Source organism: Humulus lupulus, chromosome 1 (genome assembly GCF_963169125.1).
Source record: "Humulus lupulus chromosome 1, drHumLupu1.1, whole genome shotgun sequence".
In the NCBI taxonomy this organism is placed as follows: Eukaryota; Viridiplantae; Streptophyta; class Magnoliopsida; order Rosales; family Cannabaceae; genus Humulus; species Humulus lupulus.
Genome location: NC_084793.1, coordinates 257462831 through 257534919, shown reverse-complemented (window position 1 = coordinate 257534919; position 72089 = coordinate 257462831). Strand labels below are relative to the sequence as shown.

At 38.7% G+C, this 72089-nt stretch overlaps 2 protein-coding genes across 3 annotated transcripts; both read left to right on the top strand.

The window, feature by feature from the left end:
• Positions 1 to 40972: 40972 nt before the first annotated feature.
• LOC133805825 (histone H3.3) lies at positions 40973 to 42786 on the top strand. The gene is made up of 5 exons (XM_062243981.1): positions 40973 to 41122; positions 41648 to 41721; positions 41841 to 41917; positions 42057 to 42147; positions 42273 to 42786. Exons 2-5 carry the CDS (start codon positions 41650 to 41652, stop codon positions 42441 to 42443), a joined length of 411 nt encoding a protein of 136 aa, XP_062099965.1. The 5' UTR covers positions 40973 to 41122; positions 41648 to 41649; the 3' UTR covers positions 42444 to 42786.
• Positions 42787 to 47903: 5117 nt separating this feature from the next.
• Positions 47904 to 50500, top strand: LOC133805815 (putative WEB family protein At1g65010, chloroplastic). Of its 2 annotated transcripts, XM_062243969.1 has the most exons (4): positions 47904 to 48084; positions 48196 to 48241; positions 48348 to 48425; positions 48600 to 50500. In XM_062243969.1, the coding sequence occupies exon 4, from the start codon at positions 48600 to 48602 to the stop codon at positions 50355 to 50357; it is 1758 nt and encodes a 585-aa protein (XP_062099953.1). In that variant the 5' UTR covers positions 47904 to 48084; positions 48196 to 48241; positions 48348 to 48425; the 3' UTR covers positions 50358 to 50500. The 2 variants fall into 2 exon arrangements, with proteins under 2 accessions (XP_062099953.1, XP_062099957.1); XM_062243973.1 differs by lacking the exons at positions 47904 to 48084; positions 48196 to 48241 and having other exon boundaries at positions 48261 to 48425.
• Positions 50501 to 72089: the final 21589 nt, after the last annotated feature.

Sequence of the window (72089 nt, the reverse complement as noted above, 5' to 3'; positions counted from 1 at the left end):
TCTTTAGGTGTATTAAATGTGCTTATAGGCCTGATTTTGTTAAAAGGACGTTTTCGTAATTTTGACCCGTTTAGGGTATATTTGTATTCTATATGCTTTATGAGTGTGACCACAATATCATGTGGATATATTTGAGATGTGTCACCTGAGGCGATCCTAGTGAGCAGTTTAGCGGAAAAGTCACAACGAGGTCAAATACCCGGCTCGGGGTGAGCCTAGGGGTATTCTAGTAATTTGGTGAGTTACTGGGAATATTAGGGTATGAATTATAATTGGGAGGAAAATATTAGTGTTTAGAAGATTAGTGGGATTAATTAGGAATTTATAAAGTTACTTGAGGTTTAGCAGGAAAATGGTGGTAAAAGACGATTTTGCCCTTGGGGGCGTTAGAGAACCAAGGTAAAGGCTAGGGCATTTTGGTCTTTTCCCTAGCCTTGGATTACCTTAGTTACTTAGAAGCTGTAGGATGTGGAACAAAGTAGAACACTCAGCTCCCACAACTCTCTCTCTCTCTCTCGTTCATCTTTTCTCTCTTAAGCACTTGGGGACTTTTGGAATTCTTGAGAAAGGCTTGGAAATCTAAGGAACTTGAAGCTGGAGCTAGGATTGGAATCAAGAGGCATCTTGGAGTTGGAACTACATAGCTGAGGTAAGGTTTTAAGCTTTGTTTTGCTAAGGATTTTGGTGGTTTAAGTTGTTCCTTGAGTTTCAAGCCTCTGACTTTATTTTTGGGTTTAATGAGGTTTCTAAGGGATTACGGTTGGTTGTATTTATTTATCTGAGTTGCTGGTATTGTTTTGATGGTTGAAATAGGTTTAAATGTTGTTTTGGAGGTTTTGGTACGGTGGAAATGGCTGGAAAGCATTGGAAATTCTAGGTTTGTGGGGTTGCAACGCGGCGCTGTACCTGGAGCTTTGCGGCCTGCATGAACTCAAGAGCTAGGGCGGTTCTCTGAATCGCCTTTGCGCCGCTGTGCTTGGTGGGTTGCGCTGCGGCACGTGTCCAGGGAAAATAAGGGCTAGGGCTCTCTGACTTGTAGAGAGTCGCAGCGCTTGGGTGGGGCGTGGCAGCTCAAATAGGGGATTTTGGCCGATTAGGGTTTTTAAGCACGGGAACTCAAACCTAAAGGCTCAGGAAGGATTCTACTACCCGGTTTAGTAGAATTTGAGGTCCTGGAGGCTGGGAATTTATCTTGAAGCTTTTAAATAGTTTAGTTCTTGATGGTTATCCGTTATTATGTTGTGACTAGGTTATACCATTAGGCTCGGAAGTAAGGATCATGTTCGGGGTCGCCATACTCTATCTGCTCCAGACTCAAGGTAAGAAAACTTCACCCTGGTTGTAATTGGAGCTCGGACCCCTGTTAATGAATATGACTATGACTGTACTTTAATTTATCTGGTTAGACATGCTTGTATATGTTGCATCTAATTGTGTTTTATGAAATCTATATGTTTGATTATATCTAATCTGAAAGCTCGACCTAAGAGAGCCGGAGCCGGAAACAAGTGTGTGGAATGTAGCATGGCCTAAGAGAGCCGAGGTCGACAATAAGATCTGAAATCTCAGCCTAAGAGAGACGGGCCCGAACGCCACCTAAATTATTAGAAGTGCAGTATGCACTTGTCTAACTCACTGGATGTTTAAATTGGACTATGTGTTGATTAAGTAGGGCTATTACCGCTAAGCTTGTTATTTATATTATGTTGCTTATTTGAATCTATTGATTTAAGTTTTCCTGTTGAGCCTTGGCTCACGGGTGCTTTGTGGTGCAGGTAAGGGCAAGGATTAGCTGGACCAGCCATGAGTAAGAGAGCTTCAGGGGCGGTGTGTACATATGCAGCCTACTCGACCGTCACGGGCAGGATTGCTTGGGAAGAACTAGGGTTGAACCTTGTTTTGCCGCTTAGAATGGCTAGTTTGTATTTATTTATCTTTTATCAGTATGTAAACACCTTTTGGGATCCCATGTATAAACTAAACACTTTTAATGAAAAATTATTACTTTATTGACCAAAAATTTTAATACCTAACCTTGGTTTAGTATTTAATTACACATTTAAGTCCAAATGACTTGCTTAGTGAGTTAAGCACCATTTTAAACACACAGTGTAACGGTCTTGGCTAACCAGGGCGTTACACATAGCCTTCTGCAGACTTCCCCAAAAATTAGTAGTAAATGTGGGGTCCCGATCTGATACAATCAACTTCGGAGCCCCATGAAGGCGCACTATCTCTCTCACATAGAGATCTGTGTACTGATCAACTGTATAAGTCGTTTTCACTGGTAAGAAGTGAGATGATTTGGTGTATCGATCCATGATAACCGACACCGAATCATGTTTACCCACAGTCCTGGGCAACCCAACCACAAAATCCATTGTGGTATCCTTTCATTTCCACTCTGGGATATCCAAAGGTTGTAATAGCCCTGCTGGTCTTTGATGCTCAGCTTTAACCTGCTGACATGTCAGGCACCTAGCCACATATTCAACCACATCTCTCTTCATCCCAGGCCACCAATATAGCGATCTTAAATCCTTATACATATTTGTGGTGCCTAGATGTAGAGAGTAAGGGGTGGTATGAGATTTATCCAGAATCTCCCTTATGATAACATCATCCATCGAAACACAATCCGACTCTTATACCTCAGTAAGCCTATATCTGATACTGCATAGTCCCTAGCCACTCCAGCTAGGACGTCCCCTCTAATCCTCATCTATTGTGGATCACTCAACTAACTTTCCTTTATCCTCTCCAAAAGAGTAGACTGAAGTGTGATGTTGGCTAATTGGCCCACCACTAACTCTATTCTTGCTCTGGTCATATCATCTGCTAATTCCTTGGATATCTGCTTCGAACTGTATAATTGTTCTGGACCATTCTAGCTTAAGGCATCTACCACCACGTTGGCTTTTCCTGGGTGATACAAGACTTCACAGTCATAATCCTTCACCAACTCCAACCAACGCCTCTATCTCATGTTCAAATCCTTCTATGTAAAGAAATACTTCAGGCTCTTGTGGTCAATGTATATCTCACACTTCTCCCAATAAAGGTAATGCCTCCATACCTTTAATGCAAAGACCACTGCTGCTAACTCTAGATCATGAGTAGGATATCTCTGTTCATATTCCTTCAACTGACATGATGCATAGGCAATCACCTTCCCTGCCTGCATAAGAACACAACCCAAACCATGTCTCAAGGCATCACAGTACACTACAAACTTCTCCTGATGTGTTGGAAGACTCAAAACTGGAGTGGTAATCAAATGCTGCTTCAAGTCCTAGAAGTTGTTCTCACACTTAGCTGACCACACAAACTTCTAGTTCTTGCGTGTCAGTTCCATCAGTGGGGTAACAATCCTTGAGAATCCTTCCACAAAGCACTTGTAATAACCTGCCAATCCAAGGAAACTTCTGATCTTTGAGGCATTCCTTGGCCTTGGCCAATCTCAGACTGCCTCAATCTTAGCTGGGTCCACCTTTATTCTATCTCTACTGACAATGTGACCAAGAAAAGTCACTTGTGGTAACTAGAACTCATACTTCTTGAACTTCGCATACAGCCTCTACTCTCTCAGTCTTTATAACACCAGCCTGAGATGTTGTTCATTCTCTTCCTCTGACTGAGAATAAACTAGAATATCGTCAATGAAGACGATCACAAACCGATCTCGATAATCTTTGAACACCATATTCATCAGATCCATAAAAGTTGATGGGGTATCTAGAAACTCATAATGCATGTATCTAGTGTGAAAAGCAGTCTTTGGTATATTTTCCTCCTTGATCCTCAGCTGGTGATAACCAGATCAAAAATCTATCTTCGAGAATACCATCCTACCCTGTAACTGATCAAACAGGTCATCTATTCTTGGCAGAGGATACTTATTCTTAATGGTTAACTTGTTCAGTTCCCTGTAATCAATACACATCCTCAGAGAACCGTCCTTCTTCTTTACAAATAGGGCTGGCGCACCCCATGGAGAGAAAATGGGTTTAATAAAACTCAAGTCTAACAACTCATGTAAGTGTACCTTCAGTTCTTTCAATTCTGTTGGGGCCATTCGGTACTGTGCTTTAGATACTGGCTCTGTCTTTGGTGCCAGTTCAATAACGAACTCTATCTCTCTATGTGGCAGCAACCCTCATAAATCATCTAGAAACACATCCAGAAACTAACATACTAATCTAGACTCTTCTAGTCCCATTGGCACGACCTGAGTGGTATCTACCACACTGGCTAGGAATCCTATGCAACCACCTCATAGTAAGTCTCTAGGCCTCAATACTGATATCATAGGTACATGGGTTCCATGCACACAGCCAACAAATACAAATGGATCCTCACCCTCGAGCTCAAAGGTGTAACATCCCAAATTCGCTAATAAGGCTTAGTGCCTTGATTATTGTGCCAGGAGGGCATAATTAGATTTTTATGTGTTAATTGTGATTATACATGTGCGAATATGTGAATTATATGAGTTATATTATGATATGATTGCTTATGCATGTTTAGGTGTATTAAATGTGCTTATAGGCCCAATTCTGTTAAAAGGGCATTTTCGTAATTTTTGACCCGTTGAGGGTATATTTGTATTATATATGTGTTAAGTGTCTTTTTCGCAATCAACCCTAAGAAGAGAGATTACATAAATAAGCGAATAGAACACAAGGATTTTTACCTGGTTCAATTTATAAAAGAACCCTAGTCCACGAGTCTCTGGTATTAAAAGGTTTGGAAGCTTGTGAGGGCAAGCTTCAATGGAGTATTCTCAGGCAGTGTTTAGGTTGCTCTAAGTACAAGGTCTTTTTCTCTCTAAAAAATCCAACCCTTTACAAAGAGACTCCTAGCTCTATTTATAGAGACTAGGGCAATTAATACTAATCATTTGTCAATAATATACATTCTTCCCGTTATTGGAGGATTAACACCAATTTAATGCATTGGGCTACATTGAATAGAGACCACGACCCAAGCGAGATCTGCGAGGCCCACTGCAGAAAGGTACCCACTTTATGGGGAACATGCCCCTGGTGCTATTAGGGCATGTTGTACGTATTTTCATGTGAGATGACATAGTGGGAGTGGGAATTGTCGAGTCGTACCATCAACAACACTGTAGGCGGATCGCCCAAAAAGGTTGTTAGGTCTTCCTCTGAGGCTGCTAACTCGCATTGGCTGACACCTGGCTTATCCTTTAGATCCTGAGGACTGGGTCCTCGGTCTGGAATATAATTGATGGCAAGGAAACCTGTGGACTGCCAAGCACCCTCAGGACATAACCTTGGGAAGCGTCCGTAGCTCTCGGGACATGGCCCTGGGAGATGTCGACGTCCTCCCTCTATTCGAGGAGAATGATCTCTGACTGTAGAACCAACCGCTTGGGACTTATCCTCAGGGGCACAGCCTCGTCAAAATAAGCACATGTCCTACTTGGGTGATAACGTGTCCTTGGGTGAAAATACAGACAACATTTGGCCCCAAGTCTCTACTCATCCACGGACAGTGGAGACTTAAAACTGAGGAAGACTTCAAAAAGTCCTCGGATAGGAAACGTTTGGACTTCTGCTGATGTCACTATGAGATTACCTGCCACGTGCTGGAACCCCATTGTTGGGCCCATCAATTCGTGCAATTAATGAAAGGTCAATTTCGCAGCCCGAAACGTCTTTTCCATACCCTAGGCATCCTTTTAGTTTACACTCGTGATTTCCCTTTTCCAATGCCAGTGATCATGATCCGCACCGCTTTGATCTTAGGCCCTTGGATCATTCTCGAGTACCCATGTCCTTAAATAATCCAATGGTTGGGGTGAACTTACTTCGCCCCCAAACACTGGGTCTATAAAAGTTCGAGAAGCAAATCCCCAATGTTACTTTAGCTCATTTCAAATTTCTCGTGCCTTCAAACTCTCTCAACTTCTCAAACCACTTTCCAGCATTGCCTCCTATCCAATTCCTTTTCTCACTCTGGATGACTGGCTCAAAGCTTCGTTCTTCTGGGTGAACGGCCAACTATTCTTCAGAGTTCACACTCGGTTCAGCATAATCTGACGCTACATTTCGAGTAAGTATCCCTAAACTATGATTTCCTGTTTTCATGCGTATTTGAGAGTTTAAGATACATGCTTAGGAGTTGTTTTTTTTAGTCTTTTAGAGGTTTTTTTGCCTTATTTGCAGTCATAAATTGCCCATTTAATCGTTCTGTAGTGTTCTGGGGCGTTTTACCTTAATCTGCGTCCTCGGTCGGAATCTAGAAAATTTCTAGATTTCAGTGATGTTCATCATCTTTGATGGTGTTCATCTTTTCCGGTGGTGTCTCCGGTGTTAAGTACTTGGCTTCGAGGACACCCCAGAGCCATTAGTCTATTTCTTTCTCCTTCCCCGAGCAGTTGTCTTAGGGGCTCTCATTTTGGCCCAACTTCCTTCGGGTTAAGGCACTAACTGCTTGGTGTTTGTTTTCAAATGTCCGAGGAACTTCATGAACTCCACCAACTACGATTCTACACCTTCGACAACAAAATCCTCCAGATGGCCCGAGAGGTAGAACAACGCCCCAAGAAGGGGAAACAAGTGGCTGGCAACAGCCAGGCTCTTACCATACGGGAGAACTCAGAACCGACTCCAGTGAGGCCTCGCAGAGTTGGCCTCTCGGAGGAGGAGGCCAATGCTAGTCCGATGCTATCAAATACCCCACATCCCGCCATAGGATTCGAAGCATAAGACCTTCCGAGCAAGCTACGGCATCGGAGTACCTTGAATAAAATACTCACCAACTACGGGGTAGATGATAGCGAGATACTAGTGTGCCTGGCTCGGGAGGATGAGAGGGCGTACGAAAGCATCCACAGACTCAGGCCTTGGAGCGCCTCTCATCTTCAAGTGGGTGCAGCCCTACCACTGCATCAATACTATGTCAACTTCCTCAAATACGTCGGCATAGCCCCGTTTCAACTATATCCAAACGACTATCGGGTATTGGTCGGACTCTACGTCTTATACAAGACCCAAAACTGGCTTACTCCATCCCCCACCAAAATACTATATATCTATAATTTTCAGTAATGCTCGAAGAAGGGGGAAAATGGGGATATTATACGCTGATGAAACACACAAGTCTAGGGAAAGGCTATAAAGCTCCGTGCGGCAACGAGAACCACGCTCGGGCTTATAAAGATCAATTCTTTTGGGTGGACAGTTCCCAACGAGGACTAATCCCACCTTACTCCTAGACTTCACCACCATCGGTAAGTATCGAACTCGCGTAAGTTAGCCTGATGGCACTTAGCTCGTAACTGATCTCTATACATATTGTCCTAATCAGGTCCATACCACCGTACCCCATTCATTGATTCCTTCGACGAGAGGCTTCAGGCAATAGGCACTCTCCCCAATGAGGAGCTAGAGCTCCCTCGTCTCGTCACCGATGCCCGTCTTTGACAGTGTGGACTGCTGCAAGCGAGGTAAAGTGTAAATCCGGTGGTCTTTACCCAATTTTTGGACTCGAAGAGATCTCAAATAGAAGCAAAGCTACACATGGATTTCATGGCGGCCAAGGCACTCCAGCAATACCAGCAGCGTCTTCGCGAGAAGTGTGCGAAGAGTGTTCTTGCTATCAAAGTCGTCACGGAGGCGAAAGAAGACGAAGAGCTTGAGGCAGATCTAGAAGCGGGGAGCGAATCATCCTCCACACATCAAGGTAAATCTCTAATCATTCTTCACTATGCTAGGCACGTAAGGGAGGGAACTAGTCCCGGCCATATCTTGTTTTCTCCCTCCTTTCTCAAATGTGGCCAAGTTTCGGAGCATTGCTAGTCTGTGGAAGAGTACCAGATTACTAGGATTTTATCAACGCGTTCCTCCACAACCCAAAGAGAAGAAGGCACCCTCCCGGCTCTGTGCCTCTTTACGAGTTGACGGCCATGCATGCTGCTCATTTTTGTCAGTACAAAACCAATTTAACCCAGGAGATGGGTCGTCTTGTCGCAAATTTTCTAGTACCATCCTCCATTCTAAGGAGCCTGATCGTGGTGGGGCTCCCGAGGAGTTTTATCTTTCTTTTATGCACATATTATCCGTTTATGGTTTTCTTTTCATTTATCAGGACTAACCAGGGTGTTTCTTTTGTGTAGACAGTATGGGCCTTTCAGATTTGGTGCGCTGGAAATGCCAAAGGGTGTCGGGCCCTTCTGAGATCGACCTCTCGACACCAGTGCCCATGCCCCCTTCGTCTGTTCTAGCACCTTCAGCCGCTGCTCCAATGGCCCTTAACTCGAGCGCAGCAGTCACCGGCGAGGTCATAGACCTTGAGGCCTCCTCTCCCCTAGATGAGGGGTTCTCCGGGAAAGGCAAAGAAATTCCTCCCAATCCCCCCCAAGCCAAGGATCCCCGGTTGGTCATATTTTTGGAGTATTACGATGACGACAGCTCTGGTCTACATAGGGAGCTCACCAAGTACTACAATGCTCGCATATGCGAAGGCAACGAGAGTGTCTGATTGCTGACCGAGTTTCTACACGAGGACTGGGCGAAGGAACCTATCTTTGCTCCTCGTCATGAGAAACTTAAATCTCTCCTCACAGGGAGAATAGGAGAGAGGGCCATAACACTCAGCACGAAACTCCTGCAAGGATTAAAGACATCCTTGTGTAAGATGACCGCAGGCAGTTTTGCCCGTTGTGGTGGTGACAACGAGGTGGCGCTGGTGGCAACCAGCTGCCACGCTGCCACTAGGGTAAGTCTTGATTTATGTTTAAGTTTGATGAATATCTTGTCTTTTTGGTTGATTCTTCATTCTGAATTTATAGGTTGCGGCCTTAAATCAACGACTTGGGGACCTGGTGCTGACGCGGTCCCTTGAGATGAAGAAGACTCAGGAGGAGTTGGCTCGCGTCTAGGTGGAGCTTGCTCAAACCCAAGAAACTGCAGTCTCTCTGGAGGAACATTCGCAACTTAAGAAAGAGGTGGAAGACACCAGGGGCTGCATTCGAGAGGTGGAGGATCAACTGGTCACGGAGAGGTCAAAGTTGTTTGCCTTGGAGGAAACATCCGCCAAGTTATTGGAAGATGTCGTTGTTCGGACACGAACCGTGGAGGAGGAACTGGTCTGAGTCCGCGAGGAGTTTCGGTTGAGCGATTGGAACTTGAAACTCGTGTCGGTGAGCTAGAAAAAACCAACGAGGAATTTTCCAAAGACCTCGACGTGATGACTGAGTTGCATGGCAGAGCAACAAAGACATGGACCTCTCTTTCACAGAGGATCCTAACATGAGAACCAAACTCGAGGTGCATCTCAAGGCGAACACTGCCCACGCGGCTCAAGAGAGAGAGGCCTCAGCGATGGGCCGGATTCCCGAGGACAACCCAGTGGTCAAGCTGGTGATAGAGGTGCCATCAGGCGAAGGCCCCCAGTAATTTCTTAAATAGAACAGGCATGTGTGCCATATTTTTAAGGGTATAAACACTCAATGCTCGAGCCCCTGAGGACACTCGTAATTATTTTCCTGCTTAACTATGCATCTTTCCTTGCTTTCACTTGATTTGGTTCTCTGAAATCAACGTAACTTAATGACCACAATAATAAGTACTCAAACCATCTTAGACACTTGGTTCTATAAATTCAATGTAACATGAATGCCATGAGAACAAGAACTCCAAACATTTTAACCAGTCGGTTCTATAAATTCAACGTAACATGAATGTCACGAGAACAATAACTCAAAATGTTTTAACCAGTTGGTTCTGTAACTTCAACGTAACACTAATGTCACGAGAACAAGAACTTAAATCGTTTTAACCAGTTGGTTCTATAAATTCAACGTAACATGGCTGTCACAAGAACAAGAACTCAAACTATTTTATATAGTTGGTTCTATAAATTCAACATAACACGAATGTCATAAGAACAAGAACTCAAAATGTTTTAACCAGCTGGTTCTATAACTTCAATGCAACACGAATGTCATGAGAACAAGAAGTCAACCGTTTTAACTAGTTGGTTCTGTAAATTCAACGTAACACGACTGCCACAAGAACAAGAACTCAAACCATTTTATATAGTTAGTTCTATAAATTCAACGTTACACGAATGTCATGAGAACAAGAACTCAAAACATTTTAACCAGTTGGTTCCATAACTTCAATGCAACACGAATGTCATGAGAACAAGAACTCAAATTTTTTTAACCAGTTGTTCTGTAAATTCAATGTAATACGACTGTCACGAGAATAAGAACTCAAACTGTTTTATACAGTTGGTTCTGTAAATTCAACGTAACACGAATGTCACAAGAACAAGAACTTAAACTATTTTATACATTTGGTCCCTTGTAGGCTCATAGTCCTAGAAGTAACTTTGACGCAAAATTTACCATTAGCCCTCATTCGGCGTCCTATGCCCCTGCAATCCAAAGATTCAGGCTTTCAGGAGTCCTAGCATGTGAACCACCTGTCCCCCAAGTATCATATCTCGTCACTTCCATACAATCTCACACCTCCTTAAGAGATGATGTTAACGAGGCACCCAGGCGTAGGCTGCCTGGGTATCCGTCCGTATCACACAGATCAGGATTTGGTTATTACTCTCCGGGCGCGCGTAGTCCTCGGGAGGTAACCTAAATTCTTAAGTCTGCGCTATACTAGGTTTTCTATATATGGGATATAGTGACATTAGGGGCGCTTCGCTCGTCGACTAGCCAAGCTCCCCATGTCACAGATTTCTTGAGGCCAAGTATGGGGTACTCAGCCTTCCGTTTGCATCTCGAGACCAAGAGTCTTGGTCAGAGCTCCTCGGGCTCGGTGTCCACGGGAGGTGACAATAGTCTATTCTCGCGCTACTTTCGTTATCTAGCTCCTAGATGCCAAGCTTAGTTCATCCTGGAACAAGCTGCCTTCTAGGCTATGCTTAACTAATTTCCTAGGATTTTCTATTCTCGGGATGGCGATGTTAGGCTTACTCCTCTTGACAGTTGACAAGTTTAGTTTCCTAGGTCATTCCTTGTGAGGCGTAGTGCTACCCTAACTCCATGCCCCCCAAGTGATAGGAGACTAGTCTGTGGTCACTTGTCAAGGTGAGTTGGTGCTCTTACACAGCATTAATAGAATATAAAGGAAACCAAAGAACATAAGCAAAACAAAATAAATTTCTTACCATGTTTTATATACATGATTTCCATTACATGCGGCTGAAGGATACAAGGGGTATTATAGAAATAGACAATGTTTACTGCTCATATTACTAGTAATACCGACGAAGATGCTCGGCATTCCAGGCGATAAAAATCAGCTCCCCACTAAGTAAGGCTAATTTGTATGTTCCAGCCCATACAATGCTCTCGACTTGGTATGGGCCCTCCTAGTTAGGTCCCAGCACTCCTACACCGGGGTCTCGGGTTGCTAGAAGACTCTTTGTAACACCAAATCTCTGACCCGAAATTTCCTATCTTTCACTTTGGAGTTAAAATATCTAGCCACCTTCTGCTGGTAGGACGCTACTCGCAGCTGAAAAGCTTCGCGTAGCTCCTCCACGAGGTCCAGGGACTCCCAAAGTAAATCATGGTTCGTGGTCGGATCATACGTATCTCGTCAGTGTGTGGAGATTGCTTCTTCAACTGGGAGTATAACCTCATTCCCGTAGGCCATCAAGAAGGGAGAATGGCCAGTGAAGGTCCGGGCAGTGGTGTTGTAGCTCCATAATGCCCTAAGTAGCTCCTCGGGCCAAGCTCATTTTGCCTACTCCAGCCTTTTCTTCAATGTGGACTTGAATGTCTTGTTAACTGCTTCCACTTGGCCATTGGCTTATGGATGGGCCACGGAAGAGAAGCTCTTGATGACACCATGTCGTTGACAGAAGTCCGTGAACACTTCACTATCGAACTGCAATCCATTGTCGGAGACTATCTTCCTCGGAAGCCCATACCAACAAACGATATTTTTAATGACGAAATCCAAAGACTTTTTAGAGGTGATTGTAGTGAGCGGCTTGGCCTCAACCCACCTCATGAAGTAGTCGATGACCACTATGGCATATTTCACCCCTCCTTTCCCTATAGGCAGGGACCCGATAAGGTCGATGCACCAGACAGCAAAAGGCCATAGGATGGTCATTTACGTAAGCTCATTTGGAGGCGCTCGGGGGATATTGGCGAAGCGCTGGCATTTGTCGCATTTCTTGACTTAATCCATCACGTCTCTGTTCATGGTGGGCCAAAAATATCCTTGCCTTAAGATCTTCTTGGAGAGGTTCTGCCCCCCAGCGTGATCTCCGCAGAAACCTTCGAGTACCTCTCGTAGTATTAAACCGGCTTCTTGCTTGGACACGCACCAAAGCAAGGGCAAAGAATAACCTCGTCTATAAAGCCTACTATCCATGATTATGTACCTTGGTACTTGGTACAACAACTTCCAAGTTGCCTTCTTATCTTGGGGCAACTCCCCGAAGACGAGGTATTTACCTATTAGCTCCATCCACCCATCTTGGGGTTGTACTGATTCCACCTCGTCTAGAGCCAAGATACTTAGAGACTCCAAGTATTCAATGGGGACCACATTGATTAATTCAGCATCTTTGGTTGTGGCTAGCTTAGCCAAGGCATCTGCATTGGAATTTTACTCCTACGGTACCTGCCGAATAGTGAATCTTCGGAAGTTATGCAGCATTTCTTGAACTCTTGCCAAGTACACTACCATCTTTGTTCCCCGAGCCTGGTACTCTTCAAGAACTTGGTTCACCATGAGTTGGGAATCACTAAATATTTCGAGTCCTTCGGCCTTGAGCTCCAGTGCCACACGAAGCCCATGCTGGTACGCCCATTGGGGTGCACTCGGTAATGAAATTAGCTAGTGCTTGACCTTTTATGGCAGTCCTCGGATGGTGGGCGATGTCAAACTGACTCAGCTCCACCGACCACTTCAAGAGCCTTCCCGACGACTCAGGCTTCTAAAGGACTTGCCTGAGGGAATGGTTTGTGAGGACATTAATTGAATGCACCTGGAAGTAGGGTCTTACCTTCCAAGAGGCAGCCATTAAGCAAAAGGTTAACTTCTCCATCAGTGGGTACCTAGACTCTGCCCCGAGGAGTCTTTTGCTGACATAATAGATCGGGTGCTGAACACGACTTTCTTTTCTTACCAACGCGGCACTGATGGCGTCTTCCGAAACAACCATGTAGAGCAGGAGAGGTTCTCCATCTACTGGCTTGGATAGGATCGGAGGGTTTTCCATGTGCACCTTGAGCTGTTGGAATGCATGTTCACACTCTTCTGTCCATTCAACCATCTGACTCCATTGGAGAACATTGAAGAAAGGGATGCACTTGTCCGTTGCCTTGGAGACAAAATGGCTCAAAGTTGCGATCCTTCCTGTCAGGCTTTGAACATCTTTATGTATCTGGGGAGATGGAATTTCGATTAGAGCCTTGATCTTCTCGGGGTTCGCCTCAATCCCCCGAGCACTTACGATGAAGCCTAGGAACTTGCCAGAGGCAACCCCAAATGTGCACTTTTGGGGGTTGAGCTTCATCTCGAACCGGCGGAGCACCGCAAAGACTTCGGTCAAGTCGCCCATGTGGTCTGGGGTGGTCCTAAACTTGACCAACATATCGTCCACATAGACCTCTACGTTTCGACCCAAGTGCTTTTTGAACATCTTGTTAACCAGCCTCTGGTAAGTGGCGCCAGCATTTTTCAACCCGAAAGGTATCACAATGTAACAATAAATACCCTTGTCAGTCTAAAAGCTAGTGTGCTCCTGATCAGTGACGTGCATGGATATCTGGTTATATCCTGAGTATATGTCCATGAACAACAACAACTCGTAACCAGAGGTGGCATCGACCATCTGGTCTATCTTAGGGAGCAGAAAGCAGTCCTTCGGACAGGCCTTGTTAAGGTCCAAGAAATCAATGCATGTCCTCCAAGTGCCATTCGGCTTTGGCATGAGGAAAAAATTGGATAGCCACCTGGGATATTGGGCTTCTCGGATAAACCCATTGGAGAGAAGCTTGTCCACTTCGGCCTTGAGAGCCTTTTTCCAAGTTTGATTAAACGTTTGTTGCTTCTGCTAGACGGGAGCAAAGCTAGGATTAACATTTAAGGCATGGCATATGATATTCGAATCAATAACACTCATGTTGGAATGTGACCATGCGAACACATCTTGTTTTCCTCAGAGGAAGCCCACCAATGCCTCGCAAACTTCCGTTTTTAAGCTTCCCCCAACTTTTACTTTCATGTCGGGGTGGAGGTATCAAGAACTACCTCCTCTATTAGTTCAATGGACCTCTCCTCTTGAACCCTTGGATCTAACTCATCGGTCCCTGACTCCTGGACAGCTTGTACCTCCGAGGCTTTGAACTTCTCAGGACCTTCCTTCCTTACCATCATCATTGGTGCCTTGAGAGAGAGACATTGTAGCACTGTCTCACCTCTTTCTGGTCACCACGAACTGTGTCGATACCTGTATCCATGGGGAACTTCATGCACAGATTACGAATGGAGGTGACAGCCCCAAACTCCACCAGTGCAGGTCGTCCCAAGATGACGAAAGTGCAGTATTTGAAGGCTTGGCAAAGTACCTCTCCAAGCGTCACATGGAGCTTTATCTGCCCCATCGGAATGAGGGCTTCTCCTAAGAATCCATAGAGTGTCGAGGCGCATGGGGACAAGTCTGTCGTAGTCAGCCCTATCTTCTCGAAGGCTAAATTAAACAGGATGTTCACCGAACTCCTATTGTCTACTAGAATCTGCGCCACCATTTTGTTGGAGATTTGGCTCTCAATCACCAGTGGGTCATGATGTGAGAAATGTACTCTCTGAGCATCATCTTTAGAGAATGTTATGACTTGGTCAGCCATTCGTGGCATTTGGGCATGCAGCTGGGCCAAAGCCATGACCTCATCATCATGATTCAAAGCTCACGCATACCTATTCTGCGAGCCTCGTGAATTCCCCCCAAGTGAGGCCCTCTTGAGATGGTTCATATGCGCCCGTTTACTGGAGGAGGTCCTTGGGCTACTGGATGTTGGGGGTGTAATGCCCCACGTCACTATGGCTACTTCCTGGAATAACGACTGGTCCTACAAACCAACACGAGTCTTTCCAGCGTGCTTTGTCCTCACTCGCATGCTTCCTAGGAAAACTTCCTAGGAAGTCACCCATCTTGAGGTTACTCCAGGTCAAGCACGCTTAACTTTGGAGTTCTCAAGTGATGGGCTACCGAAAAGAAGATGCATCTTGCTGATATATGTAGTACCCATTAATCCATTTAAGCCCTCTTCAACTGTGTAGTCCCATACCTACACAATCTTAGAATCATCACACTTGACCTTCCCCAGGCGGTGTAGGATTGCACAGCTTTACCTGGTCTTTCCCCTCACGGATCACGGGATTCTGACTGTCATAATCACCCCCCCTTACGGGCCCGACGTCCCCGTCGGCCACACTTCCGGCTGGGTCAAGGCTCTGATACCATTTGTAACGCCCCATGTCACTATGGATGCTTCCTGGAATCATGACTGGCCCTACAAACCAACACGAGTCTTTCTAGCATGTTGTGTCCTCACTCGCATGCTTCTTGGGAAAACTTCCCAAGAAGTCACTCATCTTGAGATTACTCTAGGTCAAGCACGCTTAACTTTGGATTTCTCAAGTGATGGACTACCGAAAAGAAGATGCATCTTGTTGATATAGGTAGTACTCATCAATCCATTTAAGCCATCTTCAACTGTGTTGTCCCACACCTACACAATCTTAGAATCATCACACTTGACCTTCCCCAGGCGGTGTGGGATTGCACAGCTTTACCCGGTCTTTCCCCTCACGGATCACGGGATTCTGACTGTCACAATCACCCCCCCTTACGGGCCCGACGTCCCTGTCGACCACACTTCCAGTTGGGTCAAGGCTTTGATACCATTTGTAACTCCCCACGTCACTATGCCTGCTTCCTAGAATGACGACTGGCCCTACAAACCAACACGAGTCTTTCCAGTGTGATTTGTCCTCACTCGCATGCTTCCTGGGAAAACTTCCTAGGAAGTCACCCATCTTGAGATTACTCCAGGTCAAGCACGCTTAACTTTGGAGTTCTCAAGTGATGGGCTACCGAAAAGAAGATGCATCTTGTTGATATAGGTAGTACCCATCAATCAATTTAAGCCATCTTCAACTGTGTAGTCCCATACCTACATAGTCTTAGAATCATCACACTTGACCTTCCCTAGGTGGTGTGGGATTGTACAACTTTACCCAGTCTTTCCCCTTACAAATCACGGGATTCTGACTGTCATAGGGGGGCCACTGGAGCTGCTGCTGGGGCCTGTGGTGTAACAGGTGGTACCACCGCTCCTGTCACGAAAGGATGTGTCAGATGCGCTCCTCCATTAGCATATTGGTGGAGGTGTCCCAGCTTGATGAGATTCTCAATCTCACCCTTGAGTTGGCGGCATTCATTGGTGTGCCCTATGTCATTATGGAAACGACAAAATTTATCAGGATCCCGCCTATCCCTGTCTCTTCGGATGGGATGTGGCTTCCTGTAATGAACGTGTTGTGTCGTGGCCACAAAGATGTTCTCTCGGGAGTCTACCAACTCAATGTACTCGGAATACTGCGAGACGTACTTCTCACCTAATGTGACTCCCTGCTTGGGCTGTGTGGTTTCGCTTCCTCTGGGTTTGCAGCCCTTACCCTTCCCTCCGCGCCTTGTGCCATTGAGAGCTCTATTGGATTTAGCAGGCTGGGAGGGGGCAACAACTGCAGCACTGAATGCAGGTTGAAAAGTGTTGTATTTAGTGGGTGCTGCCCCAAACCCTGCCGGAGCCATACCAAATCTAGAAGCAAACATGACGCTGTAACCGGAAAGGGTAGCGCTCTAGCTGGGTTGGACTCCTCCCGAGCCCTGTTGGATGGGAACATAGGGGGAATATTGGATCCTTGAGGCCACGGGGCCAGGTGCGGCCAATGTAAGGAAGAGAGCGAACTCTATGAATACCCTAATCTGGGCGTCCTCCCAGCTGATGTATTCTTATGCTCAACGAATGAAGTCGTCAAGACGCCGGCATCCCCTTCGTTGGAGATCATCCAAAAGCAGGACCCCGCGCGAATGCCAGCCTATAACACCATCAATTGCTGGTTGTCATTGACCCTATTGGTTCTCGTCGCTTCTTCTTTGAAGTGCTTGATGTAGGCCTTGAGGGTCTCGAAGGGCCCTTCCTTTATGTTGGCCAAGGCGTTGACCTCAAAGCTTACCTTCCGAACTCCTATGAAATGTCTTCAGAAGGCGGACGATAACTGGTGCCATGACTGAATAGACCCTCGTCAGAGCTTTTTAAACCATTCATCTGCTGGCCCTATCAAGGTAAGCGGGAACACATGACACTTAGCGTCATCAGAGACACGATGCACCGACATTAGCCTATTGAACTTAAACAGATGGTCTATGGGATCCCAACCATTATAGGATGGTATAGATGGCATTTTGAAGCCTAGAGGTAGTGGGGCCTTAACAAGGTGAGGGGCACATGGCTCCACTTCTTCATCCTCCAAGTCAAACTCATGGCCTTGCCGCCAGGCCATCCTGAGCATTATCCGCTTTAGACTTTCCAACTCTGCATGGAGCAGGTCGCGATCCTAGTTAACACTCTGAGTCAGGTTATCTCTTCTCTGAGTGTTAAGATTATCTCAGAGATTTGTCGGGCCTCTCCCAACAGGCTCATGTCCTCCTGCCTTATTGCACCTCCGGGCATTGAGGTTGTCTCGCAGGTCGGCCTGTCCTCAAAATGCACCGTTATCCTCTAGACGAGCCACTCTGGTCTCTCTATCGAACTCGAAGTTTTTATTTACCGAGATATTGATGCCAAGTTCTCGGTTCTGTGGGGCATTCCTCGGGCGGGTCCCTAGACTGTTATTCCTATGGGGCTGGTTAGGTCCCGAGGGGACACCAGCTCCAGCCCTTCCGTGATCCATATGGCCGCATCGGGTGGAACACCCCTAGCCCCATGGGCACTGACTGCTTGGCGGTGTCCTCGGGCCCCTATGTCGTTACCTTTGCCAGCCTGCTGAGGAACCTGGTGGCCTTTGGGTTCTTAATGAGTCCTCTTCTACTTTGGAGCAAGATTATCGTAAGCCTTTCCTTTACCACGGTCCTATGGTGGCATCGGGGCTCCTACTCCTTCTGGGTTCCCAGCGAGCACCTCAACTGGCGGATCTCGCACCTCTACAGTCGGGTGGTCGGAAGGCACTCCAACTGCATTGACAAGTGGCACCCCAATGGGGTGCACAGGTGGCACGCCAGTTGGATGCCTAGCTGGTACGTTGCCATTGGGGTCCACTCGCAACCCCTGGGCTGCAAGAGTGGCCTTCATGGCAAGAACCATTTCCTGAAGGGCGGCGATGTTACCCTCTTGAGCATCGATCTTTTGTTGCTGGGTGGCCACCTGCTCACGGAGCACCACCACCTCTGGTGTCTCTCCCGCATCCATGGGCTGAGGGTATTCTTCCTCGTAATACCCCTAGTCGACACCATTATCTTCGCTGTCATACTCGGTGTATTCATCGTAGTTCTCCATCATCTCAGGGACGTCCTGAGGTGGTTGCCTACTGGGTTCTCCTCCTTCAACTCCGGTAGGAGGGAGCACGTCATCTGTAACATTTCTTCGTGTAGTTACCATGGCTGTGAGTGTTTCAAATTCTTTCTTCAAGCTCTCAATGAAAGCACCAAAATGTTAAGTGCCTTTTTCGCAATCAACCCTAAGAATAGAGATTAAAGAAATAAGCAAATATAACACAAGGATTTTTACGTGGTTCAGGTTATAAAAGAACCCTAGTCCACGAGTCTCTGGTATTAAAAGGTTTGGAAGCTTGTGAGGGCAAGCTTCAATGAAGTATTCTCATGCAGTGTTTAGGTTGCTCTGAGTGCAAGGTCTTTTTCTCTCTAAAAAACCCAACCCTTTACAAGGAGACTCCCAGCTCTATTTATAGAGATTGGGGTAATCAATACTAATCATTTGTCATTAATATACATTCTTCCCGTTATTGGGGGATTAACACCAATTTAATGCATTGGGCTGCATCGAATAGAGACCACAGCCCAAGCGAGATCCGCGGGGCCCACTACAAAAAGGTACCCACTTTATGGGGAACATGCCCCTGGTGCTGTCAGGGCATGCTATACGTATTTTTGTGTCAGACGGCGTAGTGGGAGTGCAAATTATCGAGTCATACCATCGACAACACTGTAGGTGGATCGCCCAAAAAGGTTGTCAGGTCTTCCTCTGAGGCTGCTAACCCACATTGGCTGACACCTAGCTTAACCTTTAGATCCTGAGGACTAGGTCCTCGGCTTGGAATAAAAATGATTGCAAGGAAACCCATGGACTGCCAAGCACCCTCGGGACATAACCTTGGGAAGACATCCGTATCTCTTGGGACATGGCCCTGGGGAGATGACGTCCTCCCTCTATCCAAGGAGAATGATCTCTAACTGTAGAACCGACCTCCCAAGGACTTATCCTCGGGGGTGTGGCCTCGTTTAAAAAAGCACATGTTCTACTCGAGTGATCACGTGTCCTTGGGTGAAAATATAGACAACAATATGCTTTATGAGTGAGACCACATTATTACGTGGGTATATTTGAGATGTGTGGCCCAAGGCAATCCTAAAGAGCATTTTGGCATAAAAGTCACATTGGGGATTAATACCCAGCTCGGGGTGAGCCTAGGGTATTTTAGCAATTTGGTGAATTACCAGGGGTATTAGAATATGAGTTATAACTGAGGGAAAATATTGGTGTTTGGAAGATTAGTGGGGTTAATTGGGAATTTATAGTGTTAATTGAGGTTTAGTGACAAATGAAGATTTTGCCCTTGGAGGCATCAAATGACTAAGGTTGAGGCTAGGGGCATTTTAGTCTTTTCCCTAACCTTAGATAGACTTAGGCTATGAAGCCTTCAGAAGTCATAACCAAAGCAAGACACTCAGCTCACACTCCTTCTCTCTCTCTCTCTCTCTCGTTTCTCTCTCTCTCTCTCTTGAAGTGTTGGGGGAGCTCTTGAATTTTAAGGAGAATTGGCTTGGGAATCTAAGGAGCTTGGGGCTAGGATTGGTTAAAGGCAGCTTAGGGTTGGAATTCACAGCTGAGGTAAGAATTCGTACTCTGTTTTTGTGATGAAATTCTGTTATAGTTTAAGTTTGGTTGAGTTTTAAACTTTGCCTTGGGTTTTGAGTTTCGGTAAGGATTTGGGTTGGTTTAAGGGGTATAAATGTTGCTTATGTTGTGCTAGTAAGAGTTCTAGGTTCAGTTGGGAACTTTGGGGTAACTTTGGGATTGTTTTTTAAGGTTTTGGTTAGGAGGAAATGGTTGGAAAGTGTTGGAAATTTAGGGTTCGCAGGGTCGCACTGCGGCGCTGTTCTTGAAGCGCCGTGATGCACATGAACTCAGGAAGGACTCTACTACCCGGTTAGTAGAATTTTAGGTCCTGGAGGCTAGGAATTTATCTTGAAGCGTTTAATTGGTTTAGTTCTTGATGATTACCCATTATTATGTTGTGACTAGGTTATACTGTTAGGTTCGGGAGTAAAGATCGTGCTCAGGGTTGCCATACACTATCTGCTCGGGACTCTAGGTATGAAAATTGCACCCTGGTTGTAATTGGGGATCGGACCCCTATTAATGAATATGACTATAATCATGTATGTGATTACTTGATTAGGCATGCTTATATACGTTGTACCTGATTGTGTGATAGGCAAACTATATGTTTGATTATACTTAATCTGAAAGCTCGACCTAAGAGAGCCAGGGTTGGCAACAAGCATGCATAACACAATTCGGCCTAAGAGAGTCAGGGTCGGCAATAAGATCTGAAAGCTCGGCCTAAGAGAGCCGGGGTCGGCAACAAGCATGCGGAACGCATGCCATTTAGGATAGAGCAACCTGGGAGTTCAATATGAACTTGTTTAGCCCGAATGCCACCTAAATAATTAAAAGTGCAATCTACACTTATCTAACTCATTGACTGTTTAAGTTGAACTATGTATTTGTTTGAGTAGGGTGTTTACTGCTAAGCTTGTTATTTATATATTGTTGCTTGTTAGAATCTATTGATTTAAGTTTTCTTGCTGAGCCTCGGCTCACGGGTGCTTTGTGGTGCAGGTAAGGGCAAGGGTAAGCTGGATCAGCCATGAGGTGGAGAGCTTCAGGGGCGGTGTGTACATATACAGCCTACTCGACCACCACCACCGGGATTTATCAGGAAGAACTAGGGTTGAACTCTGTTTTGCCGCTTAGGACGACTAGTTTATATTTTATTTGTCTTTTATCAGTCTGTAAACACTTTTTTGGATCCCATGTATAAACTAAACACTTTATGAAAAATGATTACTTCATTGACTAAAATTTTAATACCTATCCTTGGTTTAGTTTTTAATTACACATTTAAGTCCAAATGACTCGCTTAGCAAGTTAAGCACCATTTTAAACACAAAGTGTAACGGTCTTGGCTAACCAGGGCATTACAACTTGGTATCAGAGCGGTCTAGGTTTAAGGGTTCCTGATTATGTGCATGTACACTCGCTGCTAAAGATAAACTTGACTCAAGATTCAGTATCCAATAATATGATTATGTGCTTAATTGAACATATGTGCCTTATCTGCGTGCTAGAATAGAGAACATGACTTATATATATAAATATATATATCTTGTGGGAGCGAGGCCTATTAATTGATGCATGAACGTTATAGACCTATGTTCTGGTATGAATATTGTATGTGTTGTTGTGTTGCTTAGTTCTGCTCGTGGGATAGTTCTGGATATGATTGTCATGCCTGATAGGTTAAGTCATTGACTAAAGATAGATTAAGTAGTTATGTACCCAAGGTAGTCAATTGGCTCAGGCAGTGTTTATATCCAGGTTGCATATGATAATTAGGGCCAGAACCCTCCATCTACCCTTGGAATTGATAGCAAATGTTTACTGGCATGCAAGCAAGATTGCAAAGGCAAGAGGAAGAGATTAAGTGGCTGAGATAGTAGGTTTCACCAAGGAACGCTGCTCTATTTGTTTTGCCAACAGTGGCACCAGTTTTGGCTCAACCTGAGGGTGGGAACAGATGGGGGCTATTGTATGAAAGATTTCAAAACTATTATGTAACACCCTACTACCCAGGGACCATTACGATATGCATTTTAAACAGTGCTAAACTCACTAACCGAGTCATTTGGCCATAATCGTGTAACTAAATGGGATTAATGGGTTAGGGTTAAAATTTTTGGTCAAAGACAGAACATTTCACTAAAATGTTTACTGTATACATTGGGATCCCAAAATATATTTTAAAGGTTAATTACAATAAAAGATTTACAACCAGCCAAACTAAGCAGCAAAATAGGGTTTAACCCTAATTCCTCTTTAAACCCTTGACCGTGGTGGTCAAGTAGCCGCATATGTACAAATCATCACCTAAGCTCTCCAACTCGAGGATGGTCCAGCTTTCTTTTGCATTTACCTGCACCACATAGCACCCGTGAGCTGAGGTTCAGCAAGAAAACTCAACATGCTCATAAATAGGTAATAAACATGTCACTAAATCATAATAAGCATGCCTAGCAGTAATAGCCCTATTCATGCATGCAGGCAATTCCAAATAAATGATTATGGGCCCTACCCCCTATATAGATGACTATCAAGTCAATCTGGGAATCTGTTCCCTGAATAGATGACTAATGAGTCTATCTCTAGGGATCTACTCTCTGGATAGATGGCTAATGTGTCCATCTCTAGGGATCCGCTCCCCAAATAGATGGCTAATGAGTCCATATCTGGGGATCCGCTCCCTAAATAGATGGCTAATGAGTCCATCTCTGGGGATCCGCTCCCTAAATAGATGGCTAATGAGTCCATTTATGGGGATCCACTCCCTGAATAGATGGCTAATGAGTCCATCTCTGGGGATCTGCTCCCTAAATAGATGGCTAATGAGTCCATCTCTGGGATCCACTCCCTAAATAGATGGCTAATAAGTCCATCTCTAGGGATCCGCTCCCTAAGTCATGTGACGTTTCAGTCACCTGAGTCTTTTGGCCCTGTCTCTAAGTAACTAGCCTTTAGACCAGACAAGCGCTTTTAGTTTTCTTCGACCTTGGGGTTCGTCAAGCATTTAATGCTCATGTTGATTAGATCTAATCATTTCGGCTCTGCGTTCAATACACTTATGCTGCTCTTGACTCATAGGTCAATTCCATACGACCCATGTCGTTTCTAACTAATGAGTCAGTACCACTCACGAGTAAGCAATGCACCTAGGCATATATCATATGTCAAATATCCAAATATAAGGCATTTAGCATGCTTACTCAACATTTACTAGCATAATTATGATCATGCATATTTATAGAGACTCAAGCACTAATCAATTCCATATTCAATATTCATTCCATGCCCTAATCACATGTATTATATGCATCACATGCATCACATACTGGGTCCAGTTTTCTTACCTTTGGTCCAAGCACAGGTTACCAATAAACGAGCCACAAGCACGATCCTATTTCCAAGCCCCTAGTGATAACCTAGTCACAACCATAATATAAAATCTCATCAAAATGGGTAAATAAATACATCCAGGCCCAACCCAAGCCTCCAGGATGTCGAATCCTACTCAACTAGGTAGTAAGATCAATCCCAGGCCCTTAGAGTTAAGTTCCCACGATTAAAAACCAAATATAGGCAAAAATGCACAAGCCAGTCGCGACCTGGCCCTTAGGGTTGCCACTTGCCCCAAGTCAAAGAGCATTTGCCTGGGGTTCAGAGTGCGGGCCTTGACTTGGCCCCTCTTGGGTCGCGCCCCCCCCCCCCCCCCCAGGCAGAGCCTCCTTGGCTCCTGGTTCATCCCGGTTGCGACTTGTTAGAACAAGGTCGCGACTTGACCACGAAACTAGCCATTACCTACGAACTTTCCCACTTAAAACCTTCCAAAAACCTACCCAAACATATCCAAATCCCAAAATCAAAGTTCTCAAACATTCTAATTATCCAACACCAATAAAACCCAAGCTTCAATTCATCCAAAAACTCATAAAAACATAAAATCCAATCAAAGCTTAAAAACTTTAAAAAATTAGAACTTAAAACTTGGATTACCTCCGATTGAGTTGTTTCCCAACTAAATCCTCTAGCTAATAAGCTTCTAATCTTTCCTAGAATTGCTATGCCTTGATCCTTGCTTGAATCCGAGTCCTAAAACTCGAGTTTTCCTCGAAAATGTGATCGGATGTCAAAAAGGGAAAGAAAGAGAGAGAGCGTATTAAACGTTCTTTTATAATTTTAACAGGTTACTTCGAACTTAAGTAACCTTAAGCAAATCCTAATGCTCGGGGTCCCAAAAACGCCCCCGGGGTAAAATAGTCAAAATTCCCATAATTTCCCCCTGATCTCACTAACTCCAAATTTATCACCAAATATTTATTCTCATTACCCAATATCCCGATAATGTGCTAAATACCCCTTGACTCACTCCGAGTCAAGTATGGATCCCGTTGTGACTTTACCACTGGCTTGCCTCATAGGATCGTCTTGTGCTGAGTAACCCAAGCATAACCAAATAATAATGAAGTACCACACACATACCACATATATGCCAAATATACCCAAAATAGACCAAATTATGAAAATTACCCAATTAAATAAAAATGGGCCCACATGCATATTTAATACACCTAAACATGCATATCAAGTCATATTATGATATAACTCACATAATCACATAATGATACACATAAATATCATATAATCACATAATTCCAAAATTTTCCATCCTGGCCCCCTAATCATGGCACTAAGCCTTATTAGGAAAAATTGGGTCGTTATACATTATCCTCCAATTTTTTAGGGAGGCCTAGATCTGTTCAGATCTAAATAGTGGATGGGCATGACTAGCTCCATCCTTGACAATATGGGGGTGGTAGGCAATGATATAGTGGCTTGTGCCACGTACATGTTGCGGGAAAATGCCTGAATGTGGTGGGAAGTGGTATCCCAGACCTGAAATGTTGTCCCGATGGGTTGGGAATAATTCAGAAAATTGTTCAATGAGAGGTATTACTGTGACGCAGTTTGAATTGCGAAGACCAACGAGTTCATAAACTTAGTTTAGGGTAGTAAGACAGTGACAGAATATGTCAATGAATTTGATGGGTTGGCCAGATTTTCTTTTGATTTGGTACCAACAGATGTGGCTTGGAATGAGCAATTCATTTGAGGATTGAACTCTAGGGTAGCCCAGAGTGTTAGGATCGCTCCAGTACATGATATTTCTACCTACGCTCAAGGGGTAGAGAGAGCCCTTGCTATCCAAGATGCAGGGGATGAGATATGGAGTGAGAGCACCGTAGTCAGACAGTGGTACCCCAATTTGTGGGATCTGGTAGGGGTAGAGGCCCTAGTAACCAAAAAAGAAAGACCCATGACAATTCTACTACTCCTGGTCCTGACAGGAGGGGTCATGTTACTCAAGTTGGCCACTAGGGCAGCAACGAGGCCTGGAGAAGTGATCCAGTATGTGCCAGGTGCAGGAGATGCCATATGGGAGAATGTCAAGCGAAGGCATGTTTTCTATGTGGAATAGTTGGGCACTTCAAGAAGGATGGCCCGAGATCAAAGAAAGAAGAACCAAGGAGTGCAGATAGCTCGACTCCAGCTCGAGTGTCCATCTCGACGTAGTCAGAGCCTGAGGTTAGTCCCTCAGTGGAGATAGGTTGGCTTTCTAGTTCTCAATCTTTTATACAGTGCTGATTGATTCTGGTACTACGTATTTCTTAGTAGAGGCATAGATATGTTGTACATAGTATGTGATTATTACGCTATGGGGCTTGAGATTTTAGGGCCTACAGGGGAAAAATTGGTAATTTCCAAGAGATGGGTCAAAAAACTACTAATAGAGAGTTAGCAGAAAATTGATTAAGTTAGTTGTAAGAGACTGTTATCCAATAAATTAGCATTTGTGACGTGGCGAATAATCTCTTGACACGTGCCTGACACCTGGAGCATCTGCTAGAGTATCGACCATGAGACACACCAGAAGCAGGACATACCTGTTTTTACCACGACCAGACTGGTCGGTGGTTCCGCTGGCAAAGCAACATTTATGGAAAGATCTTATGTATCCCGAATTTATTTCATGCAATCTTCTGAATATCCCATGATTCAAGGGATAATATCTGTAACAATATTGGGCAACCCCCCATGGGCCTATAAAAAGCAAGAGATGGCTCATGGGAAGGGACCTTTTGGCAGCTAAAAAACCATAGGAATATAGAAATTATCTGTGAAAACGAGGATTGTTTATGAGGAGTGTTGAAACTCATTGAGCCCAAGCTCTCTGATCGCACTTTTGTTCCCATATCAATATCATTCTAAGTGGACGTAGGTCATTACCAGATTCTGGGGCCGAACCACTATAAATTACTGTGTTTTCTTTACTTTTGTCATTACGTTATTATCTATACATATTCGCCTATATCATTCATATTTTGACTCCGTGTCAGTTGGCTAAAACGAGGGTCAACAGAGACTTTGGTATGAATCTAAGTATAGCCTAGTTTGCCAAGTAAGGGACAACCATGGATTGTATGAGTAGATGGTGACTTCTGAGTTTAAAAGGAAAAGGACTCGTTTGCATTCACAAGATTCCTAGCTATTGTAGTGAAAACCACCAGGGTCATATCAATTAGACCAGAGGGAAACTAGATTGGCCAGTGAGGTTTCAGATGGGTGCCCGAGGATTTGTTGGGATTGTTGTCGTATCTAGGGATTGAGTGAGCTACGAAACTAATGCAGGGATAGAACCAGTATCTGAGACATCATGCAGAATGGCACCAATTGAGTGGAAAGAGTTAAAGGTTTAGTCGAAGGAGTTACTCAACTTGGGGATTGATTAGACAGAGATTCTCGCCACGGGATATGTCAACACCATTTGTTAAGAAGAATGACAAGTCTGTAAGAACATGTACCGTTTATGGATAGCCGAATAAAGTAATGGTCAAGAATAGGTATCCATTACTAAGGGTGGATGATTCATTTGTCTGGTTGCAAGGTAAGGCATTGCTCTAAGGAATTGACCCTTGATCTGGTTATTACCAGTTGATGATCAAGGAAAGGGACATTTCAAGAATTACCTCTCGCACCGGTATGATGTGATGGATTTTCAGTGAAGGCTTTTGAGCTGATCCATGCTCCAGCAGCCTGCGTTAATCCAACAAATAGAGAGTACATGGATGATTTGGACAAGTCGTATTCGGATTGATCGAGAATGTTTTGGACTACTTCCAGTTAGAACCAGAACATGAGTAGCATTTTAGTTGATATTGCAGAGGCTGAGGAAGCGGGAATTACAAGTAAGGTTGCGGAAGGGATGAGTTCCGATTTCTCTAGGTGATGTTCAAGCTTACATTATGGAAAGTTATGGGATCGTGCATGATTTGGTTAAGATAAAAGTAGTAAGTAATTGGCCAAAGGAACATTTTAGAGGTTAGAAGCACTGTGGGACTGGCAAAACACATCAGCCTTTACTTGAAGTATCTTTGAGGACTGCCATACCCTTGATTAAAGTAACGTAAGGACCTAAAGTTTGTCTGAATGGATAGTTGTGTACCAAATATTTAGAAGTTGAAATAAGGGTTGATTATCATGCCATGGTATCATTATAAGCATGTGGTGGACTGATATATAAGAATAGTACGGTGGACACTGTCCTTGTTTAAAAACAAGGAGTTCATAGTGCGGTGCGTTAGGGGCTAGGGTGTGCCTGTGTGTAAACTGGAAAGGTGATTGTTCATGCTCCACAATGGTTAAAGGAATAACAACATAGATGTTTTACATGAGACTTTGAGTTGATAGTATTTCCAAATAGTCGCGGTTAGGATGAGGCGACGACGCTTATGGGAAAGAAATGCATACACTAGCATAAAAGTTAAAGTGTTTTGTCACCCATAGGGGTTGAACATGAGATAAAGGCATTGGTGAGAGCTGGTGAAGGACTGACAGTGAAATCCTATATTACTCAGGGAAAACTAATGTGGAGGCTGATGCCTTGAGTTGGAAAGGTCTATGCCAGTTGTATGATTCACAACAGATTACGAAGTTAGTATGAGTGGATATAATTATGAACCTTATGGATGGATCACCTTAGATTGCAAGTAAGATGATTGGGTATGAGAAGTTGTGACTCGACATATTAAGTTAACACATTTTTGTTTGTGTGAGCGAGTTATCATAAGGATGAGTATATGCAAAAGGAGATCGTACGTCTCCGTGGGGCACCAAAGTCGATAATGTTGGATTGAAACCCTTTATTTATTTTTCCCAAGTTCTGGAAAGGGTCATAGAGGGCGATGAATATAATAGTGGGATTTTGAATTATAGGTTACCTTCAGACAGATTGACAACCTAAGGGAACAACTCAGACTTTAAGCATTATACTTCGAGTATGTAAGTTTTAAGGACATTGAGGTAAGTACGGTCCCTTGATTGGATTGTCACGGTGATGAATATCGTTCGACAGCTGAACTCTGGATAAGATATTGTGAGATAGGAAATGAGAATTACCCTTTCCAGGGAAACGAAATGAGCCACAAGAAGTATTATGGTTTTGAACTGGTCCAGAGGACCAATGAAGGTATTAAGGATTGTTGGAGTAGGAGTATCTGCTTTATTGAAAATACATAAAAGTTCGTGAGAGAGAGAGAGAGAAAGGGAGTTGTTGAGTATATCCGATTGTTTCCAAAAAGTTCCCCTTGGCTGAGTATATTGTTCCATTAGGCAAGTAAATGACTAAAATTCCCCTTGCTTATTAGCTTACTCTTCAATGCCCTCAAGGGCGATTTCATCATTTGCCACATTTCCCACTAATCTCAATTAACGCCTCATAATTCCTATTACTTCCATTATGCTCAAATAATCACCTAATAATTTCTCATTACTCGATAAGTCCTGGTAATGTACTAAATTACCAAAATACCTCTAGGCTCACCCCGAGCCAGGTATTTGACCTCGTTATGACTAAGCCACTAACTTGCTCCATAGGATCACCTCATGTCGAATAACCCAAATATATCCACATAATAACCGCTAACTTGCTCCCTAGGATCACATCGTGCCGAATAACTCAAATATATCCACATAATAATGTGGTCTCAATCAATAAAACACATATATATTCAAATATGTCATCAACGGGTCAAAATTACAAAAATGCTCTTCTAATAAGAAACATGCCCACATGCATGCTTAATACAACTAAACATGCCAATATAGTCATATTATAATATAACTCACATAATCCATGTAATCATGCATATAATCACATAATAATTCAATTATTGCCCTCTTGGCTTCCTAGTCACGCGCTAAGCCTTATTAGGGAAATTAGGACGTTAAAACCTCTCTATCATAGGCTACATGAATGGTGGCACAAGTTTTATACCACCACCCTTGCACCTTTCCTTGGATGACATTCACTTCACTCAAAGCTACAACCAACTCTTCTTTGATTGTGTTGACTTTGGATCCATGGTTATGGGGATTTCGATACTTGCATTCTCTAGCCATGTGACCACTTTTTCCACAAACAAAACAATGATCTCTCACACTCGTGAATTCCCATTCATTCTTCCTTGGATCTAGATGAGTATCTTTCTTTGATTGGGGTTTCTTATGAGTCTTCCCTCTGGATTGAGAGGGTTTCTCTATGGCATTAGCATTGTATGTCCCAACATTGGACTCTTCCATACTCTTGTCTCTAGACCGAGACTCCTCTTCAATCCTTAAGTGTTTTAAGATTTCTTCCAAAGATATCTCTTCATTCTTATGGAGAATCTTCTTCCTATAGCCTCTCCAATATGGAGGTAGTTTGGCTATAATCCCTCCCACAATGAATGGTTTTGGCAATGTTATCTTAAGAATAGACAACTTATTCACAATAACTTGAAGCTCATGTACTTGGAGAAGTAAGAGTTTAGCATCAAAGAATTTAAATTCCATGTATTGAGTGATAAGTAATTTCTTGGTACCTTCTTCTTCGGTCTTGTATTTCTTCTCAAGAGCTTTTCATATCTCTTTTGCCGATGTAGTGTTTATGTAGAGATCATATAGGCGATCTGACAAAACATTGAGTATGTGACCTCTATAAATGAGTTCATCTTCTTCCATTTTCTTCCTTTCTTTGATCACTTCTTGAGAATCACCATCCTTTGGAGGCTCCAAAGTCTTTAAGTCTTTGTCAAGAATGTAGTGAACTTTCAATGTTGTGAGGAGAAACTCGATCTTGTCTTACCATCGCACAAAGTTTGAGCCATAAGACTTATCTAGTCCAACTAGATCTTGAGACATGAACTTGAGGGCTGAGATTGATGAGATTTCTTCCATGACTTTAACTAGCACAAAAACCTTTAGAAATACACAAACTTTGACACAAAACAAAGGTTTAGAGATAAAGATTTTTTATTGTTGATGATTAGGTTTTAGATAACCTTTGGTTTGTGATACAACTCAGGACAAAAGATACAAGTAAAACAATCTTTGAGAATAGTTAAACATAAATTACATAAACACAATAAGGTAAGAGTTTAGAGTGGACCTTCCTTGAAGAACAAACTCTAGGAACATAAAATCACAAGCTGTGATTTTATGTAAAACACAAAAGCACAAGACTTGACACAAATGTAGATTTGATGTCCAAAAATATCTATTCCTATCCTTCTCTGTGGAAATGCTTGAAGCTACAATAATGGAATGAGATTGGGATACACAAGCCTTGATCCCTCATACAAGCCAAGCTTTCTTGATGATCTTGGAGAAAACTAGTAATCTTGGAGCTAGAGAGAGAGAAAGAGAGTTTTTCTTTTAGAGAGAGAGAGAGAGAAAGAGAGGTGAGTGATCAATTCACCAATTAACTCATATAAACCCCTTAAACAGTATAGGACTCTCATTAGGCTCAACTAGTGAGATTGAAGCATTTAAATTTGAGTTTTGGAGGTTATTTACATAACTGTACGGACTTTCCTTAACAGTCCAGGTGACGCATCGCCTGACACTAGGCAATGTATCACCTATGACCAGGCAATGCATCGTTTGGTCCGTCTCAGCCAAGGGTTTCATGCTTTTGACGATGCGTCGCCTCCCATCGTCGACGCCTCTGTTTTGGCACTTCAAGACTTGTCTCAAAACACCTCCAAATGCTCCCAAACTTCTTGGGTGCTCTCATATACTCCAAATAAACATTTTGGACCCAAAAAGTTGATTTATGATTGCCTATACTAAAAGTCAACTTTCACATGTTGACTTTTTTGAAATCGTTATTGTTTAAGGACCTCTTCGTGCCTAAATAATTTCACCATGTATTTAACCAATTTCAACACACAAAACTAAAACTTAATACATGTCCTTGCTGAGTGGATAAATACATACATCAAAATTGGAAAGTTGGACCCTCTCACATGGTCAAAATATCCATATGTACATCACTAGATCAGGACTATGCTCTAACTCACTCATCCATCTTCTAATCTATAACTTTACCTGCAACACAAGACAACTAGAGCTAAAGCTCAGTGAGTAAAGTTATGCATGTATGCAACTTTATGAAAATGTGATACTATGCATGATCATGCACTTTAGAAATATTTATTTTCTTTATCTCTTTGGGCCCTTAAATTTGTGCACACTACTTAATTCGACGTATCTGCCTGCAGAGCTTGTTGAACTGATAAAATCTCATGGGTTCTCATTCGGCTAACCATCATAAAAACGAGTCTCATTATTGACCTTTGGATTCATAACTGAATGTTTCCTTTGCATTATTTGAGTTTTCCCAAACTCATATTTGGACCAAACTTCCAAGGCAATCAACAAAGTGGCAATAGGCAAACATCTTGTAGCTTTTTGTGTTGTTGGAGAGTATGATCTTGCCATGTTTCATAACAAGCACTATCCAAGTATGGTTTTATGTGAGGATTAAGCTTATGTTTGGTAGGGAGGAAAGCAAATAGGAAAGATAGTAAAAATGAAGTGGATAGAAAAAGTAAAGGAAAAAAAAATGTATATTCTCACCCACTTGTTTGGTAGAAAGAGAGGAAATAAATTTTATTTATTTACTTTGTTTGGTATTTGAGTTAAAATTGAGAGGAAATAAATATATTTTGACATTTGTGCCCTTATATTTATATGTTGTTTATACTCATATTAATCTTTATATGTATTACTCATTATTTTGACCTCAAAGTTTTATAAATTATCCTGCCTATTATTGAAAATTAGATTTTTTTAAAAAAAATAAATAATTATGCCTACCCTTATCTATTTTTTTTCTTTCTTTTCTTTTATATTCTTAAAATAAAACACATAATTAATATATATTATAAAATTTAGACTAAAAATAAATAAACGAGCAAATATAAAAAGCTAAAATAAATATATATTATTTTTGAGTAGTATATAAAAATATGAAGATAAAACATAAATGAATTTAACATAGAAAATTAAAAAAGAAAAATTATTGTGAACAAATTAATAAAATAAATATATATAGGATGTTTATATTGATAGTAGTAATGATTTTCATGTATAAATAAAATAAAATAAAATAGAAAATATTTTAAAAGAAATAATGTATTAAAAAGGAAATAGAGAAAATGTAGGAGTAACACAATGTTATCTTAGTGAAATAAAATTATTAAGCATTTTCTCTCTAGTTTTCTCTCCAATTTGGAGAGAAAATATTTGTTGTGGGTCCTGCCTTTTTTTTCCTCTCACTTTTCTTTCCCTCCACATTTTTTCCTCTTCTACCAAACAACCTTCATTTTTTCTTCTCTCCAAAACTTTCTTTCCTCCCATTTTTCTTTCCTAACAAACAAATGGTAAGTCTCAAGAGCTTTCATGTAATGTTCAAATTCTCTTTTTTGTATACATTTGCAACTGCAATAAAGTTCATTTTCATATTTTCTCTATGGCATCCAAATTTGGTTTTAATATTGTTTAATAAATAAAATATGCATTGTAGCGTCCCAAATTTGTTAATAAGGCTTAGGGCCTTGATTAACGTGCCGAGAGTAGGGGTGAGCATCTAAACCGACAAACCGCGGTGACCGATCGCACCGCACCATACTACACCGCAAACCGCGGTGTCAAAAGTGTAATGGTTCGGTATGGTTTGTATTTTAGCTAAACCGCGCGGTGCGGTGCGGTGCGCGGTTTGGCGGTGTGAAATTTTGGTTTGTACCGCACTACACCGCACCGCATACTTACAAATATATTAAAAAAAAATAAACTTTACATATATACCATTTTTTATAGTTACCCAATATGAGAGACTTGTATATTTTTTTTGTGTTTCACTGAACTTAATTGATAACTTGTAATGTTGTTTATAACTTATTAAGGATTTGTTATGAACTAAGGATTTAGTATTTTTTAAAAAATTTAAATTTTGTTATGACATATTTTTTTACACAAACCGTGGAAAACCGCCCAAACCACACCGCAAAAAATGGTTTGGTTTGGTCGGTTTGGTGCAACCAAATCACACCGCATGGTGTGTTCTAGTTACTAAACCGCACTTGTGGCGTGGTGTATTAAAAAGTGTTCAAACCGCCCAAACCACACCGTGCTCACCCCTAGCCGAGAGGGCAATAATTGATTTAATTATGTTAATATGTGAATTAAATAATAATGTGATTAGAAATGCATGTTTAGGTGAATTAAATATGCATGTGGGCCCAATTTGGTTATTAGGGAGATATTTGTAATTTTAGGTTGTTGAGGGCATAAATGTAGTATATATGTGTGTTGTGATTGATACCACGAGATTGTTGTGATATATTTGTAATGTGTGATATGAGATGGTCCTAGGGAGCGGAATAGATAAATAGTCACAACAGGGTCGAATACCCAACTCGAGAGGAGCCTAGGGGTATTTTGGGGATATAGTATGTGTTCGGGAATTATCGGGTAGCGAGTAATGATTTAATGTTTGTTTAAGTGTGTTGGGGATTAAATGGGGGAATTATAGGAACACTTGAGGATTTAGCGAGATGTGGCAAATGACAGGATTGCCCTTGGTGGCACTAAAGGATTATGATAGACTTGAGGGCATTTTATGTATTTTGGGAGTTAGGCAGCTCGGATTAAGCTTAGCCACAACACACTTCTGGAACTTAGAGGAAAACAAAACAGAATTCTCTCAACACACTCTCTCTCACTCGACTCTCTCTCCCTCTCTTTGGTGTTTAGAAGTTGATGAAGTTTTGAGGACTCTAGGCTAAGGAATTGAAGGATTAAAGACTTGCTATGCTTGGGGATTAGCTCAAGGTTGGAGATATCATGGAGGTAAGAGTTTAAATCTGATTTGTTTTCTATTTAATTATGCTGTGAATTGGAAGTTTGCATGAGAGTTGAACTTTATTTTGGTTTTGAGTTTTGATGAGCTTGTAGTTTGATTTATGGGATTGTTATGATGCCTAAGCTGTGGGGATAGGGAATCGAGACTCAATTCTGGGTTTAAATGATGTTTGGGGTGTGAATTAGTGACTTAGGCTCGGGGGAAAAACGTACAGAAATGGTGGGATTTTTGGGTTTTGAGGCTCGAGCCGCGACATCGCTCAATAAACTCCTAAGTTGTCGCATTAGTAATCGGGCTATGTTGTATCCATAGAGAGGCAAACATAACTAAATATTTGATTAGTAAATAAATGATAAAAATAAAGTAGAATTGAAGAAATGAATTTTGTGAAAGTAAAATAATAGATTAGGGAAAGCGATCAGATAAAGAGCATGGCAAGGTAGAGATGTAGTGTTGTAAAACCTATTCTAATATTGATATTAATTCAAAACACAGTTGCAATTCTACACCATTAATTGCAACTGGAAGATGTATATGTTAAAAGCACAAATTAAATAATCTAGATTAAACTAAATCTAACTCCTAATTTCATAGCATATCATATTATATATCCAAGAGCGACAAAATATCACTGGCAGAGTGCAGTAAAAGACATACAATATAACAAATATACTAAAATAAATTAACAATCTAAGTTATATAAGAAAAACATGACTGAACTTATGTAAAAGATGCTAAATAATTTTAGAAAAGAAATTAGAAGATGAGAAACAAAATAATTAATGAGATATGGAAATGAAGCATAAGAATAATCAATATCACTATTGCGAATGAGAAGTACAACAACTACACTCTAACCTCACCAATATTTCTAAAATAGTTCACTCATTTTTGTCACCTAAAACAAACAAAACTAAGCTAGAAATAAGAAAATAAACAAAATAACAAAGTGTCTTTTTTTCCACTATAAAATCTGATCCTTTTACACTAGTTTTGGTTCTCTATTTATAGAGAAACTTTTGCTCCAAAGTGGGTATTTTCGTGCATTAGAAAGTGGCTTCAAAATTTGATGCAAAATGGGACAAGTGGGACACGTGTCGGCCTCGGATTGGCTTTGGAAAAGGCTGCAGGTGGAGTGGGGGACACGGTCAGAACGTGGCAGGTTGAGTGGCGAAGTGGCAGGCGGAGTGGTCGGGCGTGGGGGGAGCAACTGCAGGCGGCTTGGGACCTGCGGGGCAGGCGCGTCAGGCAGCTCTGCGTCAGGTGGCTGGTGTCAGGCATAGGGACACGTGGCGGCTGCTGGAGGAATGGCTCGACTCGGCTTGCTGGGCTGCTGGCTCGCATGGCTCAGGAGTGGCTGCTGAAGACTTTGGGCCTGAGCTCGATTTTGGGCCTAATTTTGTCAAAAATGCCTTTTTTTTTTTCATGTTTCTTCAATTTTAATTATTTCTTTCTTCTTTCTTTTTCTTTGTGTCAAAATATATTTTATTTCCTGAAAATTAAATACAAATTAATATTTTTAAATATAAAATATATGACAATAAATCCATGAAAATATTAATTAAAACTTAATTAATTTAAACTTTAAGACTAATAAAATGATACTTTTGAACACTAATCAGCGACCCTGTTCATCAGCTAGCTTCTGGGGTTAACTGAGTATATCCCTTCCTTATGCTGGAAATGACTAAAATACCCCTTAGTCAAGCTTAGGTCTTTTAGTGCCCTCAAGGGCAAAGTGGTCATTTACCACCACTTTTTACTAATCTCCAAATTATCTCATAGTTTCCTGATTAATTCTAATATCCCAAATACTAATCAAATAATTTTCCATTACCCGATAATCCCCGGTAATGCACTAAATTACTAAAATACCCCTAGACTTGCCCCGAGACGGGTATTTGACCCTGTTATGACTAAACCGCTACTTTGCTCGCAAGGATCGTCTCGCGCTGAATAACCTAAATATATCCACATAATAATGTAGTCTCAATCAATGTACACATATATATACAAATATGTCATCAATGAGCCAACATTACTAAAATGTTGTTCTAATAAAAAACGAGCCCACATGCATGCAAATACAGTTATATTATAATATTACTCACATAATTCATTTATTCATGCATCAAATCACATAATAATGCAATTGATTAATTATTGTTCTCCTAGCCCCTAATCAAGACACTAAGTCTTATTAGGGAATTTGAGACGTTACAATAAATATGATCAGATTCCTTGAAAGAATTTTTATGAATTAAACTTAAATTTATATGTTTTGATATATTTAAATTAATTAAAATGGTTAACATAGTTTTTTTTATATATAAAATGACAATTTTAAATAGGAAACTTATTATCCGACATAGATTTTTGGAATTGCTCTCTTGTAAATTAAATAATAAAATGTGTAGAAATGATACATAAAATAGTGGTGGAGTCCCCCCCCCCCCCCCCAGTTACGTCCTTATATGAAATGAACTAAGGCGTGAAACTTAAAAAAATATATAAATTAATTATTTTTAAGATTTGAGTATTAAAATATCATACAAGAATAATATTTAATATTTCTTGAGGAATTATTAGCGTGAAATCTTATTCCAGCCGATCATGAGTTTTAGACGTGCCAAAATTTATGATATCATATCCTTTCTTTCATAAAGTTTTGTGCTTTAAAGCACCAGGTAGTTTAAAGGGAATCAACATATTACCATGTATTAGCCAATTATATATTTTTTTTGGAAAATTAATATTAAGAATTATTTTCTTAATATATGAGATATATAATATAATTAAGATAAGTGGAAAATACATCACTTATGACTTTTGATGCCACTTAACCACTTACTAGGTGAAAAATAACATACAATGCATATTTGTTTAATTTTATTTGAAGAATTAATTTTTTTTATTATGTTTTTTAATAGTCATATAAATTTTAAATAAATTAACAATGTCATAAATAATAAAAGACAACGTTTTAAAGAAGATATATATATTTTTTTTTTGAGAAAATTTAAAGAATATATTTAAAACATTGAAATCGAATTCCTAGATCAAAAGTTATGACTAAAACACCGAGACAGTTTTTCAAGAAACGAAAATTAAAATCCTTAGTTTTTGTATTTTACGTTCAACATACAATTACAAGCTTCTTCACATGAACTCATTTACTTATTCTACGATCACCATCAAACCTAGTCTTCAAATGGAATAAGTTTATCATCATTATTATTTTTTATTTTAAAATCTACAAATAACTCAAATAAACATAATTTTAATATGAAATTAAATCAAATAACTTCAAATTTAAAAATAAATGTGAAATTTCGTAATTAACTAAACCTATAACTTACGGTTAGGTTTTGACCCCAAAATAATGTAAATCTCAAAAATACTATTTCACACAAAGTTATATATTATATTTTGAATGATAACTAATTCATTGAAATTAGACTACTAAATCGAAATTTATGACTAAAAAGCAAATACTGTAGCGTCCCAAAACTCCTAATAAGGATTAGTATGTTAATTAGTGTGCATGGAGGACATAATTGGAATTATCGTGGAATTATGTGATTTTAATTGAATATATATGTGATTATGTGAATTACATGAGTTGTAGTATGATATGACTACTTATGCATTTTTATGTGTATTGAATTTGCTTAAAGACACGCTGTAAATAAGGGACAATTTTTATAATTTTGACCTGCTAAGGGTATAACTATAAATTTAAAATGTTATGTGTCTGTGACCGCATTATTGTGTGGATATATTCATGATATTCGGCACGAGTCGATTCTTTCGAGCAATTTAGCGAAAAAGTTACAACATGGTTTAATACCTGACTCGGGATGAGCAAGGGGTATTTTGGTAATTTGAACTATATTTGAGATTTATTAATAAATGAAGTATTTTATGGGAAATAATGGTATTTGGTAAGTAGCTTATAAATTTGGAGATTTGGAGTATAATTTGAGGTTTAGTGGGAATTTAAGCTAAATGACCCAAATGCCCTTGTGTATAGTTGTGAGGATAAGTTGAGGATAGGGGCAAAATGCTCAATTGGCTTGATAATTAGTGAGATATGACTTGAGAGCTAATGTCTATCCTCATTTCACGTTTTGGTATACTCTTCCCTTCTACTAGCCTTGTCCGCTCTTCCTTGCCATTGAACCCAATCAAGAATTCATCAAATTGCCAATTTCTTCAAGAAAGCTAGGAGAGTTTAATTTCTTTAAAGGACAATTGTTGTTGTTGGGCTCATCATCACACCTTAGTGGATCATTTATAGAAGAAGAAGGTATGAACCCATCTTAGTGTCCTTCATGTTTGTTCCTGAGCTTCTGAGGTTTTGTTTGAATTATGAGTTTGATCGGATCGCACTCGGGGTCGTACTACCTTTTACACGGGACTCGAGATAAGAAAATTGACACCTACACTGAGTGTAGGGCATGGACCCTGATTATCGAACACGGTTATGACCGTGCCTTGAGCTTGTTTAAAATTAAATGTTTGCTCTGTATGTGCATCTGTTGATATAGTTGCTTGTGATTGATCGACTGAGGGCCATTATCGGCAGTATACATGTGTAAAGGCCGTTATGGCATGACCATTACAGGGGTGTGGTATGCATATATTCAGCATGAGCCGTTACATTTGTTGAAAAAAATAACTGTGACTTTGATTGTGGTTAGGCATGGATTAGATATTAATGTCTATCTGGATATCTGTTTATTTGTTATGATTTTCTTGTTGAACCTTGGCTCACGGGTGCTTTGTGGTGCAACTAAGGGCAAAGAAAAGTTGAACCAACCATGAGTTGGAGAGCTATAGAAACGGTGTGTACATACTTAGCCTGCTCGGCGGCCGTTACGGTCGAAATACTTTTGAGAATTTCCATTATTAATGTTTTGTTGTTTTTTTTTTCATACAAATATATGACTTTTAGATTCCCATAATAAGTTAACAAATTACCTATTGCTTTTTTATTTTATTTTATATATAGTTAAGTTGTATTTTATTAAGGTAATAAGATTAGAAAACCATGTTAATTATGACTTTTTGAAAGTTAACTTTTTAAAATTTAAAAATATCTTTATATATTTGTTATTAAAATCTCCTTTAAATAATGATATTTTAGTAATTATTATAATAAATTTGTGCTAAAGTTATGTTACTATTGATCATACACATAGCATTTGTTTTGCTTATATTAAATGAGATAACAAGAGGTAGTAAAATTATAAAACCCCTTAAAAAAATATATTATCTAATTTAAAAAATATTAAAAAACTCATTTTCAATAACAAATATTACATTTCTTTATAGAAATTGAAAATATGATTTTATTATTTCTCTTTATTGTAGTGAGAAAATAACTAACAAATGAAATTTAAAAAAATATTTTCAATAAACATTTAAGAAAAAATTGAAAACTATTGTTTTTGAAACATAAACCTATTATTCCTTTAAAAATATTTTAAAATCAAATTATTATAACAATAATTTTTTTTTAAACCAAGAAAGTTAAAATTGTATTAGACTCAAAAAAATATTTTAGTATAATTTAAAAAAAATATAATTAAAAATTACTTTTGTATAATCTTTTTTTAGAATTTAAATTTGGTTTACTAATATTTATATTATATAATATGAAAGAATAACACATTTGAATTTAACAATAATTTACTAGAAATAGAATGATAGTATTGTATTTTACTAATTTCAAAATGGGAATTGTTTTGAAATTTTCATACCCGAAGTTTAAACTAAAACATATATGAATATGACTGAAGTGGTACAGGAGTATGCAACACATTTCTAAAAAGGTGGTAGATTTTTGTTTCTTTAATTTTTTTTTAAAAATCATAAAATTATGAAAATACAACTAATAAAATATATATAACTCACCTTTTGTTATATGTTAGATGTTTCATTTTTTTGATTGGAATCGTTGGTTGTTTCATTTTAAAATTGGTTAAAATTTTGCTAAAACATAAATTGGTTGAAATCTTGCTTACACATTTATACGTTTTTTTTAATTTTTATTTTATTACATTTATTTTTTTGAGCAAATTTTATTATATATATATTAATGGATGCTAAAATAGGGAAAAATATAAAAATGCATAACGAGTTAATATACAGTAAAATGAAGGAATAATGAGTTACTGATTGGTTAATGAAGTCGAAGTAAAATTTGAATATTTCATAACACGATAGTAAATTGTTTGAATATCTTTTTTAGGGATAAAGTTTAAAGAATGAAGGTTTTTTTTAAAGGGTGTAATTGTAATTTGACAGAAAAACCTCTTCAACTACCACCCACGGGTATTCGTGTTTCCATCTAAAATATCATTGATAACCTTCCATTTCCAACAACAAGTTATAAAATAACAAAAAAAGTTAAATAAACTTATTCACGTGTCGACCAATAACAATCGAGTATTAATGCCTAACGATCCGCGTTTTCATCAAACTTTAGATCTAGACCGTCCATTCAATGCGAGAAAACACAACCAAGTAATGTCTAAGCCGTCAGATGCTCAACAGAGAAAACACACGGATAAAGAATCCTATCCGTCGATCTTCAAATCGTTCCAACCGTCGCAGGCTATAAATATACCATAACTACATATCTATTCAAACTTTGTTCATCTTGAGAAAAGTAAAGAGTCGCTCACCAAGGTTGAAGAGAGAAGAAACAACTGAAGGTGAGTTTTCCCTTTGGGTTTCTTTTGATTTTTAAGTTTCTGGTTCTCGAAGGTGAAATTAGGGTTTTGAGAATTAAATCGTATTTTCTTTTTCAAGTTGACTATCGTGTTTGGTGTCGGTCTAGGGTTTCTCCCTGTTCTCTGAGATTTTAATGGTGTGAAGTGTGAAGGGTTCTTGAATTTATTTCTTGAGGGTTTCATTTGATTTCGTATACGCTATAATTATTCATCTGAGATTTTAATGGTGTGACAAAGGTTTTTTTGAATTTATTTCTTGAGGGTTTCGTATACGCTACTATTATTCATCTTGCTCGATTTAGGGGTTTAATTTTATTATCTTTGGGCTTCTACGTTCTTGAATTAGGTTTTTTTTTTTAACGTTTGCTGGATTTTATCTGGTTTGAGATTATTTCATTATAATAGTGGAATTGAGACTCGTTACGTCTAGGAATTATGTTTGTTTTGAGTATATTCATTGTGCTTTCATAAAGAATTTTGGTTAAAGATTTCTAATTCTTATCTCAGATATGGCTCGTACCAAGCAAACTGCTCGCAAGTCCACCGGAGGAAAGGCTCCTAGGAAGCAGCTGGCTACCAAGGTTTGTGCTCATAAATTCTCCTATTTTCCTGATTTATTTGAGATTATATATATCTTTTATTGTTTTGCGATTCTGCTGCTACATTTATTGTGTTTTCTCATCGGTTGTTCTTCCTTTAGGCTGCACGTAAGTCGGCCCCAACAACTGGCGGGGTCAAGAAGCCTCACAGATACCGTCCCGGTACCGTTGCCCTCAGGTATTGAATTTACCTTTTCTTTCATTGTTTTCTTATTAAATGTGTTTCTTGTTATAAAATTTTCGAGTGCCATTGAAATGACACTACTGTTTTTCTGTTCTTTTATGTTTCTAATCGTTGAGTGTTGTTTTATCCACAGGGAAATCCGCAAGTACCAGAAGAGTACTGAACTTCTTATTAGGAAGTTGCCATTCCAGCGTCTGGTTCGTGAGATTGCTCAGGACTTCAAGGTAAATTATTAGTTTTATTTGGTCGATTGGTCATTATCCCTGACCTGGGTTGACCTGATTTATTGTAATGGATTATCTTTCTTTTATTTTCTAATCATTGGGAAATGTTCAATTGTGTGTGGCAGACGGATTTGCGTTTCCAGAGTCATGCCGTTCTTGCGTTGCAGGAGGCTGCTGAGGCTTACCTCGTGGGACTATTCGAGGACACCAACCTCTGCGCTATCCATGCGAAGCGTGTCACCATCATGCCCAAGGATATCCAGCTTGCTAGGCGTATCAGGGGTGAGCGTGCCTAAGTGCGGCGTGCTTAAACTGAATCAAAGTGTGGGCTGCATGGTGCTTAATTAAGCGATTGTGCAATGCTTATGGAATTTGTTTTTGTTTTTTGATTTTATGTCAAGTCATTAGATAGATAGGCGTAGAAGGTTTCAGTGAATATGGTAATTGGCAAAGACATTATATTGCCTGGATATGGTGGTGTGCAGTCAAGGTTGTTTTTGTTTTATAGAATGAAGGATTTTTTCAATTCTATATTTCTGGTGATTCTGTATTGTTAGGAACTTGCAGCCACACTAATTGTGTTAAAAACAACTTATAATGCATCTAATGTTAGCTTAGTTGCTGTTTTAATTTGTTAAAGACGGGTCTTTAATATATTCAATAGTCAATGTTATATTAGCGGATCTCTTCAATGTTTCCTCAGCTTCTTGGGAGTTGTATGTCTATTTATTATGTTAGAAGGAAACAAATTGTTAATATCACAACCATTTATATGCATCATTTCATTATGCTAATTTTTTCACTCGATATACAATTTTTCTCCCGTACTCGTGTTATTTTAAATAAAACTTCATTTTAATCTAACTTTTTCGTATGAAAACGATGCCATGGGATTTTCATTTTGTTCTTTTTGGCAATTGTATCCTAGTTGATTGAAATTCAAAATGGCGAGGCTTGCAAGCATTTATTTTATTGGAATAGTTTATAATTGCAGTATGGCTGTTGATTTCAATGGTTGTTAAAGAGCAAGACTAAATGTCATAAATCATGGAAGTGTAAGTTTGTGCTTGTTTAGGTTTATGATGCTTGCATGTAAGGTAACTAAATGTTATGACGCTTGGCTCATGTGCTAATGCTAATGTTATTTTTCCAGAGTAATTGTAATATAAAAAAAATGAAAAATATTTTGTCTGGTTAAATATAAAAATAAAATGAAAATTAGTGTTGTATTAGGAAATATATTTCTGGCATGAGTTGTTAGATTTGCATTAACTTCTTCATCCTAATTTTCAGCCTAATTCTTCTTTTGATGACTACTTCAACATCTGATGAAAAAGATGTACAAATTTTATTAACTAGCATAAAAAAGAACCTATGATAATCATTTTGGAAAATTTTCAAACGAGCAATTTCAAAATTTTTAATTTTTTTAAAAATTTTATTATGTTCAACAAAACTTCTTTCATCATTTTAATGAGTAACACTTTTTGAAATAATTTTATTTTTTATAATTAAAAATTAAAAGATATATCTACTCAATCTCATCTAAAATCCTAATGTAAAATGCTACTCAATCTACTTCTATATTTTCCAACTGTGTTCTATCATTAGGTAAAGTTTTTTTCAGTTTGAATTATATTTTAATTTCATATATCTAAGATATGTTATGTTCATTGGTCAATATCATACTATATTGTAGTGATTAGTAAATTCACACACAAAACAAGATTTCTAATACATAACAAACTTAATGAAAAATAATCCGATGATAATTAGAATATTCAAACTTAAAATACTTATCTTGATGCAACAAAGAATAACCTCTAAGACCATATTTAATAGAGTGCTAAATTTTTGATGCATTGTGCCATCATTTACTATTTTTTTATTCCAATTTTGTGTTTTATCATTAGATAAGATTAAGTTTTTTTCAATTTAAATTATATTTTAGTTTCATACATCTAAGATATGTTATATTATAGTGATTACTAAAATCACACACAAAATAAGATTTCTAATACACAATAGATTTAATGAAAAATAATCCGATGACAATTAGAATCTTAAAGCTTAAAATATTTTTCTTGATGGAGTAAAGAACAACTCTAAGATCATCTTCAATGAGGTAGTAAATCTTTTGATACATTGCTAAAATATAACACATTTTAAAAAATAGCTGGTCCAATGATGTCCTAAAAGTTGTATTAAATTTGATATGTGCTAAAAGTTGTGTTAAATTTATTTAATTTGGTACATAAATAATCACTTTTTTATTTACTTTTTTTTAACACTAATGATGATTTTATTATTACTTTTAATATTTAATTTATTATTGGCATTAAATTAAATATAAATGTAAAAAAATGTTTTTATATATATTTTCAATAATATTAAATGGTTTTTTGCGTCTATATGCATTAGAGCATAGTTGTATATGTTATGTCAAATATATCATTTAATTATATTTTGTGCTGAATTTAGTATAATATTTACATCTCCTATTCAAATTGGTCTAAGATTATGTGATTTAACTCATTTGCATGCAAGGGTCTACACCCACGGAAATAAGCACCATAACTTTCGTCTTTATTGATTTGAATTCATCAAGATTACAATAGAGTATTCCAACTTAACTCTTTAAAGAGTATAAATTCTTAAAATTCAACTCAACTGTCAAAAAAAAAAAACAAAGTCACCAATTTTCTAAAGGCTTATTAAATATCGTAAATTGGCGTGACCAAAGTCTTCATATAGCTAGCATCGGAAAACACTTGATCCAACTAACTTAGTGTTGCCAACTGTTTAAGTAGTCTCAATCACTTACAACATATATGATAACTCGTGAATAATTTCTTTGTTCATTTTTTTAAAATCTATATCTTTTAATAAATAGGAAAAAAAATAATATTTATTTTAAGAAAAAGGCAATATAATCAATTTTTTTTGACAAATTAATTAACCGATTATGTTTCTGGGTTATACAAACAAAATAAAATGTAATCAATTCTCTTACCGAACAATTTTAATACAACATTAATTCCTATTTTTTTCTATATATATTATTCCCATTAATTTATTGGGAAATTACCCAATATACTATTTTTTACCAATTATTTTATATTTTTATGTCTTTTTCTTTTTCTTTTCATTTTTATAAACTATTTTTTTTTTGCAAATATACAGTTTCCTCTTTAATCAATTCTCTAATGCATGGTTTCTCAATAGAAAACAAAAAAATTAAGCAAAGTAAAAGATTAATAGCATGTCGACCCCTTCATCTTTATGTGATATATTTACATCATCTTTTTCTTCTTTAATTGATTGGACATTCTACCAAGTGGCTAACAATGATTGAGTTATGGCAGGATGTGTGCACAGGAAGATAGGTGTGGTGCAAAGTGAAGGATTTAACACTAGTTTGCTTTAATTTTTTTCCTATTTTGACACCATTTATCTTCAAATCTTACATTTAAGTCCTTGAAAAATACACAAAATTGAGTACAAATTAATATTTCATGGAAAACTAAATAAAATTAATTAAAAATTTATAAGAATAGTTAAAACATTATCACTTTGGATCCATCAAAACATTTATAACAAATAAAGAAACTCTTAATCAACATCTTCAGCAGCCTTTTTAACACATTAAGCAGCCTTTTTAACACATTAAACAACTAAGAAGCAACATATTCAACAACCTTTATAACCCATTAAGCAAATAAAGAAACTCTTAAGCAACCTCTTCAAATCATTATAAGCCTATTACCCATTTAAATTCAACCAAATCAATCAACAACATATACAATAAATAGTGAAACACTTAAGCAAGCTTTTCAGCAACATTTATAAACATTGCAACAACTAGCAAACAACATATTCAGCAACATGTACAATATTTAGAGAATCCCATAAGCAACATGTACAAAATTCAGAGCAATCTTTGAAACACCCAACAAAAAAACTGAGCAACAAAAGTAATAGCAGAGCAAATTAACCTACCAATTGAAATTAGCAAAGTATAATATCAAATTTATCTCCTTTTAGATCACTCCTTAAATCCCAAGAACTTGGCAATTGCTTGTTTTACACTTTCTTTCAATTGCTTGTTTTATGAATATTATTGGAGCAACCTAACAATTTAAAGCAACTCATTTAGATTCAACCAAATCAATCAAAAACATATACAACAAATACATAAACTCTTAAGCTAGCTTTTCAGCAACTTTTATAACCCCTTGAGCAACTAGCAAACAATATATTCAGCAACATGTACAATATTTAGAACAACTCATAAACAATGTGTACAAAATTCAGAGCAACATTTGAAACACCCAACAAAAAAACAGAGCAACAAAAATAATAATAAAAAAAATTAAGCTACCAATTGAAATTAGCAAAGTATAAAATCAGATTTACCACCTTTAGATCACTCCTCCTTAAATCCCAAGAATTTGGCAATTGCTTGTTCTCACACTTTCTTCCAATTGCTTGATTTATGAATATTATTGCAGCAACCTAACGATTTAAAGCAACTCATTTAGATTCAACCAAATCAATAAAAAATATATACAACAAATACAGAAACTCTTAAGCTAGCTTTTCAGCAACATTTATAACTCATTCAACAACTAGTAAACAATATATTCAGCAACAGGTACAATATTCAGAGTAACCCATAAACAACGTGTACAAAATTTAGAGGTTAAAATCATATTATAAGTGAATAATCTTAGAACTTACCTGGAAGTTGCAGAGATTTGAGTGGTTGGGTTTGATTTTGAAGTAAAAAATCAATAAGATTTCAACCTAAATGCACATTTTGCTAAGATTTTGTTGGTTTTTTAATTTTCAATGTGACTTAGGTTGATATGGTGATTTGGATTTGACAGGAGAAGATTGATGGATGCTTTTCGAAGGTTTAAAGCTTCGACAACAACTATCACAGAAGCTGGTAGAGAAGAGAAGATTAGATTGTGTAGATGGGAGAAGTGGAGTTGTGTAGAAGGGAGTGTGAGGGAGAGTGGAGCTGTGTAGAAAGGAGAGTGAAAATCTCAACTGTAGACCGTGTTTTTTAAATAAAATCTAAAACTTATATATTAATGAATTAAATAGTTAATGACTGTATTATTGAAATAAAAGTTTCCTATTTACGTATATACAAAAATATCCCTAATTTATTTTACTGATTTATTTCAATATCAATTATGATTTTGTAAGCGTGACTAAAGATAATTAATTTACTTAGAATGGAAAGAGGTTTCAATGGCCAAAGAGTTGGAGTAAGGATTCCAATAAATAATGAAATTGTAATATGATTAATTTGTTTAATTGAGCAACCAAATACTGAGATGACCCATACAAGAATTGTCATCCCAATCCAAGTTGGCCGGTGATTACTAGGGTAAAGAAATACGATCCTTGGTATACCAAGACATAAGCACCTTCATCTGAAGCTCTATCGATTTGTGATTTTCAACTGAGGGACGTGTTTATGTGGTCAACTGAATTCAAATCTTTGATCAAAAAGTAAGGCTGATGGTCAGAAGGAGAATGCCTATGCTTTGAATGATTGACCAAAATGGGATTTGAAATTATATATAAATGCCCTAAATATATATCCATAATTGGGACACAGTCATAACAGACGGCAAAAGTAATTGAGACATTCCTTCCTTGCTATGATTGGTTAGTAAAGTCTAAAATGTGTTTAATGCCAAAGAATTTTGATTGAAGATTCCTTCCCACGTCGGCCAAAGAAAACCACAATAATCCATCTAAATCACAAATGAAATGGGCATAGATTTAGCCGCAGGTTCCATTAGTGGAAAGCCCGCCAACTTCGGTCTCACCTCCCAAAAAAAAACACCAATCTATCTCTCTCTATGTCTCTCATTAAACTCTCTTTTTGGACCATCATTATACCAAAACACCACTCAGGTACTTTCCTTTCTCTTTCTTTTCTCGACTTTTTCAATGCTTTCATTTCGAGATTAAGTCAGACTTAATTTTTTGTTTTTGTTTTTGGTTTGCATTGACTTTTGTTTCCAGACGATGCGTTCTGTTTTCTCATAGCTTCCATTAAAATAATAATCCGGTACTTTTATCTATTCTCCTTATTCTTTATCTGTCAAAACATTTGGTTTTTATATTTGATTCAATGAGAATTTACATATTAATTCTTCATTTGTTATTCTGTTAAGACCACCTTTGCACAGACAAGCAAAATCTATCAACAACCTAAAGGAAGTTTTAGAAAGCTATACAAGTTAGTACTCGAGGTATTTGTCTTTCATTGCTGTGATTCTTTGTTATAGTTGATCATTCAATCCTTTTTTGTTTGTTTATGATCACGATGATCTTATTGGATCAACTTTATGGAGATTTTTCTTTCATGGGGTTGAATTTGATTATTGGTTATAGTTAAAAGACATACTAGTTTGTTCATGCTTTAGATGCAGCAGCAAATGGGGCAGTTTGATGAGGAGCAATTATATGCAACCGAGCGCGAAAGAAACCGAGCACTGGCTGAGCTGAGAGCCATGAAAAAGATGGTTGAAGATGACACCAATGCAAAACAGAAGATGGAGGAGATGCATAGGGAGTTGAATTCAGTCAAAGCCTTATTAGCCAATGCAAATGAAGAAATGAATAACAAAGAAAAAATGATCAAGTCTCTTAAACTTGAACTTGAAACGGCAAAAGGATTGGAGATGAAATTGAAAGAAGAGTTGGCTAATGTGAAATCTTCTGAGGCTCGCACAATGGCCTTGTCGACTGAAAGCGCAGAAAGGGTTCTTGAAATGGAGGTGGAGGTTGAGAAAGGGAAGGAATCAGGAACCAAAATGTTTGATTCCTTGGTAAGCCAGATGAAGAAACTTGAGGAAACTCAAATGAGGCTTGAAGAATCAAAGGTTGAGATTGCATCTCTTAACCAGAAAGTGAAGACATTGGAGAGTTTGACAGGACAGAACGGTAGACAACCAAATGGTCATGTGGGGAAGGTAATGGAGAGTTTGAGATCTGAGCTTAATGTGGCCAAAGATAATCTGGCTGATGCAGAAGAGGTAGGTAAACAGGCTTGTTTAAAGACCAAGAGCTTGATTGATGAATTGGATTCTCTTAAAAATGAATTGAAGTTGGCGATTGTGGCTGAAGAAAATAGCCAAAAGGCATTAGAAGACTTAGCTTTAGCACTAAAAGAAGTAGTAACAGAAGCTAGTAAGGTGAAGGCGGAACTTGGATTAGCCAATGCAGAGCTAGAACACTCAAGAGGAGAGGAGGACCGTTTGAATTTGATTCTGAAGAGCAGTGAAGAAAGGTATAAACAACACTTGGAAGAAGCACTCAAAGAAGCGGAGAAGTATAAGAACACAGCTGAAAGGTTGAGACTAGAAGCTGAGGAGACCCTTTTGGCTTGGAACGACAAAGAAACTGGCCTTGTTGATTGTATCAGAAAAGCTGATGAGGAAAGATCTAATGCTCAACAAGAGATTAGTAGATTGGCTGATTTGCTTAACGAAGCCGAAAACAAGACAAGATTATCCAAAGAAGAGAACAGTAAGCTTCGTGATATACTCAAACAAGCACTGAGTGAATCAAATGTGGCAAAAGAAGCTATGTTGATTGCTAAAGCGGAGAATTCAGAGCTCAAGGACAGATTGGCTGAGAAGGAAGAATCCCTCATTTTCTTTACACGTGAAAATGAGAACTACAAGCTTAATGAGGCTGCAGCTATTGAGAATATCAACGAGTTGAAAAGGTTGCTCTATGAAGCGAGTGAGGAGTGTAAGAAAGGAGAGAAGGAGAAAACAAGTTCAAAAGAAGGAAAAGTGGGGAAGATTAAGATTGGCAAAACATGGAGTTTTCATCTCAAGGACCTGAAACTCTTGAACAAAAATGATGATGAAGAAGAAAGTGAAAATGTGGAGTGTGAGATTGATCAGGCATTAAGGGGGTCGATATTTGACGTGGTGGACTCTCCTGTGGACACTGAAACTGACGTTAATCATCATAGAAAGAAGTCTTCTTCTGCATTCAGTAATGAAGATGAATCAGTGATTCAATTGGAAGATTTTGATAATCTTGATGGAACCCATTTCGATGATTTGGAGAATGATAGAACCTCAAGAAAGAAGAAGGCCTTGTTGAGGAGATTTGGAGACCTTCTTATAAGGAAAAGGAGTCTTCACAAGAAGGAACCTTCAGAGTAAACAACCCTTCTTATTGGTGTGTTTTCCATACCAATTCTAATTTTGTTGTTCCCTTATTTTAGTTTTGTACTATTTTTCCTGTAAATTGTTCACTATTACTTCAGATACTACTACAATTCAAAAGGCTTCCCTTTTTTTATTAATTTATTTTTGGATTGCATTTATGTAAAAAGTGTGAATGTTTTTAATTGTACCATTATCATCATCATTATCATATGTAAGTATCTTAATACATCTATTTTCATACAGTTTGTACAAAATATGCTCATTATATAGTAATTTAACTCATTATTTTTTCGCACAATATAACGAAAAACATTACACTGCATAATCAATATTGCCAAGGAAATAACACAATAAATTAACAGAATCATCAACCCTAAATACTGATATAATCTATTAACACTGTTGGGTAGGTAACTAGGAAGGAAGTTCTGAAATCCAACAAAAAGTAAAATTAATAGATATTCAGCCTTTAATTATACCGACCTTTTAAGAAAAAGAAAATAAATATATAAATGAAAAACCATAAACAAGTCAAAGTCAAATATTTGCTCAATCACAAAAGTATCATAAGAAAGAATGAATCATTACAACAACGAGAAAAAAATTACTCAATAATACTTAAATAAAAAGAATCTTAATTTATTGGTGGTCTGAATAAAAGTAGATCACATCTATATGAATTATCAGTGTGTAATTTTTGTTCAAATTAAAAGTGTCTTTCTAATACGAATATTTCTCAGGGTATTCCTCAGTGTATGGATTATAATATAGGTAATAGAAGTACAGCTAAGGATGTTGGTATGGATAATATGGGTGCGGGACAAAAGTGGAGTTCGTAGGCTTGTAGTTGTAGTTGCTGGTGTTGTTGAGAATGATGGTGTTGTTGTTGATGTTGGGTTGTGCAACAAATCTCATGTCCTTGGTGGCCTCTGCACTTCCACACACTTGTTTTTGATACTGTGAAATCTGATTTTCAATGCATTTTCAAAAGCTTCTTCGGTACGGAAAGTGATGAATGCGAAACCTTTACCTTTGCCCGTTGATGTCTCATGCGCTAATTTGATACGTAACACATCACCAAAACTTTAAAATGTATACTAAGTAATTTTTAAGCTCAAATATGATTTTAGTTCTATTTTCTTAATTTGGTGAGGGAGACCTCTTACAAAATTTTTACTAATCTGGAATCATTGTTTGTTTTCTTTCCGTGAACAATTTACAATTCTATATAGAATAATAAAACACAATCAACGCAAAATCAATAATAATAATAATAATAATTATTATAATAATTTATAGATGTATATGTTCCTGGTATAGTATAGTATTACATTATTTTGTTTAAATAACACACTAGTACGACTAACCTGTGGAGCAGTATAACCACAGGATGACATCCTGTCTCTCTTCCAAATCAATTGAGTTTCAACACGTATATGAATAAAATGAGAAGAAGAAGAATAGTAGTAATTTTGAATTATTTTTTTTATCAAAAGTTTTGGAATCTTACGAGATATCATGGCTGCTGTCACATATTTATAAGTTTGGCTATTGTATTTTGCTTGAGAACCGGATTTTGTTAAATGATATTTTAGATTATTTGTTCAAAACGGATCAAAATAATATTTTGAGTTCAATTTTAATTAAATAATTTTTCAATATAACTAAAATACTTTTAAATTTTAAATTAATATTACTTTTTTTTAAAAATACAATGCTATATATCATAATTTCATTAGTCTAACTTATAAATTGTTTTAAAAATTAATATATTTAAGACTAAATTTAATTTTAAACTATAAAAAATATATTTAATAGAAATAAAAAAACTAATCCAAATAAAAAATTATTTTCTTGAACCTCTCTTTCTCTCTCTCTTCCTCCTTTCTTCTCTAGTGTTCTTCATATTCTCAACAGAAATCAGAAAAATCAAATCCAAAGAATCTCTATATGTAAACCAAATTTCAAAACAAAAATCTATTCCAAAATTTTTACACAATACCCAAATACTAAAATAAAAATCAACCAATACCAACAATGTAAACAATCCCAACAATTATCAATCCAACAAACCCAAAATTATAAACAAAATCTGGATCTCATACCATCACAACAAAATCTCATATTTATGAAAAAAATATAATTATAAAAATTCCCCATAAAAAATCCACAAGCCCAGAAACTTGAGCATGCTTGAAACCCAGAAACCCATAAATTTGAGCATGCTTGATGTTGAGATTGATTAAATATAATGATTAAAATGTTTACATGTTGAGGTGCAAAATGCTTAACGGTTTTCACTTAAGGTGAAGTGAAAATATGAGATTGTACATAATGCATATAAAGTGACTTTTATGGGTCTAAAGTGATATAATGAGGTATCCAAGTATTCCTAAAAAGTCTGGGAGCGTTTGAAGGTGTTTTGAGACAAGTCTTGGAGTGCCAAAATAGAGGCATCGTTGATGCATCACCTGGTGCCAGGCGACGCGCTGCCTGAGCTGTTACGGGTGTCCGTACAAATTTCGTAAAATGCTCAAAATGATGTGTTTTAAATGCTCTAATCCTTTTGGTTAGACTAATGATGATGCCTACACCATAACAATGAGTTATTAGAGTTGTAAAGTCTTGATCACACTTTCCAACTCTCTCTAGCTCTCAAAAACTAAAGTTTTCTCCAAGAAACTCATCAAGCTTTGCTTGATTTGCATGAGTTTTAAAACTTGTTAAATCCCAAATCTCATTCTACTTAGTTGAAGCTTCAAGAAATAAAGGAAGACTTGGAATAGAGATTTTGGATAACAATATTCTTATTGTGTATAAGCCTTAGAAGTGTTGGATTAAAATCCTATTTTATGGGCACATATGTATAATGTATAATGCTATTATAAAGCGTGATATAAAATTAAGTGACCAATTATGTTATAAATATCATAGGGTATTAAAGTGTCATGGATTTAATGTGTAGAAACATGAAAATGAATTTTTAATTTTATAATGGGCAAAATTGGAAATCACTAATTATAAATTAGGGTTGTGGTCCCCTATATATATGCATTATTCTATTTTGTCTGTCATCCCATTAACAGAAAAGAAAAGAGAGACTCTTCTCTCATAGATATACATATTATATAGGAAGATCTAAACTCTCTGTGCAATCTCCAACAATGGCCTCAGGTTAGTGCTTCCGCTCTTGTGTTAATCTTCTTCTTTAATTTAGCAAAGAATCTATAGAATTATGATTTAGGATTTCTCATATATGCATTTATAATAACATGATTTTGGTTTATGTGTTGGATATTATTGTTTGTTCATGTTATTTGAGTGTATTAGAAATTCTAACAATTGGTACCAGAGCCTCCTTTGCTAGATTAATTGAAGATTGAATGATTTTGTTCAAAAAAATTTGGAGCTTTTCTGAAATTAGGGTTTTGATCTTTTATTATGATTTGTTTTTTTTTTTTCTGATGAAGAAGACATTTAAAATATGTGATTATTTGATCTTTTGGGTATTTTTCCTTGATGGAAATTCGAAGCGGGTCAATTCTCATTCAAGCCATTATGGTGGTTTGGGTCTTTAAAATTACCAAACGTTTTAAGAATTTAATGGAGAGTAGTGAAAGTAATATTTGATGGTAATATGCATTTCGGCATTGTAATATCAAACGCAATACCGATTTTGAACCAACTCTTTTTTAAGTTTTGCTTTTCATGAGTATTTTGTTTCTTTCTTTAATTAATATATTATGATATCATTGAAATGCCAAGATGTAAAGCAGTCTTTATTCAAAGGTAACTATATTTTACATCGGACATAGAAATATGGGAGTGACTTACATGATATCGCAACTGTATTTTTCGTCGAGGGTTGATTTTTTATGCCATTTTTAATATATGAATAGATAGGGTAGCAAGCTTCTGATGCATGTATATATTATGTGCTTATTACGGTTGATTTATACTCAGGCGTTGTTATTCTTTTGGTATATTATATATATGAAATAGTTACTAAATATATGTATATATATTCATAAACGGTTTCATTTAAATAATTTTGTACAGATTTTCAATTTGGTATATATTTAATTGAAAGATAAAAGGTTAAGGACTGATAATTTTTTAAGGAACAATTAAATTTAAATTTTGGTTTTGGAAATTTCTTAAGGATGCCTAATATTTTGAATAGATTAATTGAAACAATATGTTGCCAAAGTGACCTCTTTTGTGTAAATTAATTTATTTAAAATATCAAGATGCTTGTGTGTTTGTAATTTATGCATATATTAACTGACCCAAAAGTAAGTGAATATTTCGTTGAATTTCATTCACACCTATGGTAATAAATGTGTGACAATTATAAGGTATTTTGTGTGAGCAATAGGTTAGTCCAAAGATTGACTTATTGTTTGACATAATTTATTGTCAATGTTTGATTGCTACAACAAGAGTATCGCTTACAGTTAATATTATTGTCCAAAGACTTAATATTAATGTTGTGCTTGGTATCTTGAGATGGGATTAACCAAATTTTGAATTTATTGTTTGTTCTATATTCAGCTAGTTCATCTTCTGCTACCTCAATATTTGCTAATATTAATTCTATTCCTATGCTTAATGGGACCAATTTCAAGGATTGGAAAAGAAACTTACTTATAGTCCTGGGATGTATGGATTTAGACCATGCATTAAGGGATGAACAACTTGCACCCCTCACTAAGGAAAGCACCCGTGATGAGAAAACGAATTTTGAGAGGTGGGATCGTTCAAATCGCATGAGTTTAATGATTATGAAACACAGCATTCCAGAAGCCTTTTGGGGCACAGAATCCGAAGGGATTAATAAGGCCAAGAATTTCCTTGAACAAATTGAGGAACGTTTTGCTAAAAACGATAAGGTTGAAATGACAACACTTCTAGGTTCTTTGATGACCATGAAGTATAAGGGTCAAGGAAATGTAAGGGAGTACATTATGGAAATGCATCATATTGTCTCAAGACTTAAGACACTTAAGATCGAGCTTTCTGATGATGTGCTTGTGCTTATGGTTTTGTTAGCGCTTCCTGCACAGTTTAACCAATTTAAAATTAGTTATAACTGTCAAAAGGAGAAATGGACTCTCAATGAACTCATTTCTCACTGTGTGCAAGAGGAAGAAAGGTTAAAAAAGGACAAAACTGAAAGTGCTCACTTGGCCACTGCCTCTAAGGATAAGGGCAAGAAAAGGAAATCTGAGAATGAAGCTGCTAAGGGTCCAGCCCAAAAGAAACAACAGAAGGATTCAGAAGGTTGTTACTTTTGCAACAAGCCTAGACATGTGAAGAAAGATTGTGCCAAGTATCACTCATGGCGTGCAAAGAAAGGTATGATTCTTACATTGGTCTGTTCTGAGGTTAATTTAGCTTCAGTACCTAGGAACACTTGGTGGATAGATTCTGGTGCTACTACTCACATAAGTGTTTCTATGCAGGGTTGCCTGAGCTTCCGAAAGCCAAGTGATGGTGAAAGACACATCTTCGTGGGCGATGGAAAATCGGTGGAAGTGGAAGCAATTGGGCATTTTAGGTTGTTGTTAGGAACTGGTTTTTATTTGGATTTGAAAGACACTTTTGTTGTACCGTCTTTTAGACGGAATTTAATTTCTGTTTCTTTGTTGGACAAATTTGGATATTCTTGTTCTTTTGGAAACAATCAGTTTAATTTGTCTTTAAATTCAAATGTTATTGGAACTGGTTACTTGAATGCTTATGACAACCTTTATTTGCTAGAAACAATTGCATCCTATAATGAAACCTTGCATGTGGAATCACGTGGTACTAAACGAAAATTAAATAAGGACAATTCAGCGTCATTATGGCAGAAGCGCTTAGGTCATATCTCAAAAGGTAGAGTTGAGCGCCTTGTGTCTGATGGCATTTTAGAATCTCTTGACTTCATAGACTTTGATGTTTGTGTCGATTGTATCAAGGGAAAACAGACCAAAACTAAGAGATTAGGTGCCAAAAGATCTTCAGATGTCTTAGAATTGATTCATACAGATATTTGTGGGCCATTCCCTACAGCATCATGGAATGGTCAACAATATTTCATATCATTCATAGATGATTACTCACGTTATGGGTACCTATATCTCATTCATGAAAAGTCCCAGTCTCTGGATGTGTTCAAAGCTTATAAAGCTGAAGTTGAGAATCAACTCAACAAAAGGATTAAAAATGTAAGATTTGATCGTGGTGGTGAATACTACGGTAGATATGATGGCTCAGGCGAACAACGTCCAGGACCATTTGCTAAATTCCTAGAGGAATGCGGTATTGTCCCATAGTACACCATGCCAGGATCACCTAGCATGAATGGTGTTGCTGAAAGACGCAATAGGACTCTTAAGGATATGGTAAGAAGTATGATTGCTCATTCTACCTTACCCGAGTCCCTCTGGGGAGAAGCATTAAAGACAGCAGCTTACATTCTGAATAGAGTACCAACTAAAGCAGTTGCAAAAACACCTTATGAGCTTTGGACAGGTCGAAAGCCTAGTCTAAAACACTTTCACATTTGGGGATGTCCAGTTGAGGCAAGGCCTTATAAGCCACATGAACAAAAATTGGACTCCAAAACAGTGAGCAGCTACTTTATTGGTTATTCTGAGCGATCTAGGGGCTATAAGTTTTATGATCCCACAATTAAAAATATTTTTGAGACGGGAACTGCAACATTTTTTGAGGATGTTGAGTTTTGGGGGAGAAATAAGGTTAGCGACATTGCTTTTGAGGAGGAATTGAGTTCAAACTCAGTTCCTACTATCATTTTTGACAATGTTTAGGCTTCTACACCTGTCATTGTTCAAGAAATGAATCCAGAACCTCAACAAGACAATGTTGAACAACCCCCAAATCAAGATGAGGTAATTGTTCCAGAAGAACAAACTCAACAACCTCAAGAACCAGAGCTATTAAGAAGGACCACAAGAGAAAGAAGAAATGCCATTTGAAATGATTATGTTGTATTTCTTCAAGAACATGAGGATGACAATGGAATGATGGAAGATGATCCAATCAATTTTCATCAGGCCATTAAAAGTTCTAACTCTCAAAAGTGGATTAATGCCATGAAAGAAGAGTATAAGTCTATGCAAGACAATAAAGTTTGGGAACTTGTCCCATTACCAGACAGTGCAAAACCAATTGGTTGTAAATGGATATTTAAAATCAAGAGGGATGCAAATGGTAATGTGGAGAGGTATAAAGTGCATCTTGTAGCTAAAGGCTATACTCAGAAAGAAGGCATTGATTATACAGAGACTTTCTCTCCAGTTTCATCGAAAGGCTCTTTTAGAATAATAATGGCACTTGTTGCTCACCTTGATCTTGAGCTACATCAGATGGATGTTAAAACCGCGTTTCTCAATGAAGACATTGACGAGACAATTTATATGGTTCAACCAGAAAACTTTGTGTCGGGAGACCCAAAGAATATGGTTTGCAAATTGACAAAATCCATCTATGGACTCAAGCAAGCTTCTCGTCAATGGTATCACAAATTTCACCAAGTAATTATTTCATTCGGTTTTGAGATGAATGTTGTTGATGATTGTGTATATCACAAGTTTAGTGGGAGTAAGTATATATTCCTGGTTCTATATGTCGATGACATATTGCTTGCCACTAATGATATAGGCTTATTGCACAAAACCAAGAGATTTCTATCTAAGCATTTTGAGATGAAAGATCTTGGGGACGCCTCTTTTGTATTAGGAATTCAGATACATCGAGATCGTTCTCGAGGTATTCTTGGATTATCACAAAAGAGATATATCGATAAAGTACTCAAAAGATTTGGCATGTAAGATTGTAGACCAGGTGATACCCCTGTTGCTAAAGGAGACAAATTTAGTCTTAGTCAGTGCCCTGAAAGTAACCTTGAAATTCAGGAAATGCAAAAGATTCCCTATGCATCAGCTGTTGGGAGTCTGATGTATGCTCAAGTTTGTACGCGTCCGGATATTGCGTACATTGTTGGAATGTTAGGCAGATATTTAAGCAACCCTGGTATGGACCATTGGATAGCAGCCAAGAGGGTTATGAGGTATCTTCAGAGAACAAAAGGTTACATGCTCACATTTAAGAAATCAGATCGTTTGGAGGTCGTAGGGTATTTTGATTCTGATTTCGCTGGGTGCCAAGATAGTAGAAAGTCTACATCAGGCTATATTTACATGTTAGCTGGAGGAGCTATTTCTTGGAAAAGTGTCAAACATACACTTGTAGCTTCTTCCACTATGGCAGCAGAATTTGTAGCATGCTATGAGGCATCAAATCATGGAATATGGCTGCGAAACTTTGTCATTGGGCTGCGCATTTTGGAGAATGTAGAAAGACCACTCAAGTTATTTTGTGACAATAATTCAACAGTATTGTATTCCAACAACAACAGGAGCTCATCCAAGTCAAAGCATATTGACATAAAGTTCCTAGTTGTGAAAGAAATAGTGCAAAGTGGACAAATATCCATAGAGCACATTGGGACACACTCCATGATAGCGGATCCGCTCACAAAAGGATTACCACCCAAGGTCTTTCATGAGCACATTGCTCATATGGGTGTGGTATTGTTTGAGGATATCATGATTTAGTGAGTTTGTATTTTATTTGCTTTATGTTTATTTTAGACATTTATGTATTTGGTTATTTTCTGATCAGAAATGAAGTTTTTCAGTTCATTCACTCTGTTTTTTGTTATTCTGACCTCTGTAAAGTTTAAGGAGGACCAGTTGGAAATAGGCATGTTTGGTTCACATTGCATGTAATTTCTATGCTACGCATCCATGATTGATCTATGTCATTTGACTATATTTGTATATGTGACCATTGATGGGTTTAGTCATGAATAATATGACAAAGACTGTTTTGATCCTATATGGATATGGTTGATGGACGAGATTGTTATAGAATACATTTATATGATAGCAAATTTTGAGCTCATAAGGTTGTACATTTATAAGGAAACATATGTTGCCCAAGTGGGAGATTGTTGGATTAAAATCCTATTTTATGGGCACATATGTATAATGTATAATGCTATTATAAAGCGTGATATAAAATTAAGTGACCAATTATGTTATAATATCATAGGGTATTAAAGTGTCATGGATTTAATGTGTAGAAACAGGAAAATGAATTTTTAATTTTATAATGGGCAAAATTAGAAATCACTAATTATAAATTAGGGTTGTGCTTCCCTATATATATGTATTATTCTACTCTGTCTGTCATCCCATTAACAGAAAAGAAAAGAGAGACTTTTCTCTCATAGATATACATATTATATAGGAAGATCTAAACCCTCTGTGCAATCTCCAACAATGGCCTCAGGTTAGTGCTTCCGCTCTTGTGTTAATCTTCTTCTTTAATTTAGCAAAGAATCTATAGAATTATGATTTAGGATTTCTCATATATGCATTTATAATAACATGATTTTGGTTTATGTGTTGGAGATTATTGTTTGTTCATGTTATTTGAGTGTATTAGAAATTCTAACAAGAAGTTCCCAAAATTTGAAGATTCAAGTTGCTCTAAATCAAATGTTGTATCTATCTAACCCTAACTTTGTTTTGTGTTACTCTATTGTGTTTTCATTGTTAGTATTGATGATTAAATGTTTCTAGGTTAATCTTATCATTATTTATATATTTTAGTTTCTTATATTCAAGATTGACATTATTCATTATTTCAAGATTTGTATTCAAACTTTGAATAAGGTTCTTGCTTAGTATTTAAGGTATCAAATATTGAACTATTCTCATTATTAATTGTTGATTTGCAAAGTGTAAAGCTATATATTCCCAACACTTGAAGCCCAAGAGCCCAGGCAATTGGAGTCATCGAAGCTACCCCTGTGCTGTTGAAGCCATCTGCTGGGTATCCGTGTCGCCGGAGGTACCCTCAGATCTTCGCCCTCCCCAGCCATGTACGACGACCTAGGATCCACTAAACTCCAACTGACCACCACATTGATGGAAATCAGTGATGTGAAGAAGAAGAAGCAGAGTAATAGCTCTCATACTCGCTAACTCACTGCCCCAAACCAACTTCCTTAGATCAACATTACAGGAGATGAACACGTCAAGAAAGAGGAAAGATGAGAGAGGAGAGAGGAGAGAGGGAGGAAAGGCATTTCCCTTCTGCCCCAACACCCAACCAGTAGTAATGGCCCATCACTTGCAAAAGAAGAAGAAGAAGAAGAAGAAGAAGAAGAAGAAGAAGACTTTGGGATTTTTTTTTAAAAGAGTTTTTTAAATATTTTTATTTTAAAATCAATTTTATTTATTTTTAGTTATTTAATAAATTCATCAATTAAAAAATCTGAAGGTATTTTAGTTATATTAAAAAAATTATTTGACCAATACTCAATGTATCATTTTGATCCGTTTCCCAAAACAGATGATCTGAAATGCCATTTAACAAAACACAATGACCGATCAAATATTTGAGCAAAACAACCGATCGAGTATTCAAGCAAAACATAGGTACCAAATTAGTATATTCCCTATGTATAATTTACTTTTCATACGTAGAATCATATTGGGAATAGGACAAAATATTCAAAATTAAAATGAAATTTTTGGAAAATAAAATCTCAATTAATTCTTTAATTTATCTACTTGAATTTTTATTTATAATTTGTTTTCATGATTTTTTTTTTGTGAAAAATTGAGTCGCAATAAAGGTGTTGGTTCTATTTCAACGCTTTATTTTTAAATAATTCTCAGTAAATTTTAAGAATTTTGAATTTCTTTTCACACATTTAATTTTTCATTCAGTACAAATAATTTTTCTTTTTAAAAAAACTCAGCACCTTCAATAATAAATTTAAATATAAAATATGTATAAAATAAAAGATATAATAAAACGTAAAAAAAAATCACGAGATCTCCAAACATACAAAGATATATATATATATATAAATTATGTGTCTTATTTAAAAATTACGTATTTTTTTTTATATTGAATTTAATTTTGTTAGATACTTTTGATGATCCGTGATATATCATATCTCTTATATGTAAAAATTGTGTAAATAACGAAAATTCTCATATTTTAACGTTTATTTTATTAATTTTAATAAAATATTCTAAATGTTTAATGAAATATTCATTTAAAACTTACTAAAATAGATATTTATTAATTATATTAATATAAATTTAAATATTATAAAATATATTATTATTATTATTATATTAATATTTAATATAACACTACATATATACTAATTATATTAATATAAATTTATATTCAAATTCAAATATTATAAAATATCATTATTATAATTATATATAATATAAAATATTTAATAATTATATTAATATAAATTGAAATGTTATAAAATATTATTATGATAATAATATATAATCCTAATTTTTTACTAATTATATTAATATGAATTCAAATATTATACATTATTATTATAATAATATTTAATACAAAACTAGATATTTAATACTTATATTAATATAAATTTAAATATTATAAATATCATTATAATAATATATGTTTACCGAGTTTTTTGGAAACTAGAAATATAATGGGAAATAAGAGCTAGAAAGATAGGATCGAAGATAAACAAGTATAGTTTTTACGTGGTTGATGCGTTAATGAGCCTTAGTCCACGAGTTTATTGTATTAGGTTTTAGAAAGCTTTTGACAATGGAGTTTTCTGCAAGTTTGAACAGAGTAGTTACTTACAAGAGAAAATCTCGGATCACCGCTACTGTGGACAACTGGTCCTATTTATAGGTGGTCAAGTGCAATGGGCTTAGGCCGGACTAATCCGGGCCCAATACAGATGTAATCATGGTTTGCTCGCTAATGGAGGCATAATACAAATGATGTTGCTAAATAAAACATAGTAATCAGGTCCCATTGGGCCGGCTTAGGCGTTGCCAAGCCCTACAGCTGCCAGTAGTATGTACTCTTAGACTGGTTTGCGTGAGCTTCTAAGGGGATCCTGGTGACAGGATCTGTCAGAGTAGTGGCAGTACTGTTTCCTAGGAGCAGTGTAGATTCCGTGTGTAACCTCTTCTGCAGATTAGTTGAGGAGACCAACTTTTGTGTTTCTTAAGGACATGTCAGCGTCAGGGAAGATCAAACTTGCCTTACCCGGACTAGACCTGGACATCTAGTCTGGGTTCCTTCACTAATGTCCCGGTTTATCTACTGAAATCCTAGTTCATTCACCAGGATTTGGGTTCATTCTTGACAAGGTCTATTCCTAGACTAGTGAGCCTGCTACCTCTATTGGCATCCCAGAGGATATGGGTAGGCTGGGACCGAGAAGATGAGTTGGGCCTGCATCTTGGTCCCGGTTACCTGGTTATGGTCGCGCCCATCGAACATTGTTGGGCTCATTGACGATTGGGCTATCGGGACATTCTTTTTCCCTGTTCATCGGGCTCAGGATGGGTCTGGATCTCTTTGAGGGAGCCCATGGACCCATTATGTCATGCCATGTGTCCCGGGGGAAAATAGGGATAACATTTACCCCCCAAGTCTTCACCCGTGTTTGCATGGTGGAGACTTGCCTTATTCTCTTGGATCAAACCCAAATATCCCGGTTCGTTTCCCAGAAGTCAAGTTCATTTACTTGGGGACCACTTGGGCGATCCCCGTCCTTTCGAATTCATAAATTTTCGCACATGTGTCTTCAAATAGCTGGTGCGTCTGTACCACTCGCGCCTCACAGATCTCAAAAGAATCTTTTGATTGTCCAAGTGATTGATGGGTGTCAGGGTAATTTCCAAGGCGTCCTGTCTGTACGAGCAAAGTTGATAGGGTACTCGAGTGGGCTGTTTAATGCCTCTGCACCATCTGGGATCATTGAATGGGGATAGCCTTGAGATTTTCAACATAGACCGTTGGATCAGGTAGGTGTGGATCATGGATTGATGAATCCACGATCCGTTGTTCGATTGGCTAATTAAAGCCTCTGCGTCATCCGGGACCGTTGGATGGGGATGGTCTTGGGATCCCCATTATGAACCATTGGATCCCATAGTGGATTTTTGTCCTATAAATATTTCGAGAGTTTCATTTCAAACTTTACACATTCTATATATTCAGAGCAAAAAAGAGAGCTTTTCATGTCCCAGTTTGCCGATGAGCTTTTCCGACGATTAGTTCATTTCCGTATTCGTTTGTTTCCGACCAGACCTCTTTCCGTTCAGCCATCAAACAGTTTATGTAACGCCCTACCTCCTTAGAGCCATTACTAAGTGAGTTTAAAAATGTGCATTTAACTCGCTAAACGAGGTTTTAAGACAAACGTGTAATTAAACCATAAACAGGGTCATAAACTTTGAAAATAATTCCTTTCACTAAAAATCATAAAGAGTTTAACATTTGGGATCCCAAAACACTGTTTAGAAATGTTTACAACACATAAATACAAGCAGAGTCGACTAGACAACAAAATCTAAGTTTAGTGCAATCATCTCCCAAAATACCCCTAGCCGTGGCAGCTAGGCAGGCCAAACATGTACGCGCCGCTTCACGCTCTTCGTACTCATGGTTGGTCGACTTTTCCCTTGCCCTTACCTGTACCACAGAGCACCCGTGAGCTGAAGCCCAGCAAGAAAACCCTCACAAGTAGATAACATATGCATATCAAACACTTAGCATATAACCAGGCCATCAATAGGCTATACACACACGGCCATGCCGTCCCAGGCGCTTTACCAGGCCCTGGGTTTGTGGTCCACACCGTAAGGATATCCCAGGTATCCTTTAGGGTCTCTCCCTGGCAACTCGCACTCCGCGTGCTAAACACTGCTCTCGGCCCCTTGCCGCACTCGGCCTTGCACTCCACGTGCCTAACGCCGTTCTCGGCCCCTTGCCGTTCCCGGCTTTGCCGACCTCGGCCTGCGCCGTTCCCGGCTCTTGCCGAACATTCACACATATGCCTACATAGCATAATAAAACAAATACCAAACATGAATAAACTCAATCAAAGGGCTACGCCCTGCAACACAATCATATAGGGCCCTGCCCTGCATACAAGCTCTACGGGAACAGTAGTTTTCTTACCTGTATCCCGAGCTTTCCAAGCACCGATGTCCTGAGCACAATCCCCTAATCCGAGCTTCGCCGAAACCCTATTCACAACGCATTAACAATATCCATCCATCAAGTTCTAATCCATTAAATAACTTCGAGCCATAATTCTAATCTCCGGGACCTTGAATTCTATCAATCCGAGTGATAAAATCCATCCCGAGCCTTAACCTTTGAGTTCCCAAGCCTAAACACACTTTAAAGCTCAAAATTGCACTAAGAGTCGCGGCCCTATAAGGCCATGCCGCAGATCGCCCCCAAAACAGAGAGCAACCCCAAATCAGGGTAGGCGCGCCGCGGCCCTAGCTAGGGCATGCCACGGCCCGCCCTCCTTCATGGCCACCAATGTTGTAACGACCCAAAATTACTAATATGGCTTAAGGGCCTTGGTTAGTGTGCCGGAAGGGCATAATTGGTTTATGTGTGAATTTATTAAATTAACGTGTGATTATATGATAAACATGCTTGTATGGTTATATGAATGTAAATGTGATTATATGTTATATTTGGGAGAACCACATTATTATGTGGGTAATTCTGCAATGTGTGACTCGAGGCGATCATAGGGAGCTAGTTAGCGGGAAAGTCACAACGGGGTTTAATACCTGACTTGGGGCAAGTCAAGGGGTGTTTCAGTATTAGATGATTATTTGGGCTATCGGGACTATGGAAATAAATAATTGGAGATATATTTGAGGTTAGGAAGCTTAGGTGGGAATATTGGGGAATTTTACCATTTTGCCCTCGGGGACGTTTCTGGTACCCCGAGCCTCGGGATTGACGTAATTAATCAAGGTTAGACTAAGTAAAATAGAAACCAGTAGAACAAAAACCCAAACCGACCTACTTTGGTCCTCTCTTCCTTCTCTTCTCTCTCTCTCTCAAGAAAACTACTGAAACCTAAGGGAATTCAACTGGGAATTCAGTGGTTTGGGCTGGAATCTTGAAGGTTTGGTCCAGTGTTCAGCTAAGGAAACTCAACCAGGATTAAGGTAAATGCTGAATTACACTCTTGATCATTAGAATTTTGAGTTTTGGCTGAGTATTAAAAGTGTTTATGGTTTTGATATTTAAGGACTGGATTGAAGCTGAGAAGCTTGGGTTTTAGCTCAGAAATTGTTAAGGAAGTGGTTCATCAAAGAAGGTAAGCTTCAATTCGTAGTTTAGAGTTTAAATTTTGAGTTTGCATGACTGGTTTTGGAGTTCTTGAGCTACTGGGTTTCAGAAATCAAAATGGGATTTTAATGAGATTTTAAGCTGGTTTTTGTTGGATTGAGTTGCTAGAATCATGTTAGGAGTTTTGTGATCAATGAGTTTTGGAATTAGGGTGCTTTGGGGTGGTTCTTAGCAAGGTTAGGATGCTAGAAATGGTGGTTTTTCTGGGCATGAAGGGTTGGGCCGCGGCTCTGTTCTAGAGTGCCGTGGCCCTGCGAAGCAAAGAAGAGCCGGAGGCTCTGCAGTGGGGAAGCACCGTGGCTCCACAGGGCAGGGCCGTGGTGCGTGTCTGTCTTCAGAGAGGCTTAGACTCTATTTCAGGGGTGGGCCGCAGCTGGGTTTCAAGGGCCGCAATCCTTAAGGGTATTTTTGATCTTTTGGAGGTTTTAAGCGCGAGAACCTAACCTAGGGTGCTCGGGATCGATTCCACCACCGTGTTTGGTGGAATTCGATGTCTCGGAATCTAGAACTCCATCCGGAAATATTAACGCGATTATTAATGGTACTCCATATCTTGGTTGTGACTAGGTTTTAAGCTAGGGCTCGGGAAGCGGATCGTGCTCGAGAGGCGTTGCTCGTAATCAATGAACTTGGAAATTAAAGGTAAGAAAACTGCACCCGGTTGTGGATTTATAACGGGACTAAGGGTTCCCTATTTTGTATGCTTTGTAAAGGATGGTATTATGCCATGTGAACAGTAAGCCAACAGCCTAAGAGTGCCGAAGTTTACACTAGCGCATAGGGCGCGGCTTGGCCACTGGTAGCTGAGGACAGATTATTATGCACTGAGCTCGGTTTAAGCGGGCCGAAGTTAGTGGGGGTAAACAGAGGGTGAGACCTACGGTGTCAACCCTGATTATTATGTTGTTTGTTTGTTATTATTGGTTGGTGGATTGTTATGCTGTATAGCTAAGTGATGATTAGTTGACTCTTTCATTGAATCTTCATGCTTTGTGATTATTGTGGTATTTTAGGTGTGTGAACATGCTTAAAGGGTTATCCAAATGTTATTATTGCTTGTTATATAATATGATATGTTTTCTTGCTGGGCCTTGGCTCACGGGTGCTTCGTGGTGCAGGTAAAGGCAAGGGCAAGCTTGATCAGTCCTGATTTGGAGAGCAGAATGTACATGATCAGCTGCTCAGCCGCCACGGTTGAGGGGAGACAGGGACAGGAAAACCATAAACTTCTGTTTTGCCTTTAGAAAGGCTGGTGGTTGTCTGTACACTAGAAATTTTGTAAATAGACTTTTAAACGCTATTTCTTTTGGGATCCCATGTGTAAAGTGTTTAATTATATGGAAAATATCTTTTGAGACCAAAATCTTTTAACCCTAGCACATTAATGACTTTAGCAATCACGTTTTCAACTGATTGGCTTGATTAGCAAGTCATGTACCTTTATAAATACACAGTGTAGTGGCCTTGGCTATCCAGGGCGTTACAAATGTGCTTCAGAGGGCCGCGGCTCAGCAAGAACAATGCAGCTGCCCGACCCTTCGAACCCAGAAAAATCCTCCATTCTTGCCACGAAAACCCAGCCAATTTATCCCAAAATCAACCCGACAATCCCATTTCAACCATCACAACATTTCTAGAGTGATCCTAGCAACAAAACCCAACAAAAACTAACCCCAAAAACTCACCCAAACAATCAAGAGCAACTCACCACTTTACCCACATGCAACACTACAATATCAGCAGTAAACCAACATAATTCATCTAGTTAAAGGCTTACTTTTGCTTAATTAAATCTTTGAGCTAACCTTCTTAGTTCCAAGCTTCAATCCCCCAATCCTCCAGCCTTGAATCCTGAGTTTCCTAGCTTAATTTCGTCAAAGTTTCCCTTAGTATGGTTTAGAGAAAAAAAAGAGAAAAAGAAGAAGAGGCTTGGGTCAGTTTCTCCAAGTTTCTAAGTGTTTCTTGATTTCTGTTTTATTTAACTTAGGTCTTTAAGGTTACCTCAAGGCTCGGGGTGCCAAAAACGTCCCCGAGGGAAAAATACTAAATTTCCCCAATATTCCCTCCTAAACATTCTAACCTCAAATATATCTCCAAATATTTATTTCCATAACTCGATAACCCCATAAAACATCTAATACCCGAAAACCCCTCGACTCTTCCTGAGTAGGATTCTCAACCCCGTTGTGACTTTCTGGCTAAAAGCTCCCAAGGACTGTCTTGAATTGTGCTACACAGATATATTACAAGTATATCGCATTTATCTCATTTGTCACATTTATGCCCTCAGCGGGCTAAAATTAATAACATGCCCCTAATGCCAAATCGGGGCCCACATGCATATGTAATTCAACTAAACATGCATCTCTAATCACATATTCACTTATTGCCCTCCAGGCACGCTAATCAAGGCCCTAAGCCTTATTAGCAAATTTGGGTCGTTACAACTATCCCCTCCTTACAGAAATTTCATCCTCGAAATTACCTGAACAACTCGGGATACTGCTCCCGCATCTCTGATTCAAGTTCCACGTCGCCTCCTCAGTCTCGCTGTTCCTCCACAGCACTTTCACCAAGGCGATGGTCTTGCTCCGCAAGACTTTATCCTTTCAGTCAAGAATCTGAACCGGCTTCTCCTCATAAGAAAAATCCTGGTCTAGCTCTAAATTCTCATAACTCAAAACGTGCGTCGAATCTGATACATACTTCCGGAGCATGGATATGTGAAATACATCATGAACCCCTGACAAAGTTGGAGGCATCACTAGTCTATAAGCTACCTCTCCAACCCGTTCCAGAATCTCGAAGGGGCCAACAAATCTAGGGCTCAGCTTGCCCCGAACACCAAACCGTTTCACTCCCCTCAAAGGTGAAACCCTAAGAAACACATGGTCACCAACCTGAAATTCCACGCTTCTACGTTTCAGGTCTGAATAACTCTTCTAGCGACTCTGGGAGGCGAGCATTCACGCTCTAATCTTCTCAATCGCCTCATTGGTCCTTTGAACCATCTCAGAACCCAAATAACTCCTCTCACCTATCTCATCCCAATGGATAGGTGATCTACACTTCCTTCCATAAAGCATCTCATACGGAGCCACTCCGATAGTCACCTGATAACTGTTGTTGTATGAGAACTCGATCAAAGGGAGATACTTACTCCAAGATCCCCCAAAATCCAGCACGCAGGCTCGCAACATATCCTCCAATATCTGAATCGTCCTCTCAGACTGTCCATCTGTCTGAGGATGATAAGTGGTACTAAACCGTAACTTCGTGCCCATAGCCTTCTGCAGACTCTCCCAAAACTTGGAAGTGAAGGTGGGGTCCTTGTCAGATACTATCGACCTCAGAGCCCCATGAAGTCGAACAATTTCCTTCACATATAACTCAGCATACTGCTCCACGGTATAAGTTTTCCTGATAGGGAAAAAGTGGGCGGACTTGGTATACCTATCCACAATCACCCACACCGAGTCATGCTGTCCCACGGTCCTCGGCAAACCAACCACAAAGTCCATGGTGATATCTTCCCACTTCCATTCTGGAATCCCCAGAGGCTGCAGCAACCCTGCTGGCCTCTGATGTTCAGCCTTGACCTACTGACAAGTTAAGCACTTGGCCACATAATCCACCACATCCCTCTTCATGCCCGACCACCAATACAAAGCTCTCAAATCCTGGTACATCTTCATTGTACTCGGATGCAAGGAATAGGGAGTGGTATGTGATTCATCTAAGATCTCCTGCCGGATATTAGAATCCATCGGAACGCAGATCCAACCTTTGTACTTTAGTAACCCCATCTCTGAAACAGAAAACTCCTTAGCCGCTCCGACTAAGATGTTCTCTCTGTGACCTCTCAACTGGGAATCTTTCCCTTGCGCCTCCTTGATCCTTTCAAGGAGTGTAGACTGAAGAGTGATGTTGGTTAACCAGCCAACCACCAAATCTATACCCGGTCTAGTCATCTCCTTAGCTAGCTTATCAAATATCTGTCTCGAACTGAACAACTATCCTGGGCCTTTCCGACTTAGTGCATCAGCCACTATGTTAGCCTTCCCAAGATGGTATAGGATATCACAATCATAATCCTTAACCAACCTTAGCCACCATCTCTGGCGCATATTTAGATCCTTCTGAGTAAAGAAGTACTTCAAGCTCTTATGGTCGGTGTATATCTCGCACTTCTCACCATAAAGATAATGTCTCCAAATCTTAAGTGCGAATACCACTGCTGCCAACTCCAGATCATGCGTGGGATATCTCTGTTCATACTCCTTTAACTGTCTAGATGCATAGGATATCACCTTACTAGCTTGCATCAGCACACACCCCAAACCCTGTTTGGAAGCATCACAATAAACAACAAACTTCTCATTATCTGTCGGCAAACTCAATACTGGCGCGGTGATCAGTCGCTGCTTCAACTCTTTGAAACTATTCTCACATCTGTCTGTCCAAACATACATTGCCTTCTTCTTTGTCAATTCTGTCAATGACGTAGCTATCCTGGAGAACCCCTCAACAAACCGGCAATAATACCCTGCCAAACCCAGAAAACTCCTCACTTCAGGAACATTTCTCGGTCTAGGCCAATCTCTCACTGCCTCTATCTTACTTGGGTCAATCAGAATCCCCTCCTTACTGACGATATGGCCCAGAAATGTAACTTGCGGTAACCAGAACTCGCACTTACTGAACTTAGCATATAACCTATGCTCCCTTAATCGCTGCAATACCAACCGTAGATGTTGCTCATGCTCTGTCTCTGACTGAGAGTACACCAAAATGTCGTCGATGAACACTGTTGACGCGGTTCTTCGCCAACAGGTAATTTAAGAAAAGAAGAGAAAGGGATTAGTGTTAATGATGAACCGAAACAGATATGTGATCTTAGAAAATGAAATGGTGATTCAAGACACGGTTTTTAAGTGGTTCAAAGGTTAAAATCCTTCTACTCCACTAGTCAATATTATTGCTCTATTCTGGATATATGGTTACAGGATCTTTCTTACAAGAGAGTCTCTAACCTTATCAACTCCCAGGGTCTCCATATTTATAGGAGAAGGCACCTGGGAGTTGGTAAGAAGGTCATCCCGTGACCTTCTTACCTATCGTATCAACTCTGTGACATTCATGATTAATTCCTAAACCTGACACATAAGTGTGGTCAAATCAATTGGTAAGGAGATAATGGGCCGCATGGCCCAACCCAGTCGTGGGTGTCTGAATACGCACGTTCCTGCTGCGTGTCCGAGAAGTCAGGGGCATATCAGACACGTGATGTATGATATATGCACGTTTACCTTGTGTGTGTTGACTTTACAAAGGGCCATAGTCTCCAGGTCCAGCTCGTGCCACTGTCTGGACACCTAACTCGACCTCCGGTCCCTAGAGTCCGGACCCAGGTCTTAGGCAATCCTGGCGAACCCTTGGGTTGCCTCGAGCTAAGGAGGTACGACCTTATGACGGAAGCTCCAGTCTTGGGGATGTCCACGAGATAATCCTGATTAGGCCGCAGCTCAGCTCGCGAATCAGCACGTGGGAAAATCAGGGCGTACATCTACCCCCCAAGCCCCTGCTCGTGGTATACGACGTCGGATAAGGCCATAGTAGGGGATTTTAGGCTTCCCCATGAACTCTTCACATTCCACCTCTTACATAGGCGCCTGATACGTGGAACATCGTGGTTGGTGACGGTACGTCTTACGAGAACCGCATTTAATGGCCTAGCCTATGCCCAACCGTCGTTTCGTATTTCGAGTGGAGGGCCTCGGATCCCTCATCAGGGCCATCCAACGACCCTCTATACGTGACCCTTCACGTATATAAAAGGGGTGGCCACCCTTTCATTTGAAATTTCTCAGAACTTCTTTCCTTCTTCTCTCTTCATCTCAGAAGAAAAAGAAACCCTTTTCTTTCCGACCGCCATTCTCAGTTGCTTAAGAAACTCAGACGTAAGGATTTCTTCGAAGCTTTGGAAGCAAACACTCCGACGAAGCTCCCACCTAGGCGACGCCTTCATCCACCTCCCAACCAAACACGGCAAGTCTCTTGACCTTGTGTGTTTTGCAAATATTTTTCACTGTAGCTTAGGTAAATATTTACTGTAGCCACATGCAAGGTTTTACTGGTTTTTGTGGGTACGAAGGGTGAAAGCCTCTTAGGTTAGGATATTCTTGCTGTAGGAAAATGTTTGGGAGTATGGTTTACAGGATGCATTTTCTAGGGAAAATTTCTGGGTAGGAGTTTTGGAATTTTGGGTGCAAAACCGGGTAGCTTAGGGGACATGCTTCACAGGCAGTTTTGCAATTTTTGCCTACTGAAACTTTCCCCCCAAGGAAAATTCTATCCTGACCCTCCTGACACACGAATTCTGAGTAATCGGGGATCTGTTGGGAGCACAGGCGCGTGTTCATTGAATCGCGTGGTCCCACTCTCCACGGG

What these genes read in the sequence shown, in the direction of transcription:
- LOC133805825 (XM_062243981.1), top strand. Translation starts at nt 41,650, where the DNA reads ATGGCTCGTACCAAGCAAACTGCTCGCAAGTCCACCGGAGGAAAGGCT. An exon ending in GGAAGCAGCTGGCTACCAAG is followed by an intron (nt 41,722 to 41,840) that starts GTTTGTGCTCAT and finishes TTCTTCCTTTAG; the next exon opens with GCTGCACGTAAGTCGGCCCC. An exon ending in AGATTGCTCAGGACTTCAAG is followed by an intron (nt 42,148 to 42,272) that starts GTAAATTATTAG and finishes TGTGTGTGGCAG; the next exon opens with ACGGATTTGCGTTTCCAGAG.
- LOC133805815 (XM_062243969.1), top strand. Translation starts at nt 48,600, where the DNA reads ATGCAGCAGCAAATGGGGCAGTTTGATGAGGAGCAATTATATGCAACC.